Raw genomic sequence first — 72089 nt, forward strand, 5'->3', positions numbered from 1 at the left:
TACAACAGAGACCCCTGTGTGCAAGGACTATCCTGGGCATTGTGGGACAATGACAGGAAAATGACTCCTGCTGCTGTCAGAGACAGGGACACCCAGAAGAGAATGAGATCAGAACTCATACACAAGAACAAGAACAGACATATTCTCTAAATAAACTAAGAAACTAAAAAAGATATGGGCTGAAGTTTGGACTCAGGCCAGAGCCTAGGCTGGCCCTGTCACACAATGCTCTTGCTGCCCATGATCTTGGAGAAAAGATAAAGCCCTAACTGTGTCTGAGTTCTTGACATCATAGGTTCTGGTGGGACGAGGTTCCTCGGAAGGTACAAAGGTACAGAGCAGGTATGATGACCTAGGTGAAGAGTGACCACATCCAAGCACAGGATGAACTGACCACAGACTGGTCACCACCCTGTCTACACTCAGCTGTTCACAGCCTTCTCCTGTTCCCACCTGGAACACACTCAGCATAGCAACAACAGATTCTGGAAGGTTTCAATTTATATTTTCTCTCTCAAGTTTTGGAAATCTTCCTTTCATTTATTAATTCAGAAACCACATCTTATAGCAAGAATTTGAATACAAACCCATATCCAGATTCTCATTTTTATTAGGGAAGTAAGAAGTTGCAGCTCAGTGTAATATAAAGTTAAGACAGAGATGAAGACATCCCAACCCTGTTTCTGCTGAAACTGGAAGGCTGATTAAGAAACAGATTACATGTCAGTGTGGGATGGGGTCTTAGTGCTCAGGAATGAGCTGGTCTCCCCATTTCCTCACACTATGCTCACAGGAACACAGACTTATAGATATAGTCTAATGTCAATTGAGAGAGAAACCAGGAGCTCTTGAAGTCCCAGTAGAGATGGAGGAGATACCTGAACAAATCTTATATTGCCAGGTTCCACACAAGGCAACTGTCTGGCACTATTAAAGAAAACAATCATGAACATAATCAGATTAGTCATTTTAAGTGTGATATTTTGAACATCTCCCAAAACACTCAACATGTCTAAATCCTGAGTTCCCACCCCTCTCCTCACTTAAGGCCTTCCAGGATCTCCCCTTCACAAGCTGAGAGGGATGTGTCAGAACCTTGGCACTGTGCCTGCCCTATAGAGTACAATAAAGCAGGACCTGGTCAGAGTCCACAGGAGATGTGGCTACAGGAGGAATTATGGGGTGGTTGAACTCTCCCATTAGCTCCCCTTTACTCTCCTTAGGGTCTCAGGGATCACCCTTCATACAGGCAGCCTGAAAGTAGCTCCCTCCTTTTCTACCTGTGAGAAGAAAACATCCTGTGAGAAGGAGGAAGGACCAGAACTAGAGGGATTTCCTAATTCTGGACTGTACCCCAGAGAAGCTTCCAGAAGTATGACTACAGACCTAGGGAAGGATCAAGTGCCTTCCTGGAAACCTGTCCTCATCAGGGAACTTCCCCTCTGACCTCTGACTATCACCTCATCATCAAGGTGATAAATCTGTCCTTTATATTCCATGTGCTTTATAATAGAGAGCTTGGCCCCGCCCGCTCAGTCAGTCCGTCCACTTTGCTCCATCCCACCAGGATCAACGAGCAGGGATTTCCACCTAAACTGAAAATGAAACTGGGTAACAGGCACCCTGGGCTTTTCCTGGGTGGAGGATCACTTCGGTTCCTGCAGCCTCGGGGTATTCCCCGGACCTGGGGATCCTGGACGACTTGGGCTCGTCTAAGCGGGATGCGAAGGCCTCATGACCTCAGACCCGGGCCGAGGGTCACTTACCACCTTCATTCTGGTCGTAGCATTCGAGCGTGGTGCGCAGGTTCACTCGGAAATTCTGTGTTGTGCTTGGCGACCCGCGTCTCCCGGTCCCAGTACTGCGGCCCCAACTGCTCCACCCACTGCTCCCGCGGCTGCACCCTCGGACTCGCGGTGTTGGCGCACGAACTGAGTGTCGTCCACGCAGGAGATGAAGCGGGGCTCCGCGCGGCCGGCCGGGACACGGCGGTGTGGAAATACCCCAGGGAGTGGGCGTCTGGGGGCGGGAGCGGCTGGGACCCGCGACCCTCCTCCCTGCGCGGCAACCCGGGTTACAGGTGGATGGCTCAGGGAGTGTAGGAAGGGGCGCGGAAAAGGGGACGCGAGTCAGGGGAGGGACCGGGGCGGGGCCGAAGTGGTGGGTTCGAGCTGGGGCGACAGGCTTAGAATGAGTGAGGGAAGGGGTGGGGCGGGGGTGGGGGTTGCGGACCCGCCGCGGCTGAAACGCGGCTTCCTGGAGTCCAGCCCCTCCGCCGGGCGGTCCCCTCTCACCTCCGCAAAGCTTTCCCTCCCGATCCGGCGCTCACCTGCCCAGGTCTCGGTCAGGGCCAGAGCGCCGAGAGCAGCAGGAACTCGGTGCCGGACGACGCGACCCCATCCTCTGGATTTGGGGACTGTGGTAGTCCAGGCAGGCGGGTGAGGACTTCAGAACTGAGAACCACGGCGATGCTGATTGGCTTCTCTTGGAACCAAACACATCATGGGAGTGAAAACTGGGGCCTCCATGGTTGTCCAGGCAGAAGAACCTGGCTCAGGTTGGGACAGGGAGAAGTGAAACTCCCGGGAGACTTTGTCCTGATTACTCGCCTACTGCACCGAGAGCTGTTTGTCACATTATCTCCCTGATCCCTGGCCCAGGGAGTAAGTTAGTGGTCCTCAAACGTTTTGGTTTCTGGATCTCTATTTATTCTTAGAAAGTAGTTGTAGAAAAAGAAAAAGATAACTTATGGACCTCAAAGGTAATTATGTTTAGGGGGATTATATCTATTGATATTTGACATTAATTACAATCATTTAAAAAGATATTTGATTCATTTTGAATATTAATAACTAATTTCATATTAACAAAATAGTTTTAAAGAGAAATAGTTACTTTTAATAAAAGTATAATAAGAGTGGATCTTTTTACCGTTTACAATTAAAAAAGTTTTTATTAGTGCATTATAGTTATACATAATATTGGGTTCATTTTGATACAATCATGCATGCATGGAATACAGTTTGGTCCATTTTAGTCACCAGTACGTCCTCTTTTCCTCCCTTCTTCTGTCCTCCTAGTCCTCTTCCTCTGCTGTTCTTCTTTCTGTTCATTTAATGTTTTTAAAATTGGTGTTTTATACATACACAAAAAGGTGAAATTCACTGTGGTATGTTCATATATGTTCACAGCATAATTTGGTCAATTTTTTCCCACATTTTCTCTCTTTTCCATTCCTCCCCCTGTTGCACTTTCCTCTACTCCATTGATTTCCTTTTGAACTCCCCTCATAGAGCTCTGCAGCATCCCTGCCCTGGAAGTGCATTGATCTGGTTTGTGTAGACAAGACTTGAATCAACAATACTTTTCATTTCATGCTGCCTTGTGAGAAGGAAAACTGAGAGCTATTTCAAGTAGCTTCAGTTTTAGGTCATTCCAAATGGCAGCTTGGTGAGCAATACAAAATTAGGAAGGGGTTAAAAACTACCAGCCCTTGCTGACTCTCTTTCCCCCAACCACCCCTCTCTCTGTGCATAAAGAAGAACAGTTGGCCATAGGCAATCCTCATCTGTTCTTGTCTTGACCATCTCAGAAGTGATGGTTCCTTCATTTTTCATTAAGAATCTTTTCTCCCTCCCCTGCCATCTGCAGGGCTGATTGGTTCATGGACATGTACACATATTTGTTTCTTTATTCATTTTTAGCATTTTAAATGTAGTTATTTTTCCTTGCTTTGTCTTTGGGGTTTGTTTATTTTGGTTTGTTTTTGTTCATTTCTCTTTCTCATTTTTCCTCTTTCGCTAATGGTAAAATTCTCTTGTTCTCTTTGTTTCTCCTATTACTTTGTTTCTTTCTTATTTTTTTCCTCCTTCCTTATAACCATCACCCATTGTATCTCTTCTGCAGTCTCTCTGTACACTTTTTTGAAATTGTAAATTCTCTTCTACCTTCCTATCACATTTTCTTTCCCCTTAATGAACTGTATTTTTATCATCTTTTAGAACTAATTGGTTTATGCCTCCACCATTCAAGCTGTTGCAATTATTACTGCTATAGGAGACATAGTTGGTACCTGTTGTTTGCTTTAATACCAGATCTAGGTCATGGTTACTTGTTGATTTTGCAATTGGCAATTTTTGGCCCCACCATTCCCATTCTTTTGTGGTAATTAACGTTGCGGATGTTGTAGTAAGAACCAGTTATTTACTGTAAGCTGTATAGTGTATGTATCTGTTTTTGCCATTACTTGTTTCCTCTTATTCTGTGAAGTACTGGGAACCTACAGGGACACTACAAGTTTGCAGTGTAGAGACTTTACTGCTGAACTAAACTCAGCCAAAAGACAGTATACTTTGCTCCACATTTCAGCTATACTTTAATACAAAGACTAGAAGAGATAAAAACCCAAACTAACAACCAGGCCCCAAGTAGGAAGGACTAGTAGTGGGCTAGCACCTCAGGTTCCACTCATGGACATCCACAGTTACAGCAAAAACAGAGAATTAATACAAAGGTCGTGGATTCCACACCTACAAGGAGGTCTCAAACTAGAGACCCCACTCTAGGACACTTCGGTAAGAGAAGGCTGTATCCTAAAAAGGCCCACACATAAGAACAGAAAAGAAATTCATCCTAATGTGTACATGAAACCCAACACAGGAACACAAGAAATGTGAAAAAATAAGGTAACACAACACTTCCAAAAGTTCATAATTACCAGGAACTGACTCCAAAGATATTTAAGTGGATGAAATATCAGAATAAGAATTCAAAGTGAAAGGCAAATGAAAACCACCCTAAGATTTCATCTAACACCAATTAGAATGGCTATTATCAAGAACACAAACAATAATAAGTGTTGGCGTGGATGTGGGGAAAAAGGCACACTCATACATTGCTGGTGGAGTTGCAAATTGGTGCAGCCACTCTGGAAAGCAGTATGGAGATTCCTCAGAAAACTTGGAATGAACCCACCATTTGACCCAGCTATCCCACTCCTTGGTTTATACCTAAAGGACTAAAAATCAGCAAACTACAGTGATGCAGCCATATCAATGTTCATAGCTGCTTAATTCACAATAGCTAGAGTGTGGAACCAACGAGATGCCCTTCAATTGATGAATGGATACTGTGGTATATATATACAATGGAATATTACTTAGCCATAAAGAAGAATAAAATTATGGCATTTGCTGGTAAATGGGTGAAATTGGAGAATATTATGCTAAGTGAAATAAGCCAAGCCCCAAAAACCAAAGGTCAAATGTTTTCTCTGATAAGTGTATGATGATACTTAACTGTGGGGGTGGCAGTGGGGGAAGAGAAGAATGGAGGAACTTTGGATGGTGTAGAGGAAAATGGGGTGGGAAGGGGTGGAGGAAGGAAAGATAGTAGACTGAGACAGACAGTATTACCCTATGTATATGTATGATTACATGAATGTTGTGAATCTACATTGTGTACAACCACAGAAATGAAAAGTTGTACCTCATTTGTATACAATGAATCAAAAATGCAGTCTGTAAAAATAAAAATTAAAAAAGAAAAATATCTTCAAATAAAGACTAAGTTGCCAATAAAAAAAAAGAATTCAAAGTAATGATTATAAAAACGATCAATGAATTCCAAGAGAACACAGAAAAACAATTGAATGAGAAAGTCAGTATAGGACACAAATGAAAAGTTTGGTAAGGAGATAGAGATACAAATAGAACCAAATAGAAATCTTAGAAATGAAAATCACAATAAATCAAAATATTCAGTTGAAAGTTTCTCTAATAGAGTAGATCATGCTGAAGACAGACCATCAGAGTTGGAAGACAAAGTGTCCAGCCTCAAACATTCAGATAGCATTAAAGAGAAGAAAATAGGTAACAATGATCAGAATATACAAGATCTCTAGCACATTAAGAGAGTAAATTTAAGAATAATTGGAGTGAAGGGGATGAGATGCAGGCTAATGGAATGAACAACCTCTTTAGAGAAATAATAACAGAAAAATTTCCAAACCTTCATAATGAGATGGACATCCAGACAGTAGATATATTCAGAACCCGAAATAGAGAAGATGAAAAAAAGAAGCTCTCAATGCATATTATAATTAAAATACCTAACATACATGATAAGGAAATAATTTTTAAAATCTCAAAAGAAGTCACATGTAGAGCCAAGCCAGTAAGAATTACTTCTAATTTTTCAAAACAAACTACAAAAGTCAGGTGGTCTTGGAATGATATGTTCCAAGTCCTGAAAGAAAATAATTGTCAACCAAGATTGCTGTATCCAGCAGAACTATCCTTAAAAATCAAAGAAAAAAAATAAAAATTTCTGAGAAAAGTAGCAACTAAAAGAATTTACAGCTGCTAAGCTGGCACAACAGAACTTACTTAAAGAAATACTCCAAACAGAAGAAATTAGAAAAAAACCCAGAGCTCATGAATGAACAAATCCCATTTGAAGAATAGCTAAACAAATGAGAAACAGGACCAAATGAAACATTAGAAAGAAATAAAAATGGGAGGAACTAATACATATTTCCTTATAATGTCATCAAAGGTAAGTGGTCTCAACTCTCCAATTAAAAGACATAGACTGACAGAATGAATTAGAAAACATGACCCAACTATATGTCATTCGCAAAAGATTCACTTTACAAAGAGTCACAGGCTGAAAATGAAAGGATGGAAATTGATAAACCATGTGAATGTAGCCCCAAACAAGGAGTAACTAGCTACTCTTATATCCAACAAAGCAGAATTCAAGCCACAATTAATCAGAAGAGACAAAGCAGGTCACTTCATACTTGTAGAGGGAACAATCTGAGAAGATATAATGATAGTAAATTCTATAGCCCAAATGTTGATGTAACTAATTACATTAAAGAGACACTACTCAAATCAAAGTCTTAGACAGATGCCAGGACAATAACACTGGGTGACTTCAATGCAGCGCTCTCACCAATAGACAGGTCATCCAGACACAAGCTCAATAAATACTCTTTTGACCTGAAATATATTATAAATCAAATGGGCTTAACAGACATCTGTAGAATAGTTCATTTAAAAACAACTGAATACACTTTTCTTCTCAGCAGCTCATGGAACCATCTTCAAAATAGACCATAATGTAGGCTACAAAGCAACTCTTGGCAAATACAAAAAAAAAATATAATTCCTTACAGTTTATCAGATCATAATGAAATGAAATTAGAAACCAGCATAAAAAAACCCCTACAGAAACAACATAAATACATGGAGACTGAATAATACACATTTGAATGATGAATGGGTGATAGAAGAAATTAGGGGAGAAACTTAAAAATTCTTAGAATCAAACAAAAATAGTGATACAACATGCCAGAATTTCTGGGACACTATGCAGGCAGTTCTAAGAGGAAAGTTTATAGCTATGAGTGCCTACATAAGAAAATCAGAAAGATTTCATATAAACAACCTAATGATGCACCACAAGGCCCTTGAAAAAGAAGGCCCAATTCCAAAACCAATAGAAGGAAGGAAATTATTAAGATCAGGACCGAAATCAATGAAATTGAGAATAAAACATAATCTAAAGGATTAATTAAAGAGTTGTTTCTTTGAAAAGATAAACAAGATTGATAAGCCCTTAACCAAACTAACCAAGAGAAGAAGAAAGAAGACCCGAATTCATAAAATTAGAGGTGAAAAAGGAGAAATCATCACAGACCACAGAAATTCAAAGGATCATCAGGGACTATTTTGAAAACTTATACTCCAATAAATTGGAAAACCTAGAAGAAATGGATACATTTCTCGACACATATGACCTGCCAAAATTGAATTAGGAAGACATAGGAACTATAAACAGAACAAAAACTAGCAATGAGATAGAAATCATGATAAAAAGTCTTCCAACAAAGAAAAACCCAATGGATTCTCAGCTGAATTCTACCAGACTTTTAAAAAAGAACTAATGCCAATACTTCTCAAACTATTCCATGAGATAGAAAGAGATGAAATACTTCCAAATTTATTCTATGAGGCCAGTATCATACTCTTAGCAAAACCAAAAAAAGGACAAGAAAATTACAAACCAGTATCCCTGATGAATGTAGATGTAAAAATTCTTAATAAAATAGCAGCAAATTTTATTCAACTACATATTAAAAAGATTGTACATAATGACTGAGTTGGTTTATCCAAGGATGCAAGGATAGTTAAACATACACAAATCAATAAATGTAATAGACTACGTAAATAGAAATAAGGACAAAAATCACAGTCATCTCAACAGATGCAGAGAAAGCCTTTGAAAAAATTCAGCACCCATTCATGATGAAAACACTGAAGAAACAAAACACAGAACCTACCTCAACATCATAAAGATAATATACAAAAAACAAAACAAAACAAAACCCCACAAAAACAAAGCCAACAAGATAGTGAATGGGGGAAAACTGAAAACATTTCCTTTAAAATCTAGAACAAGAAAAGTATGTCTACTCTCACAACTGCTATTTAAAATAGTGCTAGAAATTCTACAAAGAGCAATTAGTCAAGAGAAGGAAACACAAGGGATAAAAATAGGAAATAAAGAAGTCAAATTATCACTGCAGATGATATGATCCTATATTTAGAAGATACAAAAAGCTTCACCAAAATACTGCTAGACCTAATAAATTCAGCAAAGTATCAGTTTATAAGATCAATATTCAGCTGGGTGTGGTGGCACATGCCTGTAATCCCAGTGACTTGGAAGGCTGAGGCAAGAGGATCACAAGTTCAAAGCCAGCCTTGGCAATTTAGTGAGGCTCTAAGCAACTTGGTGTGACCTTGTCTCAAAATAAAAAATAAAAAAGGGTCGGGGATGTGGCTCAGTGGTTAAGTGCCCCTGAATTCAATCCCCAGTACCAAAACAAACAAAAACCATAAAATCAACGTAAAAAAATCAATAGTTATAGTTTCTATATACCAACAATGAATCTTCTGAGAAGGAAATCAGGAAAACAATCTCATGGACAATAGCCTCAAATACATATAGACATACATACATACATAGGAATAAATCGAACCAAGGTGAAAGACCTCTACAATGAAAACTATGGAACATTGAAGAAAGAAATTGAAGAAGACCTCAGAAGATGGAGAATCCTCCTATGTTCATGGATACTAGGGATCAAACCCAGGGCCTTGAGCATGCTAGGCAAGCACTGTAACCCTAGATCATCTTATTTTATTTTGAGACAGGGTCTTGCTAAGTTTCCCAGGTTGCACTTGAACTTGTAATTCTCCTGCTCAGCCTCCTCAGTAACTGGGATTACACACTTGTGCTCCATGCCTGATTTTTTTTTCTATTTTTTTGTCTCTTATGTCTGAGCATGAGTAATTCATTTATAATAGCTGGCTTAATGTTAAGTTAGTCTGGATTGTTTTCCTCTGCTATATGCATTGCAATTTCTTGTTATCATTGCATACTTGGTAATTTTTTATTTGATGTCACATGTTATTCACTGATAGCATCACATTTATAATACTCTTCTGAATACTCTGTCCAGTGTCCAGCAAACTATGAGGTTTTCCAGCATGGACAGTGGGAACAGACACTTTCTTCTCCCTTGTATCTCTAGGTACCATTGTTCCCTCTGGTGCTTTTGGACTATCTTTTCCTGTCCTTGAATGGTGTTCTTACAGGTTTGTGCTGATGAACCCAGGACTCCAGAGGCGCCCTCTAGACTTAGGTGCTGTTATTTTCAGCAGCCTTCACTGTCTGCTTTCCTTGCATACTCTGCTGTTATGGCCTCTCCAAATACATATCTCTGTGCCTTCAACTCCCTTAGGCTTCTGGATTGTGTAGGGCTCTTCCTCCCTGCACTGTGTCCTGGGAACTGCATCCAGGAAGGAAGATGGACAACTGTAGACCTTGTCTCTCATTCCTTTTCTCTCAGAGATTGCAATCTCTATCATACTTGTCCAATGTCTGAAAGTCTTTCTATATTTTCATGTGCTTTTATGAATTTCTAGTTTTTCTTAGTCCATTATGACTCCAAGCAAATGTTGATGAACTGAATTTTTAAAGTGACTTATGATTTTACTTTCTAATAACTGAATTTGGTGTCTTTAAGAAATAGAAGGTCATGGGTAGTTTCCTGCTTATGTAGGCATCTTGAAAGTTGTCATATTTTTCTTTATTCATAATACTGGTTATGATGTTATTTTCTGTTTCTTAATTCACATATGGACATCTATGAGCCTCTTTCTACCGATTTTCAATCCTGTACTTACACATTTGTACTTACACATTTTCCATTTGTACTTATACATTTCTTCTCTAAGTTTCTAATTTCCTTTTGTAATGAATTGTGTAAATTGTTTGACGTATTGGCTAAATATGGATTCCTATAGAAATATTTATTCTCTCCTTCAAATTTTGAGTCAGTACCAACCCATGGACATTTATAAAACAAAATTATGGCTTAAAGTTATTTGACCCAAAATGACAAGGCCAATGAGGACAACAAGCCTGTGTCAAGCCCTTGGGTCTGCTGAGAGCACTTTGATCATCAGCTATTGGTACAGCAGTTTGAACAACTCAGCTCAACATCTCTACTGAGAGCTTGCAAAATCCTGTGCTCAGACATGCCACTTCTCAACTCATGCTACTCTTATCTTTCTGATTACAATGTCACAAATATTTGGTGTTCTCTTTACTTCCTCTTTCTCATACCCCAGTTGTGTACATTAGGAAGTGCTGTAAAGTCCATCTTCAAAATGTGTGTAGCAACCAAACACTCTCACTATTTCCTCTGCTTATACTCCAGGTAAAATGACCGATATTTCCAGCATAAGACTGACAAGTTCCCTACAATTTCCCTGCTGCCTTGCTAGTCCTTCCTTCTCAATTCTCTTGTCAGGTCAGCATTTAGAGTGAATCTTTGAAAAGATGCACGATGCCTGTATTTGTTCAAAATCGCCACACTCAATGCAAGATTCCTTCTGTCAACCTCCAGATCTTCAGTGACTGGCCATGCCTCTGAGCTCCTGTCAGGGACCCTGCTCAGGACATCCCATTAAATCCCATTAACAAGGCAGGGTACACTACTCCCAGGTACTTAAAAACCACCAGTGGGACAAAAATTCAGACTCTGCACTTTCCCTGCCTATGATTTTCTTCTTCCACAAGACAAAAGTGACCACAGCTCTAGTGACAGTTTCAAGGAGAACCAGGTCAGCAACAATTCCCTTGATGGGGATGGTGGACCTAGGGGGTGGCTCTGGGAAGGGAAGGGAAGCTAGATGAAGAACCCTGATTCCATAGCTCTCAGCCCTGATCCTGCTGAGGGTCTCCAGAAAGCCTTCTGCTTTCCTGACAGCATGCTCTGTGCTCTCATCCCCTATTTACCCCATCTCAGATGAGGGGCTCAGCCAGCCCCTCATGATGCACATGGCATGTGTATCTTTTCTTCTATCCAGCAATCATCACCACAGTCACCCATTCTGGAAGTTTCCATCCCCTGCAGGCCTGATCTCCATAAGTTCCATGTTCTGGGTCTGGTCCTAGCCATCTCATTGGTGGTTCAGGGTGATCTCCTTAGGATAGAACCCCAGGGCCCAGAACCTCAGAGTAACATCCCTTTCAGGGCTAGGGTGGCGAGTCACCTGTGTCTTTGCAGGGTCTGAGAGGAAGAATAGGGAAATTCAGAAATTTTTGTATTATCTCTCCTGGACTACCATCAGAGAATGGAAAGCATGATTGGGATAGGGGAGGGAGCACAAAATCTGGACACAAGCTGGGACTTAGGTTTCTGGCATAGTCTATTCCTTGGAAGGTTCTAGAATCAGGTTGAGACAAACCAGTGTAAGAGGCTTCAGGGTCTGAGAGGGACTTCATGTTCTGATCTGGGTGGTGCTGAGAGATGTGGAAAAGCTGAAGTCAGACCTCCAAAGACACTAGGCTGGAATGGACCTGATGGTCTGCCAATAATGCCAAGTCTGCTGCCAGCAAACTGTGGTCAGTTATTTATTGTCTTTCCCACCAGGCAGGGAGAGAGAGATCAAATCCCTTACTTGTTTTGAGAGAAAGTGTGGCCTTCAGTTCCTCTCTAGCTTAGCATCTGGGATTCCAAGCCTACTCACTTTCCTCTGGAGGAGGAGCAGAGAAGTATTGTAGCTTGGGTGCTGTTCTCCCCACCTTGTGGGAAGTGGGCGGAAGAGATCTGCAGATCAGGCAGTTGTCATCAGGTATCAGCCCCTCATACCTAAGCGCTGCAGTTTCCTTCCCGGTCTCCAGATATCTGAGGAGCCACTCCACGCGGGTGCCCTCCAGGTAGGCCCTGAGGCGCTCTGCGCCACCTGTCGCCTCTCACTTTTACTGGGTGATCTGAGCCACAGCGTCTGCCACGGTCCAGGAGCGCAGGTCCTCGTTCAGGGCGATGTAATCTGCGCGGTCGCTGGCATACTGAAGGAACCCGCAGAGGAGGCGTCCCTCAGTTTCCACGTCGCAGCCACACATACTCTGGAGTGTGTGAGAGCCTGTCCCCGTCCCGCCCGCCCAGCGGATTTTCCCGCTAAAATGAAAACGAAAACCGGTCACAGTCCCCGCGGGCTGGTCCCTCAGTTTTGTGGTGAAGCTCGGACCAGGGAATCTCTGCCGTCTCAGGACCATCCATGAGGGACATAGGGGTGTGACATCCGTTAAGGGTCCGGAGTCACCGCGCTCACCGCGCTCGCTCTGGTTGTAGTGGCTGCGCAGAATGTTCAAGCATATTCGGTGATTCTGTGCAGAGTTCTTGGAAATCCTTGTGTTTTGGTCCCAATACTCCCGCCGCTCCTGCTCCATCCACGGCGCCCGCCGCTCTTGTCTGGGATTCTCCGCGTCGCTGTCCAAGCTCACGAGTTGCGCGTTGTAGCCCAGGGAGATGAAGCGGGGCTCCCCGCGGCCGGGCCGGGACACGAAGGTTTCCACGTACCTTCTGTCCTCCTGGCCCCGGACTCAGGTCCCAGGTTGACAACACCAGGAGGAGAAGAGCGGGCTCCAGAGACGCTAAGGGGGCGACGGGACGCGGGAGGGCAGGACTTAGGGGCGGGAGTGGAGGGTCAGGACCGGCCGCGCCACGCTGGGGAGGGTCCCAGCCGGGGGCGGCCGGGACGCGGCTTCCCCGGGTCCTGAGGCTCACGGGACCGTCCCCTCGCTCCTCCCGCGCAGAGGCCGTTTTCCTCCGGACCCAGCACTCGCCCGCCCAGGTCTCCCGACTGGAGCAGGAGCAGGAGCCGGAGCAGGACTTTGGGCGCCATCATCCTCATCGTGCATTTGGAAATTCTGCGTCCCGGCGGCTGGATGGGGACTCTAAACGGAAGTGCGGTTATGCTGATTGCCTTCTCCAGGAGCAAGACACGCAATGGAGTGAGAACTGTATCCAGGTTGGGAGAACAAGAAGTCAAACTCCAGGGAGACGGGGAATCAATACCCAGTGTTCTGCCTCCACACCCCAGACACCGCTCTAGCTTCTGAGAGTCACGCCCAGGGACCTGGGGCTTTGCCCAGAATGCAGTTCTGTACCAGTCACAGTGTCCCCTTGATTCCTGCCTCAGCGGGTAAATAAGCAGTTCTCAAACGTTTTGGTTTCAGGATCTTTACATACTCCTAGAAAGTAGTGTGTACTCCACAGGTAATCATGTTTATGTGGATTATGTGTATCAGTATTTGCTGTATTAGAAATTAATTACGATTTAAACATCTTTTATTCTTTCAGACTATTGATAACTAATTCCATGCTAACAGAAATAGTAGTTTGAGAGAAATAACTTTTCCAAAATAAAAACATTTAATAGGAGAAAACTGGATCATTTTACTTTTTACAGCTTTGAAAATTCTTTTTTTTTTTTTGTCATTAGAAAACTGGTAGATATTCATATCTTCTGTATTTAACCTGTGATTTTGTTTGAAATAAAAAATGCTGCCTCATACAAATATGTAGGAGGAATGTTTTCAATAACTGTGGCTATTCATCTTGTTAATACAGTAAAATGACACAAGTGTTAACTTCTTAAGGGTTTTTGCCATATGGACACTAAAACATTATCATTGAATATTTTGTATTCTTTTGCATGTAAGTCTGTGAGTGTGTCTTGCACATAGAATGGATCTTGTGCTAATTCGTGATATTTTTCAAAGTCATGCATTGATGAATCAAGCTGTATAGGCCTTCTGGTGTTAATACATTTAAATGCAAATAATCAAGAGGTTATATGTTGATATTATCACAGATTTCACCAGAAAGTGTTATAGGTACTTGGGAGTCTGTCAAGTTGATAGTGTTGGATTTGGGTTCTCCCAGATTCTGAATTTCTCTTGAGAGCATATATTTTATCATCGAGAGTATTGCTATCTGTGGATTATCTCAAAGGGAGAGGCTCAGGTCATTTTTTAGAATGTTGACCACATACTGAAGTCTAAAGAATAGTTTCTCTGTCCTTCATTCTTTTAAACAGGAATGGTATTCCAAAAAACGGGGCTGGTACAACTCACCAAATGGTTTTTGTTGACACAAACACCCTACTTTTGAATATGGCAGAAGTGCTTTATGTGTACTTCCCGTTTTATCAACTAAGTGTTTTTATAATGTGGATTCTGGAATGGAGATTTAATAAAGTAAATGATTTTTAATACTTTAACCAGGACATGTTTAAGTGAACTGGCATTCTTTTTCCTTCTGCAATGAAAAGGTGCTCAAGGAAACAATAAATACTATTGCAGATTGTTACCATAGCTTCCATCTTGCCATGGTTTACTTTAGTGTAAAAAATGTTTTAGCAATATAAAAATGTTGTTTTTATATTGGTCCTATTAGATCCTGTGCAATAATCTGAGCAACTTCAAGTGTTCCACAGATCAGTTTGAGAACTGCTGCTCTGAGTGAAGTGGAGAGCTTCCAATTGGCTCCAACTCCTTCGCTTGATCCTCTGCTACTTTTCTCAATAATTGCTAAAACATGGAAAAAAGAAAGGGTGTTTGTTAATAAGTAATTATGCACTTGTATATGCAAGTATAAGCAGAAAGAAAACAAAAAGAAGTTCTTACACTTTAAAAAGTGATCATATAAGTGAATAATTCTATAGATTATTTGGATGATTAAAGTAATACCAGAAAAGAAATAGTACAACTGGAAAAGTAATGGTAAGGAAGACAGAAGAAATACAAGAGCACAAGGCTATCAATAAAGGATTTCAAGCAATTGAATGGTAGAAAATCCAAAATAATTGAGAATATGGAGTGATTTTAAAATCTCAAGGAATATCCTCAACATGTTCAGCCCTCAAAATTATACGTGAGCTTCCCCCAAACAAATGAAAATAGACCCATGCCAAGATTCATTGAATGAAATTTCAGAAAGTATATAGAAAAGAGGAGACCCTGAACATTTTAAGAGACAGGAAAAACAGCTTTGGAAGCTGGAAAACAATATTATGCACACTCCAAGTAAAAATATTTTCAACAGAGAATTCTGTACTAAGAGCTAGGGTGTCCTAAAGACATTTCAGATGTTTAGGGTTTCAGTATTTTCGGTTCCATGTTCCTAAAGGATATGGCTAAATGAAGTGAGAAACAAAAATGATGGAGAAAACCAAGGAAAGGAGACACGTGGGATGTGGGTAAGAGGGGAACCCATACAAGAGAGGGAGGTCAAGTGTTCCCCCATGAGGTGAAAGAGAACAGGAGTCAGCCTCACTCCAGGTGTGAGGGCACCCCGTCCAGGTCTGGCAGGACTGAAGTTTCTAGGACAGGTGTCTTCACAAAGACAAGTTGGTGGAACCTGGATATGCTTGAATGTACTCATGGAGACTGACTTAGTCTGTTTGGCTGCTCTAACAGAACATACTGAGTAAATTATGAAGAACAAATGTTTATTTTCTCACATTATTAACGTTGGAAAATCCAAGATCATGTTCACTGGCATCTGACTAGGGCCCTCCTGCTGTTTTCTCATGTGGTAGAAGGTATGAGACAGGGCAAGAGAGGTGGGAGGTGTCAACCTATTCCTAAGATAACAGTGCTGATCTACTTATGAGGTTGGGACCCTCATGACTTACTAGCTCCCATTAGGCCCCGTCTCCCACAGCACCACACTGAAGATCAAGCTTGTAAAGTATGAACTTTGGAGCACACATTCAAACCATAGCAGAGACCCTGGGGGAGAGTTTGGGAAAGTTGCAGCAATGAATACAAAAGAAACTAAGCAAATGAAGGAATAACACTTTTATTAACTGCAGGGAAGTTAAAAATCAGTTCAAGGAAACAAAGTAAGAAAAGCTACAAGCTGAGTTGTGAATAACATTTCCAAAGTCAATTTAAACACCATTGATCTAACCAAAATTATAAAATGACTGTTTTCAGAATAGGGGCATGTGAAGGAAGGGAAGGTGTCCACAAAAAGTGCAACATGAAAGTGAAAAACCAAGGAGCCCTGTTAGCATTGTATTTAGGGGCACAGAAGTAACAATAAAAACATCAGGCAAAAGAAGTACATCAGGCTGCCTTTGGAGATCAGGAAGTGGGGCTGCATGAAAGATTGGGGTTATTTGTCTTTTTACCAAGTCTTGTAGAAGTATTTGACCTTTCACATGCTGTCCACGATTCCACTAGAAAAATTAAAATTCAATGCTTAAAAAGATAACATGAGAAAAGGGACTCAGACATCACTCAAGGGGCATCAGAGAAATGGTGCAGTAATGGGAGCGAGACATAGGCTCAGGAAGTGAATTTGTAATGAGGGATTTTATTTTATTGACTGAGTTCAATTATGTTTGTTTTAATGGGAAATATTGCAGTATGATTAATGCAGGTGAATGAGCCACAGAGAGTGGAACGTGATGATGCAGGGGAGGGAGGGGCCAATCTTATTCCCACCTGACCTCAGACAGCAACAGACCATCCATCCACCATCACTGGTGGGAAGATGGAGGAGGCTGTTTCAGGTGTGGGGCTGTGATGGGATTGTGATGCAGTTCTTATCTAAGTCCTATTTTTTTTCCAAGTGAAAAGAGAAAGAATTTTGTCTGCTAGGAGTGAGGAGTGGGGAATTAGTACTGGGATGTTAGAAGGGAGGAGAAAGTGAGAAGTCCCCTCAGGAGGCCAGAGAGCCAACTGACCTGGGAAATGGCATCCTGAGAGGGCAGTGCTGGGACCACTGAAACCTATGTTCATCATCTGAGGGAGAGAAAGAGAAACGTGCAGCATTCAGGCTGAAGGAGGAGGAGAATAACAGACTAAAAGGAAATGCAACAGAATTTTTCCAGCCTAGGCATATGGATTATTTTTAACTTGTCATTTATCCTTGCCAGTATTTTATAATTTTCTACATCAAGTATGTGTTAGAGTCTTACATCACCTAATGACAAGAATACTTTCTATCAAGTGTGTTCTTATTCTATGAAGCTAGTATCACCCTGATATCAAAGAAGATAAAGACACAAGGAAACAAAACTATATATATGTATCAGTATGTCTGATGAATATAAATGCAAAATCCTTAATAAAATATTAGCAATCTATATTCAAAAACACATTAAGAATATTGTACAGCATGATCAAGTGTGTTCCATCCAGAGATGCAAGTTTGGCTCAATATATGAAAATCAATAAATGTAATCTATACACAAATAGAATTAAAGACAAACATCACATGACTATCTCTGTAAATTCAGAAAAACCTTTCAACACAATTCAGTGACCATCTTGTTAAAAACACTGAAGAAACTAGGAATAGAAGGCACTTGTGTCAGCATTGTAAATGCTCTGTATGTCAATCCAAAGCCAACATCATGCTAAATGGGAAAAAACTGAAAGTATTTTCTTTAAAAACAGGAATAAGACACGGATGGTCACTCTCACTATTCCTATTCAACACAGTAGTTGAAACTCTAGCCAGAGCAATTACGCAAGAGATGGAAATTAAAGAGCTACGAATAGAAAAGGAATCACATTATTTATATTTGCTGATGACATGATTCTATAAGACCCCAAGAAAAAATCCACACTTTTGGAACTGATAAATTCAGCAAAGTAGCAGGATACAAATCGACATACAATAATCAATAGCTTTACTATATACTAATAATCATCTTGCTGAGAAAGAAATCAGGAAAACAATTCCATTCAAAATAGCTGGAAAAAAAAAACCTGAGAATACATTAAAACAAGGAGGTGAGAGACGTGTACTGTGAAAATTATAAAATACTGAAGACAGAAATTGGAGAAGGCACTAGAGATTGGAAAGACCTCCCAAGTTCTTGGATAGGCAGAATTAATATTGTCAAAATATGAGGAGTGATCTACATATTCTCTGAAATTCCCATCGAAATTCCAATTACGTTCTTCATAGAAGTAGATAAAGCAGTCACGAAATTCATTTGGGAAGATAAAAGACCCAGAATAGAGACAGTATCCTCAGTGAGAAAAGCAAAGCAGGAGGCATCAAAATACCAGACCTTAAATTATACTACCAGGCTATAGTAACAAAAATACCATGGTATTAGAACAAAAACAGACATGAAGACCAATAGTACACAATAGAAGACACAGAGATAAACCCTCATAAATACAACAATCTCATACTTGATAAAGATGCATAGACATACACTGGAGAAAAGATAGCCTTTTCAACAAATGGTGCTGGGAAAACTGGAAATCGATATGTAGTAGAATGAAATTCAGCCCCTATCTCTCACCATGCAAAAAACTCAAAGTGAATCAAAGACCTAGGAATTAGACTGGAAACCCTTCACCTGCTAGAAAAAATGTAGGCCCAATACTCCAACATATTGGCTCAGGAACTGAATTCCTTAACAAGTCTCCTAAAGTGCAAGAAGTGAAATAAAAGAAAAAAAATCAATGAATAGGATCGCATCAAATTAAAAAGGTTTTCACAGCAAAGGAAACAATCAAGGGCTTGAAAAGAGAGAGTACAGAATGGGAGGAAATCTTTGCCATGTGCTCCTCAGATCAGGTATTAATATCCAGGATATACAAAGAAAAATTTAAATACTAAAACCAAAATAACCCAATCAATAAATGGGCAAAGGAACTAAACAGACACTTCTGAAAAGAAGAATTATAAATGATCAATGAATATATGAAAAAATGTTCAACATCTCTAGCAATTAGAGAAATGCAAATTAAAACTACCCTGGAATTTCCTCTCATTCCAGTCAGAATGGGAACTCTCAAGAATACAAGGAAAAATAAGCATTGGTGAGATTGTTGGGAAAAGGGTACACTCATACAAGTGTAGTGGGACTACAAATTGGATCACCGTAGCTAAACTATGGAACCAATCTAGGAACCCTTAAAAGAAGAATGGATAAAGAAAATATGGTATATATACACAATGGAGTATTACTCAGCCATAAAGAAGAATGAAATTACAGCATTTGCTGATAAATGGATGAAACCGGAGATTATCACGCTAAGTGAAATAAATCAATCCCCCAAAACCAAAGGTAAGATGTTTTCTCTGATATGTGGAAGTTAACCCACAATAAGGTGGGGGGAGGATAATAAAAGGATAGAAGTTCAGTGAAGTAAACAAAGGAAAATGAAGGGAAAGATGGGAGGATGGGAAAAGAAAAGACTAGAATGAACCTGACATAAATTTCCTATGAGCATATAGGAATAGACCACAGTGAATCTCTCCATCATGTACACACAAGAAATTCACTTAAAATGCTAACTGTGGGTAAATGGGAGAAAGATCTGTAGAGAGAAGGGAGCAGGAGTTGTGGGGTGGGATGGGGAAGGAGAGGTACTGGAGACTGAATTAGAACAAGATATATTCCATGCTTTTATAATTAAGCTAAAATGGATTCTATGGTCATGTATAACTAAAAGGAACCAATAAAAAAAGGAAATAAAAGAATGAAAAAATTATTATGTTCTAATTACTTATTACTAGAATTCTGGAATAAAATTGGTTTTGGCAAAATAAGCTTTTGTACTGCGGCCTTGCTAAATGGGGTTATTAATTCTATTAACTTGGGGAGTTTTTAGCATTTTCCACATAAATTCTCATGCTTCCTGCAAATAAGGATAGTTTTATTTCTTCCTTTTTTATTTGTAAGATTTTATTTTATATGACTCTTGAAATAACTAGGGCATCTAGAATAAAGTTAAATAAAAATGGTGAGATCTGGTGTGTTTGCTTGGTTACTATCCTAGGAAGAAAATGTTGAGCCTTTCATCCCTTGGGCAGATGCTTGCAGTAGCCTTTTATTTAAGGCATGGTCCATGTTGAAAGTTCCTTTCAATTTCTAATATGCTAGAGATTTTATCATGGAATGAAGTCAAATTCAGATGAATGCTTTTTTTGGGGTCCCTCATAATGAACATATGGTTTTTGATCTTCATTCTATTAATTTTGAAAACATTAGACCAATCTTAATTTCCCATGATGTGACAAAACCAACCTGAAGAGATGTACATTGCTTTATATATGTTTTTGTGTTTGATTTCCTTGCATTCTATTTAGATTTTTGAATGTAGGTTCATGAAGTATTTTGGCTGTTGTTCTCTTTCTTGTGATGTCTTTGCCTAGTTTTGGAAGAAGCAAAGTGGGAAGAGCAAACAAAGTGGGAAAAAACTTTAAAGGCTCTCAGCAAACAAAAAAGTCAATCCCTGTCTTAGCATTTTCACTGCTGTGACTGAAAGACCCAACTAGAACAATTTTAGGGGAGGAAAAGTTTATTTGAGTGCTCATGGTTTCAGAGGTCTTAGTCCATACACATTCGGCTGCATTCCTCTAGGCTGTGAATGAGGCAGAATATCATGGTGCAAGAGTGTGGTGGAGGAAAGCAGCTCACATGATGATCATGAAGCAGAGAGGGAGACTCCACTCCCCAGGTACAAAATATACACCCCAAAGGCATGGTCAATGACCCATCTCCTCCAACTACAATTTTACCCACCTTTAGTTACCACTCAGTTAATCCCATCAGGGGATTAATCTGCTGATTGGGTTAAAGCTCTCATAACCCAATCATTTCTCCTCTAAAAGTTCTTGCATTGTCTCGTACATGAGATTTTGGGGGATACCTCACATCCTAACCAAAACGAACCCTGACATAGCATATGTCAATGAAACATGTCCTTCAAAAATAAAGAGGAAATAAACAGATTTTCAGGTTACTAGTGGAACCAGTTACCAGCGGTGCTCTGTGTCACACGCCTGTAATCCCAGCAGCTCAGGAAGCTGAGGCAGGAGGATTTCGAGTTCAAAGCCAGCCTCAGTAACTCAGGCACTAAGCAACTCAGTGAGACCCTGTCTCAAAATAAAATACGAAATAGGGTTGGGGATGGGATATGGCTCAGTGGTTGAGTGTCCCTGAGTACCAAAAAACAAAACAAAACAAAACAAAACCACGAAACAAACAAAACCCAAAAACACAAAACAAAACAAAACAAACCTGTTACTAAATTACTAAATGAAATTTGTAAATTCTTTGAAGGTAAATGATGCCAAATCAAACCCAAATATTCAGAAAAGGTGAAGAGTTGCAGAGATGGCTTATATCTGGCCAAATGCAAAGGACTATCTCAATTTTTTCCCCCTTTTTCACTTACTTAAGAAACATGTATGACTGTACTAAACTAAACATAGCATTTTTTGGATACAGGACCAGCCCTGGTGATGCCTGAGTCCCTGTCATCACAGGTCCTGGTGGGATGAGGTTTAATTGAAGGGACAAGGACTAAGGAGCAGGAAAGATGATTCAGCTGAGCAGTGACCAAATCAAAGCCTAGGATGGACTGGACACAGACTGAGTCCTTGTCCACCCTCAGTTCCTTTCATCCTTCTCCAGTCCCTACCTGCAGCAGACTCAGCACGGTTAAACACATGAATTCTGGAAGGTTTCAGGTTTTATTTTCTCTCTGAAGTTTAGTAATCTTCCTTTCATTCAATTAACCCATCAGTCATATTTCATGGCACAAATGTGAAATAGAAATCAATATCCAGATTCTTTTTTTCAATAGGGAAGAAAGAAGCTACAGCCCTTGGAAACATAAAGCTAAATCAGGAATGAAGACATCCAGCCTCACGTCTGCTATAGAGGAAGGTTGATTGAGGAAGAGAACAGACAGTGTGGGGAGGGAGCTTGATGATCAGGGATGTGCTCCTCTCTCCATTTCCTCACCTTATGATGATAGGAACACAGGCACATACACAGTTAGATGCCAGCTGCACAAAGAGAAGTCAGGACCTCTTGAAATCGCAACAGGGAGTAGGAAGAGAACTGAAGAAATTCTGTATTGTTCAGTCCCACAGAAGGCAGCTCTCTCACACTGTAAAAGAAAGTATTATGGACAAATTCAGATGATTTATTGTAATGGAGACACCATGAACAACCCATTAAACACTTAAAATGTCAAAAATCCATGCAAGAGTCCCTGTAACCCAGGAGTCTCCCCATTCTCCTACCCCTCTCCCTCTTCAGACCCTCCAGGATCTCACATTTTTAAGCAGAGACACATCAGAGCCCTGATCACTGTCATTACCTGAGCAGAACAAAAACAGAACCTGGTCAGAGTCCACAGGAGATGTGGGCAATGGAGGAATCGTGGGATGAGTCCCCCACTGCTCCACACTACACTATCCCAGGGTCTCAGGGATCTCATACTTACATGGAGTTGGAGCATAGGTCCCTTTTAAAATTCCTGTGGGAAGAAAGCATCCTGTGAGAGAAGAGCTTGGAAAGAGATCCTAGAGGTACCCCTAGTCTGGACACTAGGAAAGTCTCCAGAACTGTGATGTAGGGAAGGATCAGGAGACAAGAAGTAAGGAGATGTGTAGGGATGGAGCAAATTGCTTTCCTGGAGGTCTGTCCTCAGAAGGAAAATTCCCCTCTGGCCTCTAAAAGCTGGGAATCAGGTCCCCTTCATCACAAAAATCAAGAGGATAAATTTGTCCTTCAGTTTCTGTGTGCTTTAGAAAGAGTAAACAGGATCTCAGGTTGGGTAAGGATACTTGTAGATATTACTGCCCATTAACTAGGCAGGGCACGCTTCTATCAGGTACCTAAAACCACCTGGTGGGACAAAAATTCAGACCCTGCACTTTTCCTACCTGTGTTTTTCTTCTTCCACAAGACAAAAGCGACCACAGCTCCAGTGACAACAGCTCCAAGGAGAACCAGGCCAGCAACAATTCCCACAATGGGGATGGTGGGCTGAGGGGGTGGCTCTGGGAGAGGAAGGGAAGTGAGGTGAGGGGCCCTGATCCCCACCTCTCAGTCCATACCCTGCTGAGGGTCTCCACAAAGCCTCCTGCTTTCTTGACAACAGTCTCTGTACCCTCACCTCCTCCTTACCCCATCTCAGGGTGAGGGGCTCAGGCAGACCCTCATGATGCACATGGCACGTGTGTCTCTGCTCGTCTCCAGCAGGCACCACCATAGTCGCCCATTTCTGGAAGTTTCCATCCCCTGCCAGCCTGGTCTTCACAAGTTCCATGTCCTGGGTCAGGTCCTCCCCATCTCATTGCCATATCAGGGTGATCTCCTTAGGGTAGAAGCCCAGGGCCCAGCACCTCAGAGTGATGTGTCCTTCAGGGCTAGTGTGGTGAGTCACCTGTGTCTTTGGGGGGTCTGAGAGAAAGAACATGGAAATTCAAACATTTTGGCATTACCTCTCATGGGCCACTGAAGCAGCCGTCACATGACCATCATGAGAATGGACATGATTGGAGGTTGAGGGGAGCAAAACAGTAGACACAAGCCTGGACTGAGGTTTATGGCGTAATCTCTTCCTTGGAAAACTCTGGAATCAGATTGAGACAATCCAGAGTTATGAGAGGGCCTTCAGATTCTGGTCTTGGTAGAGGCTGAGACACGTGGAAAAGCTGGAGTCAGACCTCCAGAGACACTAGGCTGGAGTGGACCTGACAGTCTGTCCTTGATGCCAAGACTGCTGCCATGCAACTGTGGTCAGTTATTTATTGTCATTCCCACCAGCCAGGGAGAGAGAGACTGCATCCCTCGCTTGTCCTGAGAAAAAGCGGCCTTCAGTTCCTCTAGGACACACCTGGGAATCCAGGCCCACCCGCCTCCCTCTGGAGAGGAGTAGGGAGGTGTTCTAGCGAGGGTGCCATTCTCCTCCCTTCGTTTCGCGGAAGCTGGCGGAGAGATTTAGGGGAGATCAGAGGGTGTCGGCAGCGGCTCATACCCGCGCGCTGCAGCGTCTCCTTCCGGTTCTCCAGGTATCTGGAGAGCCACTCCACACAGGTGCCCTCCAGGAAGGCCCTATTCCTTTCCGCGACACCTCGCAACTCCAACTTCCGCTGGGTGATCTGAGCCGAGGCGTCCGCCGCGGTCCAGGAGCGCAGGTCCTCGTTCAGGGCGATGTAATCCGAGCCATCGTAGGTGTCCTGAAAGTACCCGCGGAGGAGGCGTCCGTCTGGCCTCACGTCGCAGCCATACATCGTCCGGAGTGTGTGAGAGCCTGTCCCCGCCCCGCCCGCCCCGCGGGTTTGTCCCAAAACTGAAAACGAAAACCGGTCACAGTCCCCGCGGGAGCTTTCTGGGTCGAGGGTCCCGGCGGGCCCCTCAGCCTCGGGGTGAAGCTCGGCCGGGGTCCCTGACGACCGTCCGTGAGGGACACGGGGGGTCGCGACCTCCGACAGGCCGGGTCACTCACCGCCCTCGCTCTGGTTGTAGTAACTGAGCTGGTTGTTCAGGTTCACTCGGTAAATCTGCGCGGTGCCCTTGGAAATCTGTGCCTGCTTTTCCCAGTACTCCGGTCCCTGCTGCTCCATCCAGGGCGCCCGCGGCTCCATCCTGGGCATCGCGGCGTCGCTATCGAAGCGCACGAACTGCGTGTCGTCCACGTAGCCCACTGCCAGGTACCGGGGCTCCCCGTGTCCGGGCCGGGACTTGGCAGTGTCGAAATACCTCAGGGAGTGGGAGCCTGGGGGCGGGAGCCGCTGAGACCCGCGACCCTCCTCCCGGCGCCGAACCAGTTCCCAGGGTGAGGACGCCAGGAGGAGAGGAGGGGGCTCCAGAGACCTAAGGGGGCGGCGGGACGCGGGCGGGCAGGACTCAGGGGCAGAGTGGAGGGTCAGAACCGGCCGCGCCACGCTGGGAGGGTCTGTCCCGGGGGGCGGCCGGGACGCGGCGGGGACGCTGGGAGGGTCTGTTCCGGGGGCGGTGAGGACGCGGCTTCCCCGGGTCCTGAGGCTCAGGGGACGGTTCCCTCGCTCCTCCCGAGCAGAGGCCGCTTCCCTCCCACCCCGCACTCACCCGTCCCGGTGTCGGTCAGCGCCAGGGCCCCCGAGAGCAGCAGGAGCAGCGTTCGGGGCGCCATCACCCCCATTCTGCAGCTCTGTGCAGATTCTGCGTCCCGGCCGCTGGGCGGGGACTTTAAACCCGAACCGCGGCGACGCTGATTGGCTTCTCTGGGAGCAGGCACGCAGTGGAAGTGAGACCTGGGGCAGCGTCAGGAGTGTCCAGGCAGAAGGACCTGAGCCAGGTTGGGAGAAGGAGAAGTGAAACTGCAGCGAGATTGGGAATCCCCAGTGCTCTGTGTCCACACCCCGGACACCGCTCCGGAAGCCACGCCCAGGGCTGGGACTTGCCCTGAACCCTCCTGTGTACTAATTCTTTGTCTCACTGTCCCTTGATTCCTGCCTCAGTTTGCAAATCTGCAGTTCTCAAAGGTTTTGGTTTAAGGTCACTATACGCTTTTACAAAGTAGTGTGCACTCCAGAGGCAATCATGTTTATGTGGATTATGTCTATCAATATTTGCCATATTAAAAATTAATTCCGTTTTAAAGATATGTTGTTCCTTCTGAGTATTAATAACTAATTGCATGTTAACAGAAATAGTAGATTCAAAGAGAACTGTTTCTGAAATCAAAAAAGATTTAATCAGAAAATGGGATCATTTTACCTTTTACAATTTTGAAAGTCCTTTGTATTTGTCATTAGAGAATGCTACATATTTATATGTTCTGCATTTTGTGACTTTCATGAAATAAAAAAATGCAGCCTCAGAATTATCTAGGAAGAAAGGTTTTTTTAAAAATTTAAAAAAATTTTTTAATTAAAATATATTTTATTTTTACAGACACATTTTGATTCATTGTACACAAATAGGGTACAACTTTTCATTTCTATGGTTGCACACATGTATATTCATGCCATTCATGTAATCATACATATATATAGGGTAATACTGTCTGTTTCATTCTACTGTTTTTCCATTCCCACCCCTTCCCACCCCTTTTTCCTCTACACCATCCAAAGTTCCTTCATTGGAAGAATGTTTTTAATTATGTTATCAATAACTGTGGCTATGCATCTATGATACTACACTAAATTGACACAAGTTTAGTTTCTTAAATATTCTTTGCCATATGGGCCCTGAAATGTTATTATTGAATAGTTCATATTCTGTTGCATTAAAATCTCTGGGCATGTCTTGCATATTGAATGGATTTTGGGCTAGTGCATGATATTTTTTAAAGTCATGCATTGTTTGCCCAAGTTATATAGATCTTCTAGTGTTAACATACTTAAGTGCAAATAATAAAGAGGTCATATGTTGATATTTCCACAGATTTCACCAGAAAGTGTTGTAGGTACTTGGGAGTCTGTCAGGTTTATAGTGGTGAATGCAGGTTCTCCCAGTATCTGATGTTCTCTTGAGAGCATATATTTTATCATTGAAAATATTGCGGTCTGTGGATTATCTTGAAGGGACAGACTCACTTCATTTTTAGAAGTTGGACACATACTGAAGTTTAAAGGATAGTTTCTCTGTCCTTCTTCTTTGAAGCAGAAATAGTATTCAAAAAGTGGGGCTGGTACAACTCACCACATGGCTTTTATTGACACAAACACCATACTTTTAAATGTAGCAGATGTGCTTTATGTGTACTTCCCATTCTGTCAAATAAGTGCTTTTATAATGTGAATTCTGGAAGAGCAATTTAATAAAGTTAATGATTTTTAATACTTAAACCAGGACATGTTTAAGTGAACTGGTATTTTTCCCATGTGCAGTTAAAACATGCTCAGAAATACAGTAACTACTTTTGCAATTTGTTACCTTGGCTTTCATTTTGCCAAGTTTTGCTTTGATGTAAATAACCTTTTAGTGATAATATAAAAATATTTTTGAACGTATGGATACTGTGCAACAGTCTGAGCAACTTCAAGGGTTCCACATCACACTTTGAGAACTGCGGCTCTAAGTAAACTGTGGAGAGATCCCAAATGGTCCCAAATTCTTTCCTTAATTCACTGCCAATTAATTAATTAATCCTTTTTAATTCCTCAAATATCTAAAAAGATGTATTTGTGAACAAGTAATGGAATTATGAACAATTATATGCAGAAAGAAAACAAAAAGAAGTTCTTAGATATTAAGAACTGGTCACAGAAATGAATGATTCTATTGATGATTTGGAGAATTAAAATAGTACAAATAAGGTAGTATAATTGGAAAAGTAATGGTAAGGAAGACAGAAGAACTATAAGAGCACAAGTCTCAATTACAGGCTTTTCAACAACTGAACAATATAAATTCCAGAAAAACTGAGAGTAAGGAATAAGTTTAAAATCTCAACAAATATTCTCAGCATTTTTGCTCTCCACAAAATTACATTTGAATTGCCCCCAAACAAATGAAAACAGACCCATGCCAGGATACATTGCCATGATATTTCAGAAAGTGTATAGAAAAGAGGAGACTGAACATTGTAAGAGGCAGGAAAAACAGCTATGGAAGCTAGAAAATGTTGAAGCAATATCACCAGCATTCCAAATGAAAAGATTTTCAACACAGAATTCTGTACAAACTTAAAGTTGGAACAAGAGCTAGGGTGTCCTAAAGACATTTCAGATGTTTAGGGTTTCAGTATTTTCGGTTCCATGTTCCTAAAGGATATGGCTAAATGAAGTGAGAAACAAAAATGATGGAGAAAACCAAGAAAAGGGGCTATATGAAATGTAGGTAAGAGGGGAACCCACACAAGAGAGGGAGGCCAAGTGCTCCCCCATGAGGTGAAGGAGAACAGGAGTCAGCCTCACTCCAGGTGTGAGGGCACCCAGTCCAGGTCTGGCAGAACTGAGGGTTCTAGGACAGGGGTCTTCACAAAGACCAAGTTGGTGGAACCTGGATATGCTTGAATATACTCGTGGAGACTGTCCTAGACTGGCTGCTCTAACAGAACATACTGAATAAATTATGAAGAACAAATGTTTATTTTCTCACATTATTAACATTGGAAAATCCAAGGTCATGGTCACTGGCATCTGACTGGGGCCCTCCTGCTGTTTCCTCATGTGGTAGAAGGTATGAGAGAGGGCAAGAGAGGTGGGAGGTGTCAACCTATTTCTAAGATAACAGTGCTGATCTATTTATGAGATTGGGACCCTCAAGAGCCCACCTCCCACTAGGCCCCATCTCCCACAGCACCCCATTGAAGATCAAGTTCCAACATGTGAACTTTGGAGCTCACATTCAAACCATAGCAGGGACCCTGGGGGAGAGTTTGGGAAAGTTCCAGTAATGAGCACAACAGAAATTAAGCAAATGAAGGGAGAACACTTTCATTAATGGTGGGGAAGTTAAAAATCAGTTCAAGGAAACAAAGTAATGAAAGCTTCAGGTCTAGTTGTGAATGACATTTCCATAGTCAATATAATGTAAACAACATTGATCTAACCAAAATTATAAAATGACTGTTTCGATAGGGGCACGTGAAGGGTGCTAGGGTCTGTTGACCACTAGCGCAGAAGAGACATTAACCAATTAGGCAAAAGGTCATGAGAGATCACGCCTTGTTAACACTAATTATGCGCCACTTCTTGGCCCAACCGCCAGGCACCATCTTGGAGCTGCTTAAACATGTCTGTACACTGCACCTGGCCAAGTTTCTCTCTCCTGAATCCAGGGGGCTGTGTACGTGGTTAGTTGTCAGAATTCCTCTCCTGGTCATGAGCTTGGTGCTATGTGCAGAGTGTAGAGGGTGCTATAGGGCTTGCTGAGTGAGGGGTTCCTGTTCAGAATAAAGACATAAGTAGCCCCAACCAAACACACAGGCAAAAAGAGGACCCCAATCACATCCAAAAAACTGCCTGTTTTTCTTGTCCTAGACTGGGCTTCAAGATCTTGACCTTGGATTTACTGACTCCTTAACAAATATTTATCGGTTATGTGTTTGGCACTTGCAATATAATAAACCAAAGCCAGGCAAAATTCACTGTCCTCGAGGAGCTTGCTTTCCAATGGGGGACTTAGAAATAATGAGGTGACTGTAGTAAAAGAAGTGTCAGAAAGTAGGTTGATTAGAGAAAAGGAGCAAAGTAAGGATAAGGGAGATGGTTGTAACTTTTAATTACTTTATTTCCCTCAGAGTAGGATTTACTCAGAAGAGACATTTGATCACTGCAACACTCATTTGGGGGCTATTGGGGAACAACAGACTGCAGTAGGAATGGGAGTGAGCAGATTTCAGGAAGGACTTCCTGTATGTGATTCTGAACATAAGGTTTGTGGATCCTATGAAGGCTTCTCTTTTGTGCCTCATGGAGGCTTTCTAAAATCCTGAAGTTTGGGGACACTGAAATTCCTGGTATTTGGAAGAAGGTTAGGAGAGGAGGGAAAGGGCTGAGGTGAGGTCCCAGTCCAACTCCATCTCTGTACTGAGTTTGAGGTGTAAGTGAATCTGACGTGTTCAGCAAGTGCCAGAGTCCCTGGAACTGGAGGACAGTCACCACCTGGCAGGATCTAAAATAGAGGTCTTTCTGATCCTCAGATTCTCCAAACAGTAATAAGGAGAAAGGGTAAGTATGAGAAAATGCACAACATCTTGTCAACACTCTTTTTTATTGGTTTCATGCAGAAATTATATTTTGAATGTACTAAGTATTTAATAAAATACTAATTAATTTCATCCATTACTTTTTACTTTAAAATATGTACTAGAAAACTTAGGACCACATCTGTGGCTCACATTTGTGGTTCAAATTGTACTTTTATTGGCGAGTGCTGTTTTAGAAGCTTAATAATTGTATCTTCTATATTCAGGTCTGTGATTCATTTCAAACTGTTTTTGTACAGGTATTTGTTCTTCTCTCCGTGTCTCATTGTTCACCTCCATTTGTTGAAAAGATGATCCTCTCCCCACTGGATTCCTTGAATCCCTTTCCATCAGCTTGGGTGTGCAGTTCTAGTTGTGCATCTTTATCCTGTACTAGTCATGTAGACTATCCTGTGCCAGGGCCTCTTAGTTTCTACTACTTGCATATGGTAGTAAATCTTGAAATCAGATAGTGTGTATCTTCCAAGTAAAACATCATTTTGATTATTCAAAGTTTTATCACTTTTATACTAATTATAGAATTCAGCTTGTCAGTTTCTAAAAAAACTTAACCTGTTTGATTTTCATTGCATTTAATTGATAGATCAATTGTGAGAGAACTGATACTTTGTCAATATCAGCCATTCTAATCCTTGACTATAGTATTTCTATTTAGTTTTTCTTTACTTTCTCTTAATGATGGTTTATAGATTTTAGTGTAAAATGTTTCTGTTATGGTTTAAACATTAGGTGCCCCCAAAAGTTCTTATGTGAGACAGTGAAAGAAGGTTTAGAAGTGAAATGACTGGATTAAGAGAATCTTAACCTATTGAGTGAATTAATTACCTGATAAGGATTAACTGAATGGTAACTGTAGGCAGGTAGGGTGTGGCTGGAGGAGGTTGGTCTCTGGGGGTATGCCCTTGGGGTATTTACTTTGTCCTTGTTGAGCAAAACTCTCTTTCTGCTTCCTGATATGATATCCTGAGTTGACTTCCTCTGCCACCCTCTTCTGCTGTGATGTGCTGCCTCAGCTGGAGCTTGGAGGAATGGAGTCAGCCTTCTATGGACAGAGACCACTGAATCTGTGAACCCCTAAATAAACTTTTGTTCTTGTCTGGTCCTTTAGTCAGGAGCAAAAAATCTGACTAAAACAGTTACCTAGATTTTAAGAATGGCTACCTAAATATTGTATTTCAACATTATTATAAATAGAATTTAATTATTGTCATTTTTCAAATATTACATTGCTGGTATGTGGAAATACAATTGACTTTGTATTTTTCAATGTTCTAAATTCATCTATTCTAGGAATTTTCTTTGCTTTAGGATTTTCTATGTAATCAATCATGTCACATGCAACATAAGACAATTCATAATCTATAAATTGAAATATAATCTTTACAATCTATATCCCATTATATTGTGGGCCCCAAATGACTCTAGTTAGGCCCCCTTGCAGAGGCTTCTGGTGGGCTATGTTTTCAGTGTGCAGTCAAGGTCATAAGCACTCTGATTCAGACTATGTGCTCAAGGTCATAAACATTTGCTTGTGAGCATATGCCCACTGATGTAACCTGTGTCTTCTTTGTCTGTCCTGAATGTTTAAAAATAAAAGCCTGTGGAGAATACTCAGGGGGCTAAATAAAACTGGCCAGGGGCTGAAGCTAGAGATGGGGGCTGGCTAGAGACTGCTGCCTACCACCTTGAATAAAGCCTGTCTACTAACTTCATCTTACATCTTCTTCCACCTGTTGGGATTCTGAACTTGTCACTTAGGTCTGAGCCCATTTTATTTCACCCTTTTATTTCTATTTCTTGCCTGAAGACTCTGGCTAAGATGTTGAGTTACAGTGTGTAACAGAAGAGGTGAGAGTCAAGATACTTGCCTATGAGTTACGGTTTGGATCCTGAATGACCCCCAATATGCCAAAGGCTTGATCACCAGTCTAACAGGAGGTGGTGGAAGCGTTAGTAAGTGGAACCCACTGCAAGGAAGTTAGTTTGTTAGGGGTGTGCCCTTGGAGAAGATACTGAGACCTTGGCCCCCTACTCTTTCTCTTTGTTTCCTGGCATCAAGAGATGAAGGCCTCATCTGTCACACGCTCCTGCTGTGATGTACTCCACAGGCCCAAAGCAGTGGGATCAAGTAACTATAGGCTGACACCTCTGAAATAGTGATCCAAAATAAACCCATCCTCATTTAATTTGATTTATCTTAGGTAAATTGATGTAAGTTGATTTATCTCATATCGATGGTTATAGCAATACAAATCTAACACAATATCTTAAGTAAAAAGCACCCTCACCATAAAGTACATTGTTAGCTGTAGATTTTTCAGAGATGCCTTTATTAGATTGAAGAGGTTTCCAAAAAGATTCAGTCAAGAATAGGTTTTGAATTTTTATAAAGCTCTTTCTTCAAGGAGATGATCTTGTGGTTATTCTCCCTTGTCTTATTAATATGGTAAATAAGAATTTATTTTTAAATATTTATCCAATTTATAGTTTAGGATAAACTTGATTTGTTGATATTTTTACCAAGAATTCATGAGAAATGTCAGTCCAAAGTTTCATAATTTCTTATGTGAATAATTTCAAATTTAAACAAATTGTATAGATTTATGCAACTATCTTCAAAATACAATTACAGAATAATTCCATTACACTAAGAGATTTCTCATGCCCATTTTCCCTGTACCCACTTCCAGGGCTAGGCAAACAGTAATCTGCTTTTGAATTCTATAGATTTGTTTTACTGGACATTTTATATAAATGGAAGCATGTAGTATGTGATCTATTTTGTTTGGCTTTTTTCACTTAGCATAATGTGTGTGCGTGTGAGTGTGTGTGTGTCCATGCATACATGTGCATGTGGAATGCTGGGGATTGAACCTGGTCTTGCATAATTCTAGGCAAGCACTCTACCACTGAGCTGCATTCAGCCCTACCATAATGTTTTGGAGGTTAACACATGTTGTATCATGTATCAGTACTTTGTTCTTTCTTATTGCTGAATATTATTCCACAGTATGGAAATGCCTCTTTGGGTTTATCAATTCACCAGATGATCTGGTGTGGAAAGGTTTTACCTGAAAATTTCATTGAAATTTTGTTAAATGTTATGGATCTGTTTAGGTTACCTCTGACTTGTAGTGTGTACATACTGTATTTGCAGATTCATGAGAGCATTTCAGAGGATATTGCCTAGAAAAAGAAATATGATGCCAATGAGTCATTATAGCTAATTGTATATTACAATATGTAATTATAAGTTAATAGATATTAGGTTGCTCTCCAGATGAGTTGAACCAGTTTACAATGCCACCAATTGTGAGTGGCTGTTTCCCCACTTCATCTCCAACACCAAAGGCTGTTGATGTTTTCTTCTTTGATTCAGTACATCAGTGGAAAAATCTGTCACTCTTGTATAAATTTCCATTGCTTTGTTTGTTAGTGAGGTTGTTTTAGGGAAGACCCAAAATGGCCATTGTTAGGCTCTGTCACTGAGGCTTCTGGCTAGCTGTGTTTTAGTATGTAACTAAGGTCAAAGCACCATGATTCAGCATATGTAATAAAGTTCATAAACATTTGCTTGTGAACATGTACCCACTTAAGTAGTATTGGCAATGTGCCTTCTTTGTCTGGCCTGCATATAAAAAAGGTCTATAGAAATGGCTCAGTGGGGCTAGATGCAAGTGGCTGGGGGCTGATGCTGGAGACTGGGACTGGCTAGAAGCTATTACTCCCTCTGAATAAAGAATGTCTACTATTCCAACCATGCCTCAATATCTTCTGCCACCTACCAGGATCCTGATTCTGCTCCCTGGGTCTGAGCCCCTGCAAGACAGATATGTATTTATTTTTCACATATATATTCCACCCACCCTTAGCCAAATTTCCTCTTTCTTTGAGAATCCTTCTTAGGTCACTCTTACTTCACAGTATTCTGGATTACCTAATGGGCACATCTTTTACATTGTTATTTTATGTAACTTTATGTAACCCAACAGAGAGTGAATAATCATTTTGTGAGTAATGTGTATGGTATTCAGCTTGGGCTGCCATAATAAAACACATTTGACTGGGTGGCTTAAGCAATAGAAATGTGTTTTCTTACAGTTCTGGGGGCTCAAAGTCCCAGATCCAGCTGCCAGGTGATTTAGTTCCAGGTGAAGCCTCTCTTCCTGGCTTGTAACAAAGACACACATAACAAAGATCACCTCTCTTCTAGCTTCCAATAACAGAGTTCTCAATTCCACTGAGACCTCATCAGAATGCTTTTTTTTCTTTTTTAAAAAGCCATTTATTTTAAAAAACTGGTTTGTCAAATCACATACACGAGCAGATATACAACTACCAAAGTGGCCCTGTAATAGACACCAGTGGGGCGTTCACCACACAGTACTTGAAAAATACAGCTAAAAAAGAGGAGTCTGCTGAGTATTGAGTTTCAGATTCCTACTGGACTCCTGGTTGAATGGCTTTAAGTTAGCATACAGTGAGTGAGAGGTAGAGTCCCAAGTATCGTAGCAATGCCTCAGGGCTCCATTTAAAACAAAACAAGAACAGAAACCATTTCCCCTTTGCACAAGGGAAGCCTATCCTATTTATTTTTTTTTCTTTTGTGAAAACTGAAGCCAAGTTTCTCTTCCCAAATGAGTCAGGTTCCCAGTCAGAGAGTGTGTGTGGTAACCTAGGTATTGTGCTTGTCGGCCCTTTAATTTTCCTCACCTTCTGATTGGGATTCTTCTTCTGCATTTTGTAACCACTCAACAAATTTCTTCATCTGGTCAAGGAAAACACTTTTGCCTTTGGCAACATGTGCTTCTTTATACCACTTCAATATCGCTTCTTCACTCAGAACATCAGCTTTGTAAAAGAGAACCACAATCTTCTGGAAGGCTTTCATGAAGTGGATGTTGTCATAGCAGTATTCCTGAACCTTCTGGAGGAGGATTAGCTCTGACTGACCTTGGGAGCTGAACACAGCCAGCAGGGGAGCGTATTGCTTCAGGTGCTTAAGAGCTTGCTCTGCAACAAGTTCTTCCTTCTTGTTCCATTCAACAGCATTCATTATACAGGTCCACAGAAGTCCAATCACTGCTGTTTCTGGAAGATCGTTCCTCTTCATTTCTTCTTTGACATAAAGCACCACCTCCTTGATTGGGCATTCCTGAGACAGTCTCTCTTGGAGCTCTTTCTGCAGTTCTTTCCTGGTGCCCAGGGATTGCTGGACTCGGAGGAAATCTGAAAGCTCCTTCAGACCTGCGTCAGTGAAGTATTTAGCAAAATGATCCACACTCTGTCTATTTACTGGAAAGAGTTCAAGCAGCCGCTTGTCTAAGTTGGCTTTTCTCAAGGAAGAGGTAACAGAGTTGGCGTCTTTTTCTGCCATCCAGGCTTTGAAAAGCTTGACAGCAAACGAGGCTGCAATGCCTTCTTTGACTAAGCTGTCAGTGAAGAGACTGGTGAGGATGGTGGCAGGAAGGGTGCCATTGCCCAGCAGGATCCCGGACAGCATGGCCAACTTTGTCTGCTCTGTTTCAGAAAAGGCTTTAAGGAAGAGGAGAAGCTTTTTCATTTCATCTTCAAATGCCTTTTCCAAATACTTGTATCTCCTGATGAGTTTATTGAAGACCTGAGCATAGTTCCGGATGGTTTCATGATCTTCATTTGCTGAAAACACACAGTGGTTGGTCATCTTAGTCTTGTCACCATCATCTATGCGTGTCCAGGGGCAAGCATACTGCCCGCCACCAAGATATCAAAGAGTGTGTCTGCATAGCGACGATAATCTAATCTTGAGCCTGTTGAGTCCAGAAATTTGGCTACAGCTTCAAGGTCATCACCAGCTTCATTAAGTCCCTGGACAAGTGTATCCCTGAAGACTGTGGGTTCGAATTTCTCTTTTTCATCTGTTCAGAATTAGGGAACATCTTTGTGGCTCCCAACTGCAGGCTGATGGCAAGGGCCAGCTTACTGGTGGAGTCACGGCTGCAGTTGTGCAATAGTTCTTGGGCTCTCCTGGCTCTGGAAGCTCAGTTACAGTGAATCAGCGTCACGCTCATCACGCAGCTTGAGCTGGAGATCCAGGTCTGAGATTAGCACGTCCCCTTCAGCAGCAAACCTCTCTGGGCCCCTTTTCCGAGTTTTGAACCGCTGGCCTGTTAGCACTGGCTTCTGATGCTTATTCATAAAATTTCTGTCCGAGGAGGTAGCGACGACGCGCGAGGCTGGGGGCTGCGGCGATTCCTGCAGCTGCAGTGGCGGCGGCAGACAATGGAGGAGTCCATCAGAATGCTTTTAACAGCCATATTTTCAACAAAATTCTGTCATAATGACATGCATGCTTTCTAGAATCATATAGGCTTTACCTGTAGCTTTGGTTTTTCCCCTGAGTTTTTACCAGAATTGTTTTAAACATTCACACAGTCTTTTCAAGGAAGAGTAGGCTTTTTCTACATGTATCTCAGAACTCTTCCAACCTTGATCTGCTACTAAGTTCCATAGCCTCTTCTACATTTTTGGTATGTTACAGCAGAACTTCATTTCTGTTACCAAAATCTATCTTGGTCTGCTTGGGCTGATACAAAAAACAGCACAGACTAAGTGACTTAAACCACAGAAATTTTGTTTTCTCACAGTTCCAGAAACTGAAAAGTTTGAGATCAAAGTTCTGGTTGATTGAGTTTCTGGAGAGGATTATTTCTGTCCTGCATAAAACTGCTTCTCCTTACATCCTCACACGATGTTATAGTTTGGATTTAAATGTCCCCAAATCTCATATGTTCAAGTTTTGGTCTCCAGTGCAAAAGGTGTCAGAGATGGGGCCTTTGGGTGGTGATTGGACTGTGAGGACTCTCACCTCATCAGTTGGTTGATTCATTCATGGATTCAAAAGTTAATCAGCTATGAGGGGAGGGTGGTAACTTGAGGTGGTGGGGCCTAGTTGGAGGAAGTAGGTCATTGGAGACATGCCCTTGAAGGGTATATGTTGTCCCTGGCTCCTTTCTCTCTACTTCCTGCCTCCATGAAGTGAGCAACTTGTTCTACCACATGCCCCCACATGCTTTGCCCACAGTGATGGAACCAAGTGAGTATGGACTGAAACCTCTGGAATCATGAGCCAGAATAAATTGTTTTTATTGAACTCTTCTTAAATTGTTTTTTTTCTCAGATATATTGTCTCCATACCTACGAATGGAAAGAAAGAGGAGATTTCTCTCTTCTTAAAAATAAGACCACCAGCACTATTGGATTAGGGTTCTATCATTATGGCCTCATTTAACCTTAATTATTTCCTGAGAGATGATTTCCAGACATAGTCACATTGGAGGTTAGGGTGTTAACATATCAATTTAGGGTGAAGGAATACAATTCTGTCACTACTTTCTGCCCTTTGTCCCTAAATTCATGTCTGTATCACATGCAAAATACATTTCTTCCACCCCCGTGGTCCTAACAGTCTTAACTCTTTCCAACATCACTTCTAAAATGTGAAGTCCAAAGTATAATCTAAATATTATCTAAAGCAGACATGGGACAGACAATTCACCCTGAGGCAAAATTCTGCTGTGGACCTGTGAAAGCAGACATGTTTTATATTTTCAAAGTATAACCGTGTACTGAGAATAGGATATCCCAAACTTAGCAAGACATGATCTGCTGGCCTGCTGCTTTGGGCCTGTGGCAGCACATCATGGGAAGTATGTGGTGGAGAAGTTGCTCACCTCATAGCCAGGAAGTGACAAAAGGAGGAAGGGCCTAGGGTCAAACTGTCTCCTTCCAGGGCTTGTCTAGATGACTTAAAGACCTCTCACTAGATCCCATCTCTAAAGATTCCACCACCTCTCTATAGTGCCCAGCAGGAACTAAGCATTTAACATATGGAAATCTGTGGGACAGTTAAGTCATACTACAGCAGTTATCAAACTGATTTGTTGGCAGAGTTGTTTATAAAATTTTATTATTCAGTAAACTTTAAAAATTTTCTTTTCAATACTGTGTTTGCAGCATCCTTCATATTTTGATGTTTTCTTAAATTAAAAAAATTAAGTTCCCTTCTTCAATCTGTGGATTTTTAAGTACCTCAATTAATTTCCTAATATTTTGTGTCATCCTGATATTTTAATGTCATGAACTTCTAATTCAATATCATTATAGACAGAGAATATGTTCAATGAGTTCAATCATTTTCAAATTGTTGAGACTTGTCTTAGGGCTAGGAGATGACTGGTCTTGGTGAATGATCCATCTATACTTGTGAAATATTTCTCATTTATTCTTGTTGGATATAATATTTAGATAAGTGTTCTATAACTCTATTTACTTGTACTTCTTCTATTAATGGGAGACAAATATTGATCATCAAATATTGTGATTTTTGATGTTAATTTCTTTTTTCCAATCTACTAATTTATCCTTCATCTACCTTGGAGTTCTGTAATTAGTTATTCACATACTTATTTTCATTATAGAAGGTTCCTCTTTCTTATTATCATTATAAAACCTTCCTCCTTGTCTCTAATAATACTCATTATTTCGAGGTCTATTTTGTTTCACACTGATGTGAACATTCAGGTTTTTAACGCTTTCTACTTAAATGACAATTTTATCCATCTTTCAACTTTTAAGTTGAGGTTTTATTTTGCATTTAAAGTGTTTCTATTGTCAATAAATCACATCAATATCATGTGATCTGTCTTTATTTCCATCCAACTGATAATTTCAGGGAAATTTGATGGGAATTTTAGCTCCTTTCTATATAATTGGATCACTTTTACAGTTTTATTTAGTTTACTGTTCTTCTACTTATTTTTAAAATATCTAATCTTTTCTTCATTCTTGTTCCTTCCTTTCTACCTTAGAGTAATTTTTTTTTTTTTGTTTATGGTTTTACAACTCCTCTCCTGATTTTTTAGGCCTAGTTTTGGCATTCACTTCTTATTTTTGCTGTAATAATTAAAATCTATATCTTTAATGTTCCACAATCTACTTAACACTGACCTACATCCAGTAAAACATAGGAAACTATTACCTGAAGGACTTAGCTTCAAATTACCTGTAGTGCAGGACTGCTAGCATCGAATACTGTAAGTTCTATTAATCTAAATATGTCTCTATTTTGCCTTCCCTGCTTTTATTTATTCACATAAAATTTACTAATTTTATATGTAAAGTTAAATATTGTTAATAGTTTAGAATCCCAGCCATCATCACAAGACAGATGTTCTTTTACCCAAAATTTTCCTTAAAAAATCTCAAGTCTGTTTGTATTTGAGTTTCTCCTCCACTTATAACCTGAAATGACAACTCATGTTGTTTCTCTCTGTAACTTTGAAATATTCTAGAACTTCACATACGTGCAGTCCCATAGTATGCAATCTCGTATAGCATAATGATTTCAAAACTCATCCAATATATTGTATGTATTAATATATTATTCATTTTTGTTGCTGAGTATTTCCAAAATCCTGGTTTACCCATTGGTTTATCTATTGAGAAGTTGATAATGTGGATTATTAATATTTGAGGTCAATTATGAATGAAATCACTATGAACATTTAAGTACAAGTCTGTCTGTGTAGATATGTTTTCTCACCCTTTGGGCAAATGCCCTAGTGTGGGATTAGTAGGTTACAAAATACCTGTTTATGCTAGTAATTGAGAAACTGTTTTCCAAATGAGTTGTGACATTTCCATGTTTCCATGTTCTTATATTTGTGACATTTTTACATTGAAAATGACATTTTAAATTGCTCCTTATTTGGTTAAGATATGGTTTTATCTCATGTGTTTTTAATGTTATCCATTCTAATTGATGTGTGGTGGTAGGCCATTGAGGTTTTAATCTGAATTTCTTTGATGACTACTAATGGTGAGCATCTTTCATTCTTAATGACTGACATATCTTCTTTTGTGAACTGTTTTTCAAATCTTTTATAAAGCTTTTCTGTCGCATTATTGTAAGCATTTTTTTAACATGTTCTGGGTATTTCCCTACACATATATATTTTTCTTTTTATGGCTTGCATTTTTATTTCCTTAACCATGTGTTAGTCTATTTATGCAGATTAAAAACTAGACTAGGTAATTAAACATGATTTATTTCTTACAACTCTGGAGTCTGGAAAATATAAGATCAAAGTGTCAGTGATTACAACTCTTGCACTACAGATCAAATATCATTTCCATTTCAGAAACAAAGGAGAGGGGGCAGGAGACTCCTGACACTACCATACTGCTTCAATCAGCTAAAGGGATTCAGAAACCCAGCAGGTCAGTCTAACCAAGTAGAGAGTTGGGAATGATGTAGAAGAAGAGGGGATAAATGAAAAAACCAAAGGTCTGTGCCCAGAAGGCTTCCTCTCAGGGTCTCAGTGTAAGTGTAGACCTCAGCAATTAAGCTACAGGAAAGGAAAAATTATCCCAGTTAAGGAAGATGAGAATTCATAGATAACTTCTTGGGTGCCAGCATTGGTAAAGGTGACTTTGCCTCCATTATAAAATGTATCATCTTTACCATTTCTGAATGTATGGTTCAGTAGGGCTAAGTATATTTACATTGTCATGCAGCCAATTTCTAGAACTTTCCCATCTTGCACAACTGAAACTCTATTATAAACAACAACTTCTCATTTTCCTCTCCTCCAACTCCTGACAACCACCACTCTACTTTCTGTTTTTATGAATTTGACTATGTTAGTAATCTCATATAAGTGGAATTACACAGCATTTTTCCTTTATGCAACTGATATTTCCACTTAACAAAATATCCTTGTTTCATCCATGTGTCTGAATTACTTCCAATGGATGTATACACACATTTTCCTCACCCATTCCTCCACTGACGAACACTTGGGTTGCTCCATGTCTTGGCTACTATAAATATAAACATGGATATGCAAATGTCCATTTGGAATCCCGCTTTCAGTTCTTTTGGTTATTTATTCAGAAGTGAGATAATGGATCATATGGCAATTTATTTTTGTGGGGGAAACTGCCTTACCATTTTCCTTAGCCATTCAATATTTTTCACCTATTTTAGATATTGTCTGCTTTTAACCAACTCCAGGACCCATTAACTATCATACTACCTTAGTCTACAACACATTATTAGACTGTTGTGGGGAAAGACGCCACAATTTAGACTTAAGTTCCCTCTCCAATGTCCCTGCCTGTTATGAGGGACCTTCACAAAAACAAAGAATGCTAAAAAAAAAACAAAAACAAAAAACAAACCTAAGGCCAGAATTAAAACCCAAGGAAACCCATCAATAAAAAGGTTTCTAGCTCAGCACCCCCTCCTTTACCCATCCATAAACTAACTACAAAATGAAAGAAATTTGAGGGCTCAATGTTATCATTAGATAGGACTGAATTCAAGCAAAAAATATTAAATAAGACAACCAAATGTAGTTTATGTTACCTAAACATTACAATGCACAATTAAGATATAATTCTTGAAGACCATAGAGAAAAAATATCAAAATATGAAAAGCAACCTGGGTATGGGGATGCACACCCAATCCAAATTACTCAAGAGGCTGAGGCACAAGGTCACAAGTTTGAGACCAGCTTGGGTAACTTAGTCATAATCTGTCTTAAAATCGCAAAATAAATGAAGAAGGGTTGGGGATGTAGTTCAGGAGTTCAGTGTACCCTGGGTTCATTTCCCAGTACTGCAATAAATGAAGAAGGGAAAAGAAAACCAAATTTTATGTTGCTCATAAAAAATAGAGAAAGTGGGAAAATGTACTAATAGCAAACAACATACTTCAAGGCAAGAAGTAGTACTCATTTTGTGTTACCCTAATTTCTTGTATAATTACCTGTCTTTAATATGTCTGTTTAACTTCTCCAGCCAGGATCTGATGACCTACCTCATTATCCTCCTTTCTACCCAATGTCTGGTCCCCAGTACACGCTCAGTATAGTCCAGAATGTCTCTGGAGATGAGCTTCGTACCATCAAAATATCTGGCTTTGAATCTCTGTCTGAAGCTTTTGTGTATTATGTGAGTATAATTGTGAAAACTGTCAAAGTTATTCAATTGGCTCCATCTTACCCACCTCTTCTTCCCTTTGACTTCTTCCTCACTTCAACTGACTCCTCCAGAAAGATAGCTCCCTCACGCTGTCCCCTTCTCATCTTCTTATCTATCTCCCTATTCCTATCTTCTTTGGTACCTGCACCCAACTCCCACACATACACCAGCTTTATTATTGCATTCATTTCTCTATGGCCAACCAATGCACCCCCGCCCCTTGCCAAGGAAGAGGGGACAGTAGTCTCCTGCAATTTAGGGCTTTAAATCTATTGACTGATTGACTTATAAATAACTCAATAAATTAGAATAACTCAATAAAACCATGTCTTTCCTCACTCCTGCTCCAAATCTCTTGCTAATGGAAAAGCCACACTACAGTTTGGAGCAAAATAATTTTGATACAATTTAGTCAGTCTCTCACCTGGAAAAGTACCAGTGCTGGCTGTTGAACCTTCGGGTAAGAGAATATCTGTCTTGTGATGATGGCTGTGATTCTAAACTATTGACAGTATTTAACTTTACGTGTAAAATTAGTAAATTTTATGTGGATAAATAAAAGAGGGGGAGGCAAAATAGAGACATATTTAGATTAATAAAAATTACAGTATTTGATGCAGCAAGTCCAACAGGAACTGCTCCCTTTCCCTCAGGATCTGATGGCCCTCTTCAAACACTGTTATAATATCTTGCCTATGGCCTTGGAATTTTGTCCACAGTAAATGCAGAAAGAGAACGAGTTCTTCTGAGAGGTCAGAAAACACTAAAACATGTGTTAGATTTTCTGGGGATGAACTCAGAACAGCAATCCCTTCATTCACCCTCCCTCTTGATCCCCTCCAAAATCATCCCCCCAATTTTTCCCAGAACATTCTCCTTCTATGTACACAGAACCTTCCCTGGAGATTTCTCTTATGACCAGGGCCTGAATCTCTTCTTCTCCTGAAGACTGAAAATTCTGAATTCTATACCTGTGCAATATGATTCCATGGTGAAATGAGGTAGCATTTGATTCTATGTACTATCATAATAGACATTTGGAGTACTGTCCATTCAAGTCAATGTTTAAAGGGAAACAAAAGAAAATAATTGATTTTCATTACAACTGCTAAGATGTATGGTATAGTTTTTATTTATATTTACATGGTCCTTTTCCACCAAAAATGCATACAATTTAAATGAAAATTAATTACTAATATGAAAATGAAAGAAAATCAAAACAAAAAGTGAAGGAAAGTGTACATGCTGTTTTAGTCCATTTTCTATTACTGTAACAAAATACCCAAGACTGGTTTACTTTATGAAGAATGGAGGTTTATTTAGCTCACAATTCTGAAGGTTTAATGGCAAGGCACTGGCATCAGCTCAGTTCTGGTAAAGACTTTAGGGTGTTGACACTACCATGGCAGGAACACAGGTGAGAGAAATCACATCACCAGATAGAAAGCCAGAAATAGCAACAAACTTCCTCTAGGGTCCACCTCTTAAACATCCACCACCTCTCCTCTTTGCCACTCTTGAGGACCAAGCTCCAAACATATGAACCCTTGGGGGAAAAACTTAAACCACACTCAAGTTATATCATATCTTATGTCCATGTTATATAAAAAAATGACTCAACTGTTTTTAAGGTTTCTGTCAGCCAACGAGAAAAGGGAAACAATGAATTATATAGGTTTTAACAGACAAGTGAAAATATGTTAGTATGTCAGCAAAAATATTTTCCTTGAGATTTAATTCTGAATAAAAACTTATACAGGAGAATTTATACAGAAAACACTATCTCCAAAATTATTTTTATGATGATTGCATGCTGAAGAACACTCAATGTGAAGCTATATACTAAGAGGGCTGGTGTTATATAATGCTGATTGAGACCTGATACAAAAGCCTCAAAAATCTACTCATCCAGGCATTGGGATAAACTTACTATTATAAAGGCTGTGGGAACTGGTGTGTTGGAACGCTTCCCCCAAAGTTCATGTGTTGGTAACTTAATCCTACAACAGTGTGGAGAGGTGGTATTTTAAGGGGTGAGTAGGTCGTGAGGGCTCTGCCCTCATGAATGGATTAATGATGCCCTCCCTATGGGAATGGGTTTGCTCTCACTGGAATAAGTTCCTTATAAAAGTGTGAGTTTGGTCTCCCTATCTCCTCTTCCCCTTGTGATACTTAGTGGTTAAGGGCACCTGGGCAAAATTCATGGTACAAAAAAAAAAAAAAAAAAAAAAAAAAAAAATGGAGTTACTGAGCACTTTCCATACTAAAGCATTTGGATCATCATACCTGTTATAATGGCTGTCATTTCTCAGAAATGATTGAAAACAAATGTAGAACATATCAAAATCTCTAGGACTGTATGAAAGTAGTTCCAGGAGGCAAGTTTATGGGTGTGAGTGCCTGCATTAAAAACTTAGAGAAATCCCACATAAATAAGTTTATACTTCACCTCATGGCCTTAGAAAAAAGAACAAACTAACCACCAAACCAGTAGAAGTCAGGAAATAATTAAGATTGGAACCCAAATCAATGAAGTTGGGAATAAGAAAACAATATCCAGGGTCACTGTAATGAAGAGTTAGTTCTTTGAAAAAAGATAAATAAAATTGATGAGCTGGGCATGTTGGTGCATGCCTGTAATCCCAGTGACTCAGGAGGCTGAGACAGGAGGATTGCAAGTTTGGGTCTTCCTCAGCAACTTAGCAAGGCCCTGAGCAACTCAGAAAGACCCTAGCAAGACTCTGTCTCAAAATAAAACATCGAAAGAGGGGTGGGGATGTAACTCAGTGGGAAAGTGCCCCAGAATTTCATCCCTAGTACCAAAGTAAGTAAGTAAGTAAGTAAACAAATAAATAAATGAATAAATAAATAAATAAACTTAGTGAAAACTAACTAAAAGAAGTAGTGAGAAGAAGCCAATCAACAAGATCAGAGGTGAAAACATGGACAAAGTTTTAGACACATATGACTTGCCCAAATTGAACCTGGAGGATATAGAAATCCTATACAGACCAAATATCAAGTAATGAAATTGAAATAACAATTAAAAGACATCCAACAAGTAAAAGACCTGAACCTGATGGATTCTCGGCTGAGTTATATGAGACCTTTACAGAAGAAATAACACAAGCCTTTCTCAAATTATTTGATGAAATTGAAAGAGAAAGAATGCTCCCAAATACTTTTTATGAAACCCTGATACCTAAACCAAAGACACATTAAGGAAAGAATACTATAGACCAATATCCCAGAGGAAATAGATGCAAAAATCCTAAATAAAATCTTAGCAAACCACATTCAAAAAGCACATCAAGAAGATAATACAATATTTCAGGGGTGCAAGGTTGGTTCAAAATACGCTAATCAATAAATGTGATTCATCACTTAAACAGAATTAAGAAGAAAAATCACATGGTCATCTCAATGGATGCAGAAAAGGGCTTTGATAAACCCCAGCACATATTTCTGTTAAAAACTCTGGAGAAGTTGGGATCTAAGGAACTTACTTCAACATCATAAAGGACAATTATGACAAACTGAAATCCAACATCATACTAAATGGGGAAAAACTAAAAGCATTTCTACTAAATTCAGGAACAAGACAAGGCTGTCCACTTCTTACCACTACTATTAAATATAGTCCTTGAAACATTTGCCAGAGCAATCAGGCAAGAAAAGGAGATCAAAGGGATACAAATAGGAACAAAGAAGTCAAAATATCTGTTTGCTGATGATATGATCCTATATCTAGAAGATCCAAAAACTCCACCAGAAGACTTCTAGAGCTTAAAAATCAATTTAGCAAAGTAGCAGGATATAAGATCAACAGCCATAAATCAATAGATTTTCTATACTCCAACAGTGATTCAGTCAAGGAAGAAGTGAGGGAAACAATCTCATTCAGAAAATCCTAAAAAAATCTTGGTAATTAATATAACCAAGGAGGTGAAAGAGCTCTACAATGAAAATTATAGAATACTGAAGAAAGAAATTGAAGGCCTTAGGAAATGGAAAGACCTACCATGTTCTTGCACAGGCAGAATTAATATTGTCAGTCTTAATTGCCACATTATACAGATTTAATGCAGTCCCCATCAAAGTACCAATGACAGGGTGTTTCCTCTGTGTTCTCTGGCTGCCCACACTGCCGCCACCGCCCAATCACTGCTGCAGATATCACAGACACCGCTGCCATCGCCAGGGGGTCTCTGCGGGGCGGGGCGCAGCTGCCCCTGAGGCCCCTGCTGTAGGCTCCCGGAGGTGTATTCTCTGGTGCCACTGCTGCTCATGGCTGCTGCAGAAGCCCAGACGCCTGGAGGTCTTTTCTCGGGTGCTGCTGTCGCGGGGGCTGCTGCCATTGCCCAGAGGTTTTCTCTTAGGGCACAGTTGCCCTTGACGCTGCTGCAGCAGGTGCCCGGAGGTCTTTTCTCCAGGCGCTGCTGCCCCCAATGCTGTCACAGTCGCCATCACCTGGAGGTCTGCTGCCCTCCATGCTGCCTCCGAGGCCTCCCTGCCTTGTACACTGCTGCCACCATGGCCACTCCCTGGAGTCACCTGGAGGTCTCTCTGGATGCAGTTGCAGCCACAGCTGCTGCCACTGCCACCTCTCCTGCAGTCCCACCTGCTACCAATGCCCCACTAATGTCTGCAGCTGCTGCTGACTCCCTGCCTGCTGCCACCGAATCCTGCTACCACCACTTCCACCACTGCCCAGAGGTTCACTGCCAAGGAGACTCCTGGTTTGCTTGCCCACAGCCACATCCATTTTGAGACGGCCACAGAACCTGGGGTTTGTTTGGGGTACCAGTGGGTTTGCTGCCACTGCCATCTTGGGGCACAACTGCCCCTGTCTGGGACACCAGCCAGGACCTGGAGGTTCAGTGACGGTGTGCCTATGGGTTTGGCTGCACCTGGGGTCTTCCTCCTGGGAGTGTGAGTTGCTGTCATCCAGTTACTGTCTCTCAGGTTTGCTCATTCCTGGTGGCCTCTCTCCAAACTTCAGTGCCTTGAGATCTTGGGACTGTAACATGGCTTACCCCAGAAATCTGAGGCCCAGATTGTTGAGATAGTGACTGGGTCTGCCAGGGCCTTTCTGAACCAGGTGGTCTGTGGGAAGTCAGAGACAGGGCTGAGAAGCTTTTGGACATAGGCAGAAACAGTTGTTCAATTTTCCATTGAGATTTATTTTATTTTATTTTTTTTCTCTTGTATCTCTTTCCACCATATTTGGAGGACGGTGTTTTTGTGCATCAATTTGTTGAGGATGGTGATATATCCATGATGTTTTGCAGTTCTGCTGTATATTCTTTTTTTTTTTTCTCTTTATGTTGTTCCTCTCACTTGTCTGTCTTCCTCGAATCTCTTTGTACCTTTTCTTCACCTAACAGCCAATCTCCATTGGTTCCTCTGCCACTCTTCCTGTGGATTTTTGTTTCTGGCTTCTCTCTTTCTACCTGTGAACACCATGTCCTGCACTGTTTCTGTTCTTTCTTTGTCCACTATTTGAGATTGTAAATCCATTTGTGGATAGTGATTGAACTCATCATTGCTGTTTATAGCAAGAGGGTGGTGGATGCCTTGCTGGAAGATATTAGATTTGAGGCTGTATTTTTTTTTTTTTTTTGCTCTGGGTGCTATTGATATTGGTCTCTCTCTTAAAAGCAGGATACTAGAAATCTTCAGAGATAATATAGGTCTACAGAGTAGAATCTGTCTTGCCTCAGATCCCTTCAACCAGATGGCAAAACACATAAGCAGCATGAAGAAACAAGGGGACAAAATGCCACAAACAAACCCACAGGCCCCAATAAGAGAAGCCACTGACAACACAATAGAAGAAATGTCCAAGAAGGAGTTTAGAATGTATGTAGTTAATCTGATCTGCAAAGTAAAGGATGGTATAAAGAGTGAAATCAAAGAGAAAATACAGGAAGTGAAAGATCACTTCAATAAAGAGTTAGAGATTGTGAAAAAACACCAAACAGAAATCCTTGAAATGAAGGAATCAATAAATAAAATTATAAATTCAATGGAAAGAATCACCAACAGACTAAACCATTTGGAAGACAGAATCTCAGACAATGAAGACAAAATATTTAATATTGAAAATAAAGTTGAACATGTAGAGAAGATGGTAAGAATCCATGAACAGAAGCTCCAAGAATTATGGGATAACATGAAAACACCAAATTAAAGAGTTATTGGAATAGAAGAAGGAGTAGAGATATAAACAAAGGAATGCACAATCTTTTCAAAGACATAATATTAGAAAATTTCCCAAACTTAAAGAATGAAATAGAAAATCAAATACAGGAGGCTTATAGGACCCCAAATGTACAAAATTACAGCAGATCCACACCAAGACACATTATAATTCTTTATTATAAAATAAAGAATTAGGATAAAATCTTAAAGGCTATGAGAAAAAAAGCAAATTATGTATACGGAAAAACCAATTCAGATCTCAACTGATTTCTCAACCCAGACCCTCAAGTCTAGGAGGTCATGGAACAACATATTTCAAGCTCTGAAAAAAAAAATGGATGCCAACCAAGAATTTTATATCCAGCAAAATTAAGTTTCAGATTTGAAGATGAAGTAAAAACATTCCATGTTAAACAAAAGTTAAAAGAATTCACAATTAGAAAGCCTGCGCTAAGAATATTTTCAATGAAATATTCCATAAGGATGAAGTGAAAAAATAAAAGCGAAAACCAGGAAAGGGAGGAATTATACTAAAGGAATAGTCAAAGGAGAAACTAAATCAAATTGAAAGCCAGAAATAAACCCAAATGACCAGGAATACAAGTCATTTCTCAGTAATAACCTTGAATATTAATGACCTAAACTCAACAATCAAAAGAGAGACTTGCAGATTGGATTAAAAAATAAGACCCAACAATATGCTGTCTCCAAGAGACTCACCTCATAGGCAAAGATATCCACAGACTGAAGGTGAAAGGATGGGAAAAAAAATGTCACTCATATGGATTGTGTAAAGAAGCAGGGGTTTCCATTCTCATATTAGACAAAGTGGACTTCAAACCAAAGTTAGAAGGGATAAAGAAGGACATTTCTTACTGCTTAAGGGAATCATACAACAGCAAGACATAACGATAGCAAATATTTATGCCCCAAACAATGGAGCATCTATGTATGTCAAACAAACCCTTCTCAATTTCAAGAATCAAATGTACCACAACACAATAATATTGAGCTAATTTAATACATTTTCTCTCACTACTGGAAAGATCTTCTAAATAAAAATTAAAGAAACTATAGAACTCAATAAAACAATCAATAATTTAGACTTAACCAAATTATATAGAATATTTCATCCATCAATGAGCGGATACACTTTTTTCTCAACAGTACATGGATCCTTCTCTAAAACAGACCATATCTTATGCCACAAAGCAACTCTTAGTACATATAAAAAATGGAGATAATATCCTGCATTCTATCACATCATAATGGACTGAAATTAGAAATCAATGATAAAATAAAAAATGGAAACTAACACATGGAGACTAAAAATACACTATTAAATGATAAATGGATAGTAGAAGAAATCAAGGATGAAATGAAAAAATACTTAGAGGTAAATAAGAATAACAACACAAAATACCAAAATCTCTGAGACACTATGAATGCAGTACTAAGAGGAAAGTTCATTGCATTGAGCTCTTTTATTAAAAGAATAAAAATTCAACAAATAAATGACCTAAGATTACATCTTCAAAGCCCTAGAAAAAGAACAAATCAACACCCAAAACAGTAGAAGACAGGAAATAGTTAAAATCAGAGTTGAAATCAATGAAATGGAAACAAAAGAACCAATTGAAAATGAAAAGATGAAAAGTTGGTTCTTTGAAAAACAATCATTAAAATTGATAAACCCCTAGCCAAACTAACAAAGAGAAAAAGAACTAAATTAAAAGGACCTAAGCATCAAGTTTCTGCTAGAACATATTAGCCCCTTTCAGATTCAGATCTCAGTCAAGGGTTACATTGAAATGTAAATGGAGGAAGGCGCAGTGGGAGACCAGTTTCAAACCAAAGGAAAAAAAAAGTGTCCATTTAAAATTTCTCCTGGGCTACAACTCAGAATACTTTTCTCCCTTTCAACTTTTCTCTCCTTCTCATTTTCTCATGCTTTAATTAATAACCATTATCATTTTTCTTCTAGGATTTTGTTTTTCTTAAATGCTGTATTTTTGAGCTCACAATTTTGATCCTACATACCTAGGTTAATAATTTTTGATCAGTTCTTTTGTTCCAACTCTAGAGTTATTTTTGAACATCCGTTACATTGCAATGGAGATAAATATTACAAGGCCTTTGCTTTTGTGTTAAATATAAGTGTGCATAAAAATTAAAATTTTAAAAATGGATCCAAATCTTTTTAATTCACGTGATTTAAAGAGGTTCAATTTAAATTGGTTAAACTAATAGAAGTAAAATGTCCTTAAAATTAACTCACAAGCCTCAAAGTGGTCAAACTAATAAAATGTTGATGTTTACAAAATGTCTAACATCAATTTTTCTAGGAATTTTCTTCAACTGGAAAGAGACGGCAAATACTGTTGGTACACTTGTCTGATATCTTGGTTTTTCTACAATAAGATAAATGAATTAAAGTCAATATGTATGGGATTACTCAGATGTGTTTGTTAGCGACATCTAATTAATTTATAAAGTTATTCCATGGAGTAACATACTTAAAAACATTATTCTTTGTATATTAAATGTGTTCATATTTTCCAGGTATACAAGCCTTTAAATCAGAAAATTTATCAAGCTGCTGTTCTCCAAATTAAACTTGTCTGTAATGGTACACCTATCATTTAATGTTCTATTTAGGACCTGTCATCAATAGGGGGTATGTAAAATGACATTTAAGAAAGAGTGTAATGCGCAGTAGTAAAAATGGAACAAGAGTGACTGAAATTGGGGTCTCTGATGACCTCATTGCTGTGGCATGCCTGGTGCCTGGGAGTGCTCCTGTGCAGGGGCACAAGAAGCCTAACTGCTATGGCAGTACGTTGATCTCAGGCACACAGCTCTTGGGCAGGAAGGAATTCTTTTGCTATAAAAGGGGGTAAATAACCAGTGTTTCATCAGCTCCCTTCTCTGGTTCCTGCCCAACTTACAGTAACTTTGGAACCTAACATTGCACATGTATAAAGATTGCTGACATAACTCTTTAGATTTGTATTTCTATCAGAGAACAGAGCTCCAACTGATCTCAGCTTAATCTTCAAAACCTGTGTTTATACTCCTTTGCCCCTCACTGAAAAGCCCCACGTTACCTGAGATAAGGCTCTGCCTCACAACCCTGCTACACATTACAATGGCTCCAAAGTAAGCCCGACTTTAACTCATTTAAAGTCATGTTCAAAAGTTTGATGTTTGTTGTAAAGATTACTGTGATCTCAAATGGGAACTCAGCCAAAATTCAAGACAGCTATTGCACAAACTGAGTGTTTTACTGTTGATGATTCCATTTTGTATTTTCCTTGTAAACTCTAATTGTTGCCTGAACACTATTTTGCAGAAGTATTGCTTCAAGAGCAAACATCATAAATTAACTTGGAATAGTAAGCCATCACCTATAGAACAGATAATGTAAACCCCAATTAGTTAAAAGGGGGTAAATAACTGTAAAGTCATAGACATTGAAGCTAAAGCCCAGTACTCTTACTTTATGACTGGTGAGACTGACTTGCTTGATGGTTAAGATCAAACTTAGAGATTGAGATTAAATACAGAGGTCAAGAAAAGTCCATATTTGGGTCTTGCCCTCAAAGTCAGCCTGAACCCAGGGAACCAGAGAACTTCTCCAAGGAGCTTTGCAACTCTGAGTCACACAACCTCCTGACCAAGGAGATTGATGAGGCCACTAGAGGAAAAGCCACTCAGTGCACCTACTGCAGAGGAGGGTCATGGAAAAAGGGAGACACCCCTAATGCTTTCAAGGAAAACCACCTCATCGAGAAGACCCTGCCTAACCAATGGCACTAATGGAACTAAGAAGCTGCTCTTAAGTTCTCTATGAGTAACCCCTGTGGGAACTCAGCTTCCCACAGACAGGAACAGGTCACTTTGACCAGCTTGATCTTAAACACCTAGCAAAACAGTTAAAACCAAAATATAGCCATTCTTGGGCATTTAAAAGAAATAATACTTAAATGTAACTTAAGATGTACACTTGTGTTAGCCCACTAGAATAAAGACTAAAAGCTACAAAAGAGAGATTCTTAGGCAAATGTGCCTGATAACTATCAAGAGAAACTGCCAGAGTCAGAAGTTTTTAGTCAGTTTAAGGCCTACAGACACAGGTAGGCTTAATCTATGTTTGCTAGTATCTCTACTAAATGTTGTGTTTACATTCCTGATAACCTAGACAATGTTAAAGCTCCCAAATAAAGGCCTTGTCCTCTCCAGCCTTTGCTAGGCCTTGTTATGGGAACAACTTCTCAGTTCTTCCACCCCCTGGTGAGGAATTATTGACTTCTGTCATCTTTATGATATGCATTGGAATGTTCCAGATTCTGCAACATTTATAGTGTATCAATCTCATTTCAGTACTCATGTCTTTTTGTTCTTCTCTCATAGAAGCACCCATCCCCAGATGTCTTTACAACCTGCTCTTCCCAGCCAGACTCTACCATGAACCCCTCAATTGACCCGATTTCTAAAAAGGGAACTCCAAACTGCTTGCCCCACGCTGCCCCCTTCCAGCTCGAAGAAGCCAGATCAGTCATCACCGCTTTTCCCTAGAATTAGAGGGGTAAATGAAGTCAGAATTGGGGACAGGCAATTAGTGTAGAAATAGGGGATCAGTCAAATCGAGGAAATGAAGTCCATGAAAATCATCTGCCTTTGGAAGTCTGGAAGGAGAATGGATTTTTTACATCTCACCTGCAAAACCAACCCCAGTCACTTAGGCAGGATGGAGAGAGAAGGCTTCAAAAAGAACTGGGGAGCAAAGGATTTTCTTATAAAAAAAGAAACGGGTGAATGTAATGTATAAAGCTGCTCCCCCGCCCACCAGGTACAGCCATTTTGCCCGCCTCCCAACCACTTGTCAATCTGTGAACATCCTAGCTAGCTATTGGTTCATCAGTCAGCTTGCAAGTATCCTTCTCCCATATTGGTCCCCTGTTAGCCTGGCAGAATTCAACTGTTTTACTGTAGCTTCCCTGCCATCTTTTTTTCCATTCTTCTGTCTGTCCTACACACTTTTCTCTATCCTCCTGGCTTGCCACTCTCTCTAGTGCATGCCCTTTCTTTTCCTTTCTCTTTTCCTCTCATTTTCTCTCTTACCCAGTAGGGAGACACTGTTAGCTTAATAAATTCCCTTATGTGATAAAAAAAAAATCAATAAGGAAAATCCCCATTTAAAAATGGTCATAAAGAAATGGTACTATTTCTGTGCATAAAGAAATGTGGAAAAACCATTCTCACCATTATGTGCAGTTATGCACCAACAAAAAATAGGAAAAAATGGGAAAAAGTCTAAACAGATACTTCTCCAAGGAAGATTTACAGATGACAAATGAGTGCATGAAAAGATGTATGATGTGATTAATCATCAGGGAGCTGCAAAGTGAAACAACAATACACCATTACACACATATTAGTAGGTCTAAAATTTTAAGAACTGGTAGTACCACATGCTGATAAAGACACAGAGCAACAGGAACCCTCGTTCTTGCTGGCAGGGATGCAAAATGGTACGACCATGATGGGAGATATTTGACATTTTCTTCTAGAACTAAATGTAGACTTACTGTACAATCCAATGATCATACTCCTAGGTCTTTCCCAACTAGTTTGAAGAATTGCATTTAAACAAAATCCTGCATGTAACTGTTTAGAGCAGAACACCTCTTAGGTGTGGGCTTCACATAGTGACTTCCACAGACTTCAGAATGGAAAAGGGGGACACCAAAAAAAGGAGACTCACAGGGAGAAATCGGGGAAGGTCCACCTTGGCCAGGTGAAGAAGGTTCACCTCATGGGGAGGAGTCAAGAGGGAAGTGCCTGCCCTTGACATGCTGTGTCGAGTGGCACTTCATCTCTGTGGCTCCTTAAACCCACATCCCAGCCAACCAAAATCAAATCAAGGGTCATTCTGCAATATGCGTGATCAACACTCCTCAACCATGTTAAAGTCATCAAATGGAAGGAAAATCTGAGAAATTGTCAAAGCCTGTCAATTTCTTTCTGTCAATCTAGAGAGAGTATAAAAGAATCAAGTGTATTTTACTGATTTATTTAGGTTTCTTTTGGTGATACCAGGCACACTCTACCATTCAACGACATCCCTCATCATTTTTGTTTTTCTTTGAGACAGGGTCTTGCTAATTTTCCCAGGCTGTGCTTGGAATTACCTGCTATAGCCTTCCAAGTAGCTGAATTACAGATATTTGCCATCATGCCTATCAAAATTCTATGTTTAAAAGCTGGCAATTATCAAGAATACAAGCAACAATAAATGTTGGTGAGGATGTGGGTGAAAAGGTACACTCATACATTGCTGGTGGGAATGCAAATTGATGCAATCATTATGGAAAGTAGTATGGAGATTCTTCAGAAAATCTGTAATGGAACTATTATTTGACCCAGCTATCCCACTCCGTGGTTTATACCCAAAGGACTTAAAATCAGCATACTACAGTGATGCAGCCACATCAATGTTTAAAGCAGCTCAACTCACAATAGCTAAGCTATGGAACCAACTTGGTGTCCTTTAACATATGAATGAAGAAATTGTGGTATATATATGATGGAATATTATTCAGCTTTAAAGAAGATTGAAATTATGGCATTTTCTGGTAGATGAATGGAATTGGAGAATATCATGCTAAACAAAATAGGCCAAACCCAAAAAACCAAAGGTAGAATGTTTTCTCTGATATTCAGATCTTAATTCACAATAAGTGGGGTGGTGCTCAGGAAGAATAGAGTTATTTTATATTACGTAGAGGGGAGTGAAGGGAGGGGAAGGGGTATGAGGGTAGGAAGGATAATAGAGTGAAATAGACATTATTGCATGTACATATATGACTACTGATGTGATCCTACAATATGTACACTCAGAAAAATGAGAAACTATACTCCATTTGTGTATGATTTATCAAATTGCATAAATGCATTCTACTGTCATGTGTAACTAATTAGAACTAACAAAAAACTTAAACTATATAAAAACAATAAATAAAAGCTGCTTTTGGGAAAGGAATAGTGTGTAGAAGAAAAAAATGTATCCTCTCTACCTTCAGGTTTCCAGGATATTATTAAAAAACTGGAGGAAAGAGTTGCAGAGTGAAGAATTGATGAGCCCACGGGATTCCTTGTTGGTGCCTCCTCTAACTCCTACCCAGTCCTAGGACTGCTCAGAATCATCTTCATCCTCACATGAATGCACCCTCTCTGGATCAGTCATCTCTGTCCCACTCCTTCCACAGCCTGGTCCCCTCCAGAGCTGCTCAGGCAGCTTCCAAAGGCAGTGCAGTGGCGCCCCCGTGTGGCTACAGGGCAGACCAGAGAAGACCTGAGCTCACTTTTCCTGTCCTAACTTGGGAAAACCACTAGTCTACCTGGCCTCCCAGCTTGTTTTCGCGGAGGGGGGTGGGCAACGTCATACTGTGTCAGTTTGCAGAGTCCCAACTGATGCAATATACTTCTTCCCCATTGAATGAATCTGGATGCTGGTTTCCAGGACAGACTTGGACCCCACATAGTGAGTATCCTTGGTCTCCTAGATGGAGCCATAAACCACAGAGTCCCTGATACTTGTTCTTGCTGCTGCTCCTGGATAAAGAGGCACCACTCAGGAACCAACACCAGATGTTTCAATACTAAGATGGGTAGGAACGAGAGGAGCCCCTAGAACATTGGCTAAGGAGGATGAGGGAGCCTCATGAAGAAATGAGAACAGGGAGGAAACCAGGACATTAAGGGAATGAAGGCCAAAGAGGGACAGGTAGGAATAGACTGAAAAGGGCCATGGGAGGGGTCTAGTGAATTCTTGCAGGGGAGGTTTGGATTCTGCTTGGGGACAGGCTCAGGGGCGTCTGGCTAGGGGCTGGAGGAGGTCTCTGGTGATCACTAGGGTGGTACTTACACAGACAGCTATTAGCTCTGTCATTCATCAGTAGGCCTTAGTACTTTTTAGGCTGTATTTTCAGGTATAACTGAAACACACACATGGGAGAAATGGGAAAGAAGATGAGAGAGGGGGATTGGTTTGGGGGATTCCCCCTCTTCCACAGCCAGGGCCCCCTAATGCTAGGTTGGTAGGCAAAATCATGGAGGGGAGGAAAGAGCAAAAACTGAACCACATGAGGAAGTGTCCAGCCTGGTCCCTCCTTCTGGGGTTCACAGGGTCCTGCTCAGTGTGCTACAATGTCATGGCCCTTTCCAAGTCCAGCCCAGGCAACCTGCATCAAGCCTTGGCTTTCTGGATATCCTAGGTCAGAGCAGGAACTGCTGTAGGAAACTGGGGCCTGGCTTGGGAGTTACCCATACTCCTGGTGGCCAAAGAAAGAGGGTACATGGAGAGTCCAGAGTAGAAGTAGCAGGAACTGAAGGTGATACTGGTTTATAGCCAACCAGAACTTTGATGGCTGTGAACCTAGGCATCTGCCCAGGCTCTCCCCTAGAACCTAAAGGTGTACCTTTTTACCTCCCCATTCCTCCAAAACCCAGACTTCCAACCACCATATCTCCGAATACCAAGGTTGCAGCCTTCTCCAGGCTGCTAATCACTCACCCTCTCTGAGCAAGGAGGGCTGCCCCTCCATAGCCCTGAGAGTCCAGGACATAGGCAACCTGCTTGTTCTCTTCCCTTTTGAGAACTAGGTAGAGAAGGCCTGTTGTCTGCATTCCTCAGCCCTCATACCTTTGCTACCTGCATTCCCCAAATCAGTCACCCTGTGATCCTGAACTCAGACCTTATTTTGATCTCTGCCAAGTGACCCCAGGGTTTGGGAGTTCTAGAGAACCCCAGGAGCTCTGTCAGGAGGGGTGTGTGTGTGTGTGTGTGTGTGTGTGTGTGTTTATAAAAAAGGGATTCATTAGATTGTCTTATGGAACCAGAAGCTGGATAGTCTCACTGTGGCTGTCTGCAGGCTGGAGAACTGGAGGAACTAGTAGCTATTCAGTCCAATAAGATGGAGTATCAGAACAAGAGGAATCAAAGATGCAGCTCCAGTCCAGGACCACAGGCCTGGAATCTCCTTGGAAAGTCACTTGGCAGAGTTCACTTTGGAAGAGTGAAGGAACTGGAGTCTGATGTCCTCAGGTGACTGCAGCAGCAATCAAGAACCCATTAAAGAGTCAATAAGTATATGAAAAAATGTTCAACATAACTAGCAATTAGAGAAACACAAATTAAAAGTACATTGAGATTTCATCTCACTTCAGTCAGAATGGCAATTATCAAGAATATGAGTAGCAATAAATGTGGGCAAGGATGTAGGAAAAATGGTACACTCATACATTGTTAATGGGAGTGCAAATTAGTGCAACCACTCTGGAAAGCAGTATGGAGCTCCCTCAAAACTAGGACTGGAACTACCATTTTTTAAAAAATAGTTTAAATTTGTTCCAATACATGACAGTAGAGTGCATTTTGACACATCATATATAAATGGAATATAACTTTGCATTCATCTGGGTGTACATGATGTAGAGTTACACAGCTCATGTAATCATATATGCATATAGGGTAATAATGTTTGATTCATTCTACTATCATTCCTCCCCCCATACCTCCTCCCCTCTCTTCACACACCTCTGTCTAGGCCAAAATACTTCTATTCTCCCCACCCCCGCCATTGTAAATTAGCATCTGCGTATCAGAGAAAACATTCAGGTCTTTGGTTCTTCAGAATTGACTTATTTTTCTTAGCATAATATTCTCCAGTGGAACCACCATTTGACCCAGTTATTCCATTCCTTAGTGTATATCCAAATGATTTAAAGTCAGCATACTACAGTGACTCAGCTACATTAATGTTTACAGCAGCACATTCACAATAGCTAAACTATGGCGCCAATATAGATGCCCATTAATAGATGGATATATAATGAAATTGTGGTACACACACACACACACACACACACACACACAATGGAGTATTACTCAGCCATAAAGAAGAATAACTTCATGACTTTTGCTGGTAAATGGATGGATCTGGACACTATCATGCTAAGTGAAATAAGCCAATTCCAAAAGCCAGAGATCAAATGTTTTCTCTGATATGTGGAAGCTAACCAATAATGTGGGGGGTATTAAAAAAAAAGAATAGAAGTTCAGTGGAGCAGACAAAGGGAAACGAAGGGAAGGGAGGGAGGATGGGACAGTAGAATGAATCTGACATAAATTTCCTACGCACATGTATGTTGGGAACATGAAATGCAAGGAGGCTTAGGCTGCCTATGTGAGAGGCTCCCAGAGCTCAGCACACTGAGCCCGGATACTGTGGTTGGCACACTAACCACACTTAGCCCCATCACTATGATAACGTAGACCCCTTTTCATCTTCAGCATGTTCCTTTCCTCCTGTTTTTCTGCCGGTGACCTTTTAGCCCATTGGTTTTGATCCCTGCGCATGTTGTGAGCCCATTGGGTTATGCAACTCTGATATATTCCACCCAGCGACTGCTTGACAATAGAAGTCTGCCTATGTAACAATAAAGTAGATCCAGCTCTCTGGAACTGGTCTCCAGAGGTCTTTCTTTGACCCTGTTGCCAAACCCTCCTCATCCGTTTGGTGGGTCCTGGCAGGACCGAAAGACCCCACACATATATGAATAGACCATGGCGAATCTCAATATCGTGTATGTGTACAATATCTTAATTAAAAAATAACTGGGCAAATGACAGAAAGATCTGTAGAGGGAAGGGAGCATTAATTGACAGGAGGGAAAGAAAAGGAGAGGTACTGGGGACTGAATTAGAACACGAGATAATCCAAGCATGTATAATTATGCCAAAATGGGTTCTGCTGTCATATAATGAAAAAGAACTGATAAAAGAAAAAAAAAAAAAAAACCAAAACAAAACAAAGAAACAGTTATCATGTTCTTGTTGTTTATTGCTAGAACACTGGAATAAAATTGGTTTTGGCAATGTTTCACCTCCCCAAAAATTAAGCTTTTTTACTGCTCAATTGAGTTTTTCATTCTAGTAAGTTTGGGGAATTTCTTAGCATTTTCTATGTAAATGCTTTGCTTCCTGTAAATAAGGGCAGTGTTATTTCTTCCTTTTTTTCAGCATGGCTTTATTTTATTTGTTTATTTTTTATGCACTTCTAAGGATTGAACCCAGTGCCTCATACATGCTAGACAAGCACTCTGCCACTGACCCCAGCCCCAGCCCTCTTCCTTTTTTATTTGTAAGATTTTATTTGATTTCACTCTTGAATTGATTAAGACATCCGGAATAAAGTTAAATAAAAAATGGGGAGGTCAGGTATGTTTGCTTGGTTGCTGATCCCAGGAAGAAAATGATGAGCCCTTCATCCCTTAGGCAAATGCCTGCAGGAGGCTTTTAATTACTGTCCTTAGCCATGTTGAAAGTTCCTTTCAATTCCTAATAGGCTAGAGATTTTATCGTGCAATGAAGTTGAATTCAGATGGGTGCTTTTTCAGGATCTCTTGTAATGAGCATACGGATTTTGTCCTTTGTTCTATTAATTTTCCAAATGTCAGGCCAACCTTGTTTTCCCATGGGGTGATAAAAGCAACCTGAAGAGATGTACATTGCTTTCTGTGTTCTTGCAGTTGATTTCCTAGCATTCTGTGCAGATTTCTGAGTTTAGATTCATGATGCACTTTGGCTGCTGTTCTCTTCCTTGTGATGTCTTTGCCTAGCCTTGGAAGAAGCAAAGTGGATAGGCAAGAAGAAAGTGGGACAAAACTTTTAAAGCTCAAAATAAACAAATGAAAAAAAAATCAATACCTAACAGTATGTCAATGAAAGTTGTCCTACAAGAATGAAAAACAAACAGATTTTCAGATAAGACAAAAGTAAAAGAATCTGTCCCCAATAGATCCTTACTAAATGAAATTGTAAATGAATTCTTGGATTTGAAGGCAAATGAGGCCAAATCAAACTCAAGTATTCAGAAAAGGTGAAGAGCAGCAAGTGTGGCATGTAACTGACTAAATGCAAAGGACTGTGTCTTTTTTTTACTCTTTTCCACATACTTAAGAAATATGTATGACTGTAATATACGAAAATCAGAGCGATTTTTGTGGACATTGAAAGTTGCATAGGTATATTAAATATAAATCTATAACATTAAAGGTGGGTACAGAGGGAAGGTTGAACACCTGCAGGATTTCTACATTTATGTGATCAAATACATTGTTAACTGGAAGTAGACTGGAATGGTAAAATGAGTACTGTAATCCAAAGTGAAACCATTATGAATAGAATGCAAAACAAAAATGCTAGTAAGAAATTTAAAATGGATTTTAAAAACAGTTGAAATGATTTTTTCCAGTTGAAATAATTTAAAAAGTCATTTTTATTTTGAAGTACCATATTTGTGGATAGACAGCTCTTATTTGGCAGCCTTTTTCTGTGGGTTATTAATGTATATTATCCTAATGTTTTCTGGATAACATTGTTTCTATCAATAATTATGCTCTTGATTACATTTTTTTCCTGTACATTTGTACATTTTGGTTTGTAACAAGTCACTTCAAAACATAGCAAGTTAAACTTAAAATGATTTATTTTCTTTCTGCTTTTATGTGAGTGATGTTCAAGAATTGGCTTAGATGGGTGTTTCTACCTTGGGGTATCTCATGAAATTGCGATTCAGATATTGGCCAGAATGGGAAGGCTGGATTGGCAAAGAGACCTCCTTCACAGCTCATAAATCCTGGCCATATGGGAATCTCTTGAGATGATTAGCCACTAACATGGCAGGAGCTTACCCAGCAATGACTGATCCAAGAGAGAATATGTGTTGCTGCAAAAAGTCCACTTTCTGGTTTATTTTTTCTACTAGAGGTGAGTTTAGTAAGTCAAACTTCCTTCATGAGAAGCGGAATTATCTCCTGCCCTTCAGTATAAAGGAATTTGTGTTTGAAAACCACCTGAAGTAAACTGTCTTCTACCAAAAGTCTCCAAAAATCTCATTCATCAAATACTCAGTGTGAAGTCCAGACTCTAATCATCTGATGCAGCTCCTCGAATGAACTGATGTGAGTGCAGATCTTCACATATGGTTTGTGAAAGTTCATCCTCTGAACTCTGACTCACAGAATATGCAATGGGTGTCACAGAAAATGACTTTGGACATTCTAATTGAGGGCAAGTGAGAGGCACAGAGGAACCCCAGGTCTGCAGCATTGTTCAAATACAGCCAGATAAACACTGGAGGTTTCTTGATGAGGACTCAGTCTACAGATCTTTTTTGCACCCTTGGTGATGCATTTTTTTAAATGGAATGCAGCCTATGTTTGCACTTAACATAATTTCATCACTGCTTCTTGCTAACAGAACTATGGCTCTCTAATTTTCTTTTCATTTCATACTGTCTCTGTCCCTTGCATTGAGAAGTCACAGTGTTTCTTCTGCTCTAGTTTCTCCTAAAGAGAGTTCCCTCAAAGTCCTTCTAAGTCTACCAATTGCCCAGTTCCAAAGCTACTCCATCCTTTTAAAGTTTTGTTATGGCAGCTCCCCATGTCAAGTGCTAATGTCTGTTTAGGTATATGTTGCTGCAGAACAAATTGTAACAAAATATTTATTCAGACTTTCTTTAAAAAGGAAATCTCACTGGTAGTAACATGAATGATCAGGAGGACACTATGCTAAATGAAATAAGCCAGGTCCAAAAAGACTGCATGATCTCACCATATGTGGAATCTGGTGTGGGGCAGGGTGCTGGTCAAAGAGAACTACCTTTAAGATATGCAAATGAATAAGTACTGGTGCTGTAATCTATGTTACAGCACCGTGGCCATAGTTAATGGCACTGTGTTGTATACATGAAATATGCTAAGAGGGCAGATCTTAAGAATTCTAACCACATACACAGCATAAAAAGAGAAGAAAATATTGGTCATATTTATTCAGTTGAATTTATCAGTCATTTTACTTTTATTTTCTATGTGTCTCATTTTTGATTCCTCAATTCTCCCTATATTTATTCCACATGAGTCAAGTGGATATTTTATAGTATGTTAACTCCCTTAATAATTTTTCTCTAGAGTTTTTTTGTGGTTGTTTGAAGAATTTACTGTATCCATCTGGTCTTATTAGAAAGCACTTGGGAAACTACTATATAGGAATATAAGATGCTATCTGTATACATCTGCTTCCTTTCTCTTTCTGGGATTTTTATTAAACATACCCTATCTGAATATGTCAGATACCTCATATCTGAGGTAAAAATCATACCTTTATATAATTAAAAAAAGTTTTTGTTTCCACACCCTCAGAGACTATTCTTTTCCACAATATAGAGTCTATCATTAATCCCATCTCATACTCAGTGAATTTTATGTCTTGGACATTTTATTCCTTGGAGGTTTCATTTTGATTTTTTTGTGTATCTTTCATGTTTCTTATGTACCTTATTGAACATGTGTCATACACTTACAATAAGCATTTTAAAATCATCAGCTTCTAATTTTAACCTTAGTGTCAGTTCTAGGTTAGTTCTGATGGATGCTTTTCTCCTCTTGTGAATAGCATTTTCTTGGCCTCACTGTGTTCTTGGTGACTTTTTATTTGATGCCAGACATTCTGACTTAACCAAGTTAGGTACTAGATAGTTTTACATCCTGTATACATCTTTCAACAAATTGAGTCATTCAGAACCTGTTTCCTCTTTTTTGTTCCATATTTCAGCATTTCTTAGGTAAATCAGAAAGTGTTTAGTCCAGGATAATTATTCACCACTACAGACATGAGACCCCTCTGAGTGTTCTATACAGTGCCCAGAAAACTATGAGCCATTCCAATGGTGCTAGTGGAAGCAGACACTCCATTGGCCCTGTGTGTCCCCAGGTACCCTTGTTCCCTGTAGGCATTTGGATCATTCTTTCTCTCTCCTTGGGTAATTTTCTTCTTTAAAAACTTTCTATTGTTCTTTTTAGTAATACAGGACAGTAGAATGTATTTTGACATATTATACATACATGGAGTGCAACTTCCCATTCTTGTGGTTGTACATGCTGTGGAGTAACATTGGTCACATATTCATATAAGAATATAGGAAAGTAATGTCTGATTCATTTGATTGTCTTTCATATTCCCATAACCCTTCCCTTCCATTCATTCCCGTCTAATCCAGTGAACTTCTATTCTTACCTCTCCCTCCCTGCTTATTTTAAGTTACCATCTGCTCAACAGAGAGAACTAAAAAGGCTGTAGTGTTTTATAGAACCACCATGAAGAGACTCCCATCATCCTGATTTGGAAAAAGAAAATTCATCTCTATATCACAGAGACCCATTTGTACAGGGGCTGCCCTGGGCTGTGTGGGGACAATTTGGGGAAAATGACTCACATGGCAACCAAAGGCAGGAGACATCCAAAGGAAAATGACATGAGAACTAACACAAAAAGAAGAACTGGAATTATCCTCCCACAGAAGCAAAGAAAAAAAAACCTCAACACAGGAAAGTCGGCGGCAGCTGAGAGTCAGCACCAGGCCTGATGCTAGGCTGACTGACCACACAAAGCTCTCACTGCCGAACATCCTGGAGACTGCGCAAGACCTGGACAATTCAACGCCCTGTGTTCACAGGTGTGGTGGTACAAGGTTCTGCTGAGGGACGAGGACAAAGCAGAATGGAAGATGACCCTCTGGGGACTGACTCAAAGCCCACGATGGACTAAACATCAACCGGCACAACCTGTTCCCACTTGGCTCCTCACAGCTGTCGCCTGTCCCCACCTGCAATGAACTCAGCACAAAAACATGGATTCTGGAAAGTTGTCAGGCTTAAATCTTCTCTCAAGTGTTAGGAGTCTTCCTCTTTTTTAAATGAACCCATCAACCACATCTTGTGACACGGATTCTTATTTTCAGTACTGAAGTAAGAAGCTGCAGTTCAGTACGCCATGAAGTTGAGTCAGGAATGGAGACAATGCAGTCACACCTCTGCTAGAACAGGAAGGTTGACAGGGAGAAAGGGCAGGGGTCAGTGTGGGGAGTGGGTCTTCTTGCTCTGGGGCAGACCACCATCACATTTCCTCAAATTATGCCAACAGACACACACACATACACACACAAACACACACTCGCCAGTTGCAAAATAATTCAGGAGCTCTTCCTGTCACTGTAGGGATGGGGGAGAGACTTTAAGAAATCTGTGTTGCCCAGTCCCCCACACGGCAGCTGTCACACTATGAAAGAAAACAATGAATGAATTCAGATCAGTCTCTGTGAGAGGAGACACTGTGAACAGCCCCTCCACACAATTCAATGTCCATACCCAGAGTCTTCTTTACACGGTTGTGTTCCCTTTGCCCCACCCCTTCACAAACTCCAAGGACTTATATTTACAAATCCTGAGAGAGGCATCTCAGCCAAGGCCACTGTCACTATCTGTGATAGAACAAAAAAGGACCTGGTCAGACACTCACAGGAGATGTGGCTCGAGGAGGAATTGCTGGGTGGATAAGCTCTACCAGGGACTCCCATCTAACTCACCCAGAGGGTCAGGGATCAACTCAACTCACACTTACGTGTGACCTGACCATAGCTCCCAATGGTGATTCCCAATGACGAGGCAGAACACACTTCTACTTGGGCCAGACCATACATGCCAGGAGCTCAGACCACCTTGCTCGCCCTTTCCCTACCTGTGTTCCTCCTCCTGCACATCACAGCATGCACCATGGCTCCAAGGAGCACCATGGCAGCAGTGATGCCCACATGAGGATGGTGGCTCTGGGGAAGGAAGCAAAGTGAGGGGCCTTGACTCCTAAGTTCAGAGCCTGCTGAGGGTGCTCCAGCCTCCTTTAACAAGCTCTGTGCCCTCATCCCTCCTTGCCCCCCCATTTCAGGGTGAGGGATCAGGCAGCCCACGATGCTGCCCAAGGCCCATGTATCTTTACTCCTGTCCAGAAGGTAACACCACACCCAGCCACTCTGGAACATTCCATCCATGCAGGCCTGGTCACCGCAAACTCTTTTTCCTCAGTCTGCTCCTTCCCAATCCCTATTCCAGTCAGAGTGATCCCAGCCGAGTAGGAGGCCCTGGCCTTGCACTTCAGGGTGAGCTCAAAGGTCAGAGATTGGATGGTAGGTCATATGTGTCTTCGGGAAGACTGAAGGGAAGAGTAAACAAATTCAGGCACTTGCTATTATCTCCTGTGGACCAATGAAGAAGTATTTATGTGACCTTTCTGAGTATGGAGAGGACGATTGGAGATGGGGTGGGATTGCTAAATTCACACATCAGCCTGGACTCTGGGTTCTGAGATAATCTCCTATTCCTTGAAAAGTTCTGGAATCAGGGTAAGACAGTCCAGGGTAGAGGTCCCCAGTCTGAGAGGGACTTCATGCTGTAATCTGGGTAGAGTCCAGGAAACCTGGAAAATTTGGAGTCAGAATTCCAAAGACATTGGGTTGAGGCAGAGAGAAAAGGCTGAGGGGATATCATCAGATGGTGCTCCAGGCTGCTGCCTCAGTCCAAGGGAACTGCTGGTCCGTTATTTTGGGGATTGTCTTGTCTTCCAGTTTGGAGAGACTGACTCTCTTAATTTTCCTGAGCACAGTGTGGGCTTTCAGTTACACTCTGGAAATACAGAGGAACTCTATCCCCACTGGATTCAGAGATTTTCTGGAGTCCTTTCATTTCCTATTCCTTCTCATGGGAGGCAGGCTGGGAGCTCTACAGGAATCCTAGCTCCTCTTATCTGGGCACTGTAGTGCCTCCTTTCTGTTCTCCAGGTATCTCAGAAGCCACTCCACACGTGTCCTCCAGGTGGGCCCTGATGAATTCAGCCTCTGGGGCAGCTTCCCACTTGTGCCTGGTGATCTGAGCCACCTTGTTTTCCAGTCTAGGAACTCAAGTTCTCCATCAGGAAGGAATGGTAACCCCTGTGATCCTAGGCATTGTGATGGTACCTGTGGAGGAGGTGCCCCTCAGTACCCACAATGCAATGAGACATCCTCTGGACTTTGTGAGACACTAATAGTGTGAGACACTATTTTTTCATATATATTTTTGACCAATTATATTTCTTCTTCTGTGAAGTGTCTGTTCAGTTCTTTTTCAGGAATCAGGGCATGCTTCTACCTGGGCCAGACCCTACATGCTAGGAGCTCAGACCAGTTTCCTCACCCTTTCCCTACCTGCACATCACAGTATGCACCACAACTCCAAGGAGAACCATCAAACTAGAAAGCTTCTTCACAGCAAAGGAAACAATCAAGAATATGAACAGAGAGCCTACAGAATGGAGAAAATCTTTGTCACCTGCACCTCAGAGCATTAAGCTCCAAGATATATAAAGCACTCAAAAAATTTAATACCAAAAAAACAAATAATCCAATCAACAATTGGGCAAAAGAATCAGACACATCTTTAACTTTTCACAAACTACTTAAGATAACATTGACTATATCCAGTAAAATACGGGAAACTTAATAGCCTCATGTTTCCTGTTAACCACCCCTCTGGTAATATCACCATGAATACTATATCAGTGTTCATTATAAATCTAACTAGGCAGTGTAATACATTGTGCTATATAAAGTCATCAGTCTAGTCTGTCTGTGTTGGTGTGTTTTCCTGCCTTTTAAATAAATGCCTAAGGCTGGAGTTGCTGGGTTATAAGTTCATTATGTTCATTGATATCAGGGTTTGTGATATTGTTTTACAAGTGGGTTATAATTTTTCACATTTCTAGCTGTATTGTATGAGATTCCCTGTTGCTCCACATCCTGTTGACACGTGGTATTGTCACAATGATTTTTAACACTATCCATTATAGTTGAGGTGAGGTGGTATCTCACCGTGGTTTCAATTTTTATGTCTTTGTTAACTAGTGATGGTGAGCATCTTTTCAATACTTACAGGGACTTGCATGACTTAGCCTGTGAACTGTTTGTCATATCTCTTGTCCTTGGTGGAAAGGCTGTTTGTCTCATTGTTGAATTGTATATATTCTTCATATGGTCTGGAGACTGGCTGTATGACAAATATATTTCCTGTAAAAATGTTCTCCTTTTCTGTGACTTGTGTTTTTGTTACCTTTACCTTGGTTATTTAAAGGTATGTTTTAAGCATGGTTAAATCCATTTCATCACTTTTTGTTTTATACTTTATTTTTTGCTTTATTCTTTGTGTAGTCAAAAATTTTTGTTAACTCAATTTCAGCAAATCTGCCTCTATGTTTGTAAAAAGATGTTCAAAAGCTTTATTATGTTAGATGTGTTGGTGATTTCACTCTTGATTATGAAGTGAGGTAAGGATTAAGATCCATTTCAAGCTCATATGGATTTTCAGGTATTCAAGTATTATGTGTTGAAACTCTATTTTTTCTCCATTGAATTACCCTGGTATCTTTGTACAAAACGAATTGGCAATAGAAGTGTGGTCCCGTAACTGGACACTTCATTATATTAGAAATGATCTATGTGACTATTCTTATATCAATGCCATGTTTTGTTGATGATTATAATTTTATTAGTCTTGAAACAAGATATTTTAAGCCTTTCAACTTTGTTTTTTCAAGAAGATTTAGCTATTTTAGGTTGCTGTAGTTTGGATTGTGATTGTCCCCACATGTTGGCTTGATCCCCAACCATGGCTGTATTGGGAGGAGCTGGAACATTAGGAGATGGACCTAATGGAAGGCAGTTAGGTCACAGCTGGGTGTGCCCCAGGAGGGGATATTGGGAACCCAGCCCTTCTTGTTTCTGTATTTGCTTCCTGGATGGTATGATTTGAATGATTTCCCTGTCCCTTAGTTCCCATCATGACGTACTGCTTTGGTACAGGTCCAAAAGCAATACAGTCAACTGACCATGGAATAAAACTTCCCAGGCCAAATAAAATTTTCCCTCTCATAAGATTTGTTTGACTCTCAAGCATTAGTCACAACCATGGAACACTGACACATAGGTATTATAACTTCCACTGCACATTTTTAAGGCAACATGTCAATTAAAAGGTAAACATGTTTGGAATTTCTTTGGATTATAAATCTGAGTCTGTAAGATATCAAGGTATCCATGAATGGTCTAACATTAATGTTCATTTTGTATAATTTGCTGTATACACACATATTTCTAGGTAGAGGATTCATATCATTCATTTGTTTTCTTTTTTTTGTTTTGATTGCCCACAAAACTTAAAACACCCTGCTCCCAAACTCATATTGACAGTTGATACATAAAATCTTAACAGACCCAAGGTCTTGATATACATGTCCACCTTTGCTTGACTGTTACCCATGTGGACAAGTAAAATAGATACTTACTTGCTTACTCTCACCATTTCTGTACATATCTTGTTGTGACCTGGTAACAAACAGGATAGAGAATGTAGCATTATAATAAGAGTAAAATGTTTAGAGGGCATGGTACTAATATATACATAAGGCCAGATAAAGTGTCTGTTTCCACTAGCAATACTGGAAAGCCTTGTAGTTGTCTGGGCACTGAATAGAATATTCAGAAGGGTCTCATGTCTAGAGTGGTAAATAGATCAGGTTCAAGATGGCAGACTAGAGAGAGCCTGCCTTCTTTGTTGCTCTGCAACTGGGGTTTCAAGCAGAGGGTATTTGATTCTCATTGAGGTGATTTTTGCTACTTATTGATCCCCTGCTGTTTACCCCATTTGTCTACTGTGATCACCTGTAGTCTGCCAGCATATCAACTACTTTTTGAGTGCAGATTGCTCACTGAGTGGTGCTTATCATCTCTCATTTGCCTGCCTCTTGCCTGTCCATCATCTGCCTTTTACCTACCCATCACCCACCACCCAAGTTTCACCCGTGGATCATCTGACAGCAGCCAGCAGACCAACTGCAGACTGCCAGTGGAGTGCCAGCTGCCTGATGTTGCCTGGAAGTCCACTGTCACAGTATCTGTAGGTTTGGTTACATGTGGCTGCCGCCATTTTGAGACAACAGCCAGGACCTGCAGGATCCCTGGCCAGACTGACTGAGTCCTGTCTTCAGGATCCCTCAACCCAACTGACCGCTCCCTGCTTCCAGGGACCCTGAATGACTGACTGCGCCCCACCTCCAGGATCCCTGCTCGACCACGCCCCCTCCAGCTGTAGCTCCCCATTTGCCAAAACATTTGGAAGCCTGAGCAGCCATCCTGGATTATCCTGGAAGCTGCATCCCCCCTCTTTAGGTGGGGCAAATCTCATCCTGAGACGCCTGCTGGAGACTAGAAGCTCATTGTGAGGTTCCTCTCGTAGAGTGGTGAATAATTAACCTGGACTAAACACTTTCTGATTTACCTAAGAAATGTTAAAATACAGAACATAAAGAACCAAACAGGTCCTTCTGACTTCATTTATCCCAGGAATAAGTACTGAACAATGTTTGTGGCATGCAAAACTATTTGGCACCTAACTTGGTTAAGTCAGAATGTCTGGCATCAAATATAAAGCCACCAAGAATAAAATGAGAACAAGAAAATGCAACTCAGAAAGAAGAGACCACCATTCTGAACTAAGCCAGAACAGACATGATGGTTAAAATGAGAAGACAATGATTTTTAAACACTTATTGTAAATGTATGACATATATTCAATGATTTACAAAAGAGACATGAGAAATACATAAAAAGTCAAAAGGAAACTTGCAAGAATAAAAATGCCTGAGATGTACAATACACTGGATATGAGATGGGATGAATGGTAGATTATATATTGTAGGAAAAATCAGTATCTTTAAAGGCATTTAAAGTTTTGTTTATACAAAAACTTTCCTTAATTATATAAAGGCATAATTTTTAATTCATGTGTGATAAATAACATTCAGATAGGACATGTTTAATAATAAGCACACAAAGAGGAAGAAGAGGAAATAGAACTACAGAGTTAACATTTCTACATGTCACTGAAATTGAGTTGGTAGATTCCATAGTGATTTCTAGTAAAACCAGATGTATATGGTAAGCCTTCAAGTGACCATTAGAAAATTCTAGGGAAAAACTATTAAAGGAATTAACATACCTCAAAATATCCAAATGACTCATGCAGAATTGAGGAACAAAGCGATATGAGACACATGGAGTATAAACAGGAAAATGAGAGACACATTAAACTGTATAAATATGAACACTAAGTGGAAGTGAAATAACCAAGGCAATCACGAGGCAGAGTGTGTTACCTTGGGTAAAAGAATAAGGCCAGACTATGCTGAAGGAGACACACTGCAAAGTCACAGCTACATTCATAATCTAATATTGAACCACTGATACCTTAAAAGAAACCATAAGAAATATGAGGTATTTACACAAATATCAAATAAAACCAAGTTATTTAGTGATAGCAGTGACAAACAGGGATACTTTGTGATGATGTGTTAGTCAGCTTTCCATCACTGTGACAAAATGCCTAAGATAATTGACTTATAAGGTAGAAAGGCTTATTTTGGTTCAAAGTTTCAGAGATTACTGTGAAAGGGCAGTTGGTCCTGCTGCCTTGGGGCCTGTGGACTAGGGAACATCACTCTGGGGAACACTTGGTGGACAAAACTGCTTTCCTCAGATTAGCCAGGAAGTAGACAGAGAGACAAGAGGCAAGGAAGGGCCAGGGCCCAACATTCTCTTCAAGGGCGCGCACCAAATGTGGGGACTAGGCCCCTCTTCTTAAAGGCCCCACCTTCTCCCCATAGTGCCATGGAGTAGTAATCAAGCCTTTAACACCTGTGTCTGTGGGGGACACTTATCCAAACTATAGAAAATGATAAAAGTGTCAATCCATTGGAAAGAGAACAATTCACAATATATGTGCACCTCATAACCAAGCACCAAAAATATAGTCATATATCACATGATAGTGTTTTAGTCAACAATGTTCCCGTAAAATTATATCACCTAGCAACATCTTGGCTCTCTTAGTGTGTATAAGTACCCTCTATGATGTCACACAACAGTGAAATGACTGACTGATGCATCTCCCAGTATCCCTGTTGGTAAGCAACACACTATTACAGAGGAAAATAAACCTGGTGGGAAAGAAGAGAGAAATGCAAAATCCAGAAATACTAGTTGCCTCCTCAATATTCCACATTAAGTGATGGATGAAATACTAAGCCAAAGATAAAAACAGATTTGATCAACACTATAAGCCACCTGAACCTAGTGGACTTCTATAGACACTCTTCTCAACAACAGCTGAGTACATTCTCTTTTCATGAGCATGTGTAAGATTCTTCAGGGTGCACAATAGGCTAGTCTGTAAGAGAAACATTAATCAATTAGAAAGTTTAGAAATAATACAAACATGTTCTCTGACCAGGTAAAATGATAGTAATCAATCAAATAATAAAATAAATCAGGAAAACTCACGACGGCATGGAAAATTTTGAAACACTCCAGAATAATCAATAGCTTAGCAAAATTAAAAAAATGTTAGAAAACACTCTCAATGAATGGAAATGAAAAAACAACACATCAAAGCTATGAGATACTACTCGAGGGTACTTAGAGGGAAATTTATAGCAGTAAATTGATAGTCGTAAATGCCTGCATTAAAAAGGAAGAGGGATTTCAAATGAATAATCAAACCTTCCACCTTAAGGTACAGGAAAAAGAAGAGCAAACTAAAACCCAAACAAAGAGAGAGAAGGAAATAGTAAATAAATAGTAGACATAATAGTAGGAAATATTAGAAAATAATGAAATAGACAATAGTGAACAATCAGTGAAACCAAGTATGATGCTTTGGAAAGATGAACAAAATTGACAAATTGTCAACTGGATACACTAAAAAAAATAAGACTAAAATAATTAGAATCAAAAAAGAAAGAGGGGTAATAGTACTAACTTTACAATAACAAAAAGTATTCAAAGTACAATGTGAACAGTGGTATGCAAAAAATTGGCTAACATCCACAAAATGGACAAATGGTAGATAGACAACAAACTAGTAATGTTGACTCAAGAAGAAGTAGACATTCTGAACATACCTAGAACAATAGGAGACATTCAATTAGTACTAGTTTGTTTTATAAAACTACCCACAAATAAAA

The 72089-nt window shown here is 40.3% G+C and overlaps 2 pseudogenes across 2 annotated transcripts; both read right to left on the bottom strand.

Moving 5' to 3' along the window:
* Window positions 1–21867: 21867 nt before the first annotated feature.
* Window positions 21868–25402, bottom strand: LOC306666651 (saoe class I histocompatibility antigen, A alpha chain-like; annotated as a pseudogene). The gene is made up of 8 exons (XR_013766717.1): window positions 25260–25402; window positions 24658–24927; window positions 24187–24462; window positions 23334–23609; window positions 23090–23206; window positions 22648–22680; window positions 22478–22521; window positions 21868–22308 (listed from the first exon to the last, which is right to left on the bottom strand). The product of XR_013766717.1 is annotated as a saoe class I histocompatibility antigen, A alpha chain-like (transcript).
* Window positions 25403–34407: 9005 nt separating this feature from the next.
* Window positions 34408–36115, bottom strand: LOC306666648 (eIF5-mimic protein 1-like; annotated as a pseudogene). The gene is made up of 2 exons (XR_013766718.1): window positions 35970–36115; window positions 34408–35747 (listed from the first exon to the last, which is right to left on the bottom strand). The product of XR_013766718.1 is annotated as an eIF5-mimic protein 1-like (transcript).
* Between the last annotated feature and the right edge of the window lie 35974 nt (window positions 36116–72089).

Source organism: Sciurus vulgaris (genome assembly GCF_902686455.1).
Source record: "Sciurus vulgaris genome assembly, chromosome: 7".
NCBI lineage: Eukaryota > Metazoa > Chordata > Mammalia > Rodentia > Sciuridae > Sciurus > Sciurus vulgaris.